At 37.1% G+C, this 72,089-nt stretch overlaps 2 protein-coding genes across 2 annotated transcripts; one reads left to right on the plus strand and one right to left on the minus strand.

Annotated features, from left to right (window-relative positions):
* Nucleotides 1–15,591: 15,591 nt before the first annotated feature.
* LOC105522646 (olfactory receptor 10C1-like) lies at nucleotides 15,592–16,539 on the minus strand. The gene has a single exon (XM_011957217.1). The coding sequence runs from the start codon at nucleotides 16,537–16,539 to the stop codon at nucleotides 15,592–15,594; it is 948 nt and encodes a 315-aa protein (XP_011812607.1).
* Nucleotides 16,540–38,175: 21,636 nt separating this feature from the next.
* On the plus strand, nucleotides 38,176–54,512 carry MNDA (myeloid cell nuclear differentiation antigen). The gene is made up of 7 exons (XM_011957167.1): nucleotides 38,176–38,430; nucleotides 47,165–47,449; nucleotides 48,307–48,443; nucleotides 48,975–49,142; nucleotides 50,617–51,033; nucleotides 52,744–52,932; nucleotides 54,199–54,512. The coding sequence occupies exons 2-7, from the start codon at nucleotides 47,185–47,187 to the stop codon at nucleotides 54,244–54,246; spliced, it is 1,224 nt and encodes a 407-aa protein (XP_011812557.1). The 5' UTR covers nucleotides 38,176–38,430; nucleotides 47,165–47,184; the 3' UTR covers nucleotides 54,247–54,512.
* Nucleotides 54,513–72,089: the final 17,577 nt, after the last annotated feature.

The following is a 72,089-nucleotide window of genomic DNA, read 5'->3' on the forward strand; positions in this document are numbered from 1 at the left end:
AGGAGCATAACCAAGGTCACATTACCATAAAGTGTTACCTGTTTTAAAGTCTGTGTTCTTAACTACTACTCTTTACCTATGTACCCTCAAGCAGTTGTGTATTTATTTGAACCAGTATTTTATTATGTATAAATATGTGTTGTGAGAATTAAGTAAGATAAAATGTAACCACTAACTACAATAGTTTTAAAGTGTGTTAGTTTACATTTTCCACTTCATGTTGCAGATGTAGAATACCTGTTTGGCAACTAAACTTCTCCAAATAATTAACTTTGCCTAAGTTACTCAGCATCTCACAGCCTTATTTTCTTTACCTTTAAACTGAACATATTTGGGTTGCTTTGAGAATTAAATGACAGGACAGGGCCTTCCAGCAAAAGAAAGGAACATATCCATAATCTAACAAAATTAGGTTTATTGACTCACTGCAATGTGGGTGATCACACACCGCTGGAGTTGTGGGGCATTTCTGTAAGAGAGTGTTAGATAGAAATTATTACAGGATGTGGGCTCACATTAGGCAATTTTAGGAGGAAGGGTTCAAGAAAGCTAAGCTTGCTCTGGATTTGGTCCTGTCAATTACTAGAAATAATTCCACGATTAGGTATCTTAATGAATCTATTTATTAAGGTAGACTAAATCTGTAATTGAGAAAGATCATATCAGTCACTCATTTTAACTAGAAAAGTAAATATATTTTCCTGATTGTACAGTCTTATATGTAATTAGACAGGATTATTAAGTGGTATTTTTTTTTTTCCTCTCACTTCATTGTGGTCACAGAGTGACTTTGTCTGATGTTGGTATTCTGTGAGAATATCATGAGCTAGCTTGTGTTTTGCTCAGATAAAATACATAAAGAGCAAAATATAAAGTCTTGTACATAGTAAGTGATCCATAAACTTTAAGTCTCTCTCCCTCCTACCTGTCATACTCTTCCTTTTTAGTGTTTCTAACATTAATTGACAATGTTCCCTATTAGAGAACTGTATTACAAAACAGTCATAATAAACATGTAACTCTGGATTGTTTGAAATTTAGTTTTCATGAACTGAAATCCATCTCCTCGTCACTTCCCCCCTTTTCACTTCCCCTCATTGGTCCTATAGCAACTTTCTGAATCCAGCATAATGCTAAGTTCTGCCAATACTAGAATACAGCTTTCAAATTTTCAAATCCTGCCTTGATGAATTTTCTTCCAGCTAAACGGCCTCCAGCTTGTCTATAATAACCCAGGTTCCCATCTGGGTTATTAACTTTTGAGTGTTACTGTTGATTGAGTAGAGACTACTGTGACACACTCCTAGATCCTTCTCTTGAAAGCCATTTTTAAATAAACATTCTTTAGGAAAAACTATCCATCTACCTATAAATTCTCCTAACAATACTCTCATCCAAGCCACATTTTTGTTTTTCTCCCCAAAGTGTATCCAGGATATGTTCCTAAGACTGGGATCATGCAGAGAGAGTGAAATAAAAATTAAGATCCCTAGTAATAACTACATAGAGCTAGGAGAGACATTGTGCAAAGTACCTAAGGATGCTGGCTCAGAATTCAGACTCATCAGTGAGGAGATGCCAAGTTGGAAACTAACACAAAAATAATATGTAACCACTATTAATTTGTCCTGAGAATATAATTTATCCTAAGATTATAATTTAATCAATATGAAATTTACCAATCTACACAAGATACTAATAAATACTTCAGGGCAGGGGCAGGCAAACTTTTTCTTAAAGGGCCATACAGTAATTATTTTAGACTTTTCAAGCCCTCCTCTTAATCTCATATTGGATGTTGTCCCCTCTAAATCTCATAATCATGACTAAGACCCCAAAAGCAAATGCAAAAAAACAAAAATAAATAAATGAGACCTAATTAAACTAAAAAGTTCTGCACAGCAATAGAAGTAATCAGCAGAGCAAACAGACACACCACAGTGGAAGAAAATATTCACAAACTATGCATCCAATGAAAGACTAATATCCTTAGTCAGAAATAGCCTTAGTGTGTTCGCTTTCTTGAATATCAGCTGTAGCAATAATGTATTGGAGCATGTGGATAGGTTCAAGACCTCCTGGCTAGCCAGGATGATGCAGTCAATGGCAATAGCAGAGATTACACAAAAGTTTTCTCCTTCCTAAACACAGTGTTATTGTGCCTCCAGATGTTGTAAAAGGCTATCCTGGTCACTTCCAGCCAGGAGGTGGTACTCCTAAAAGAACACCAGCTGCAATAATGGAAGTGGAATTTGTGCTTGCCATATGTCACCCAGGGAAGGTGGTCTGGCATCTCAAGCAATTGGTGGGTGTCCCAAAGCTCCCATGGAATTCCTAATATCTCTACACATTGTGTTACACTACCAAGGTGGGTCTAGGAGCAAAGCCAGGTGGGGGCTGAGTCAGGTAAGTCTGTACTCTGGCTCCCCCTTCGACCTCACAGAAGGTGAATCAGAACTAGTCTCAGGCTTTAATGTTGAATAAGCTGCAGGCCCATTTGCCCTTTTCTTCATAGCCGAATACATAAATATCATTATAATAAATGCCCTAACAACTACAATCTTCCACCACACCACACCAAGTGTGGGTGCAGGCAGTGGCCCCAGAGGGCCGTTCCCTGGCTGCTGGGGTAATGTTCCGAGGAAGAGTGTAGCTTCCTCTGCTGCACAAAAGACTCCAAACAGGCAGGGGGGTGTAGTAAGCGGCAATAAGCCCCACTTAGCTCTCACACACTTGGCAGGGCAGGTCTCACATACACAGTGTTCTGCTGGCAGCAGCTAGTTGAGTTCCAGGCAGCCTTCACTCAGAAGGCTTATGCCCCAAACCATTATTCACTGGGTTGAATCCAAACCAAGGGAGACAGAAACCATGGCTTTCAGGCCATACCCCTCCGGTTTGCTCATAAAGCCGGGGCACCTAGCTTCTATACCCATGTTTATAGCACACTTCTCACTGGCTTGTTGGTTCTGGCCACTAGGGTTCGCCCCTACTCAGATTACACTGCAAATCTCAGTTGGGAGCTTCTCTCAACCTATGACCACTGCCTGATGCCAGTAGACTTCTGCAAGGTCCCCTGTGAGGTAGGATCAGAAATGGCTTCCCTCCATCTCCAGTGGCATCTGGGGGTGCATGCAAAGTATGTCCCCATGCTGTTCCTTCTCATATTTTACCCACTGCTCCCTAAATCAGCCCCAGCATTGAGGAGGGCTAAGGCCTCCCCCCATGGCCTGGATTGCCCAGCTCTCCTGTGGGAAAGGATGTCATGGCAACAGTCTCCCCACTGTAGGAATGTGCGTCATGGCAGCAGTCTCCCCACTTCTTATGCTCTGGAGACTCATCGTTTTCTGTTTGGTTCACAGTGTAGGCTGCTGCACACTACTATTTTCACAGAGTTTGTGGCTTCTTAAAGTTTTTCTGTTAAGTTCCTGTGCTGCTCCTTGGAAAAAGTCCACAGCATGAATCTCTACACACCATTTTGTCTTTCTACATGGTAGAATCACGTTAACAATGCCTTCAACCTGCCATCCTGGAAAAAAAATAAAAGTGTGGTCACCACGTTCTAAGGGCCAGCCATGATCGGTGCCTGAGGTCTGCCTCCTAGTATAACCTACAGCGGGAAAACAGGTGGTGCTGTTCTACAGCATTGTCTCTGCCTTCATAAAACCCATCATCTCCAGCCGTAGGAACAAGGACGTAAAACGGGCTTCTCAGAAAGTATTTAGAGTCAGAGGGACGGCTCAACGACCCAGGATGCTTCAGAGTTTTCCATAATCATGGGCAAACTGGAGGGCTCTTATTTGGTACCTTAAAGGTACATCAATTATCTCTTTGTTAAGCTTTCTATTCTTTGTTCATGCCCAGCTCCCTCTTGAACTTCAATAATTTTTAGATTTGCTCCTTTGAGGTAATTTTCTATATCCTGTAGCCTTCCTTCATTTAGTTTCATTCTTTTTACTCCTCTGTGTATTTTCCAACACCCTGTCATTGAGCTCACTTTTTCTTTCCTCTGCCTGATCCATTCTGCTGTTGAGAGTCTCTAAATAATTTTGTGGTTTAGCAAATATACTTCTAAGTTCCAGGGTTCCTATTTGATTTGTTTTTCGTTATTTCAATCTCTTTGTTAAAATTTTCTAGTACATTTCTAAATTGCTTTTTTGTATTATTTTGAATATCTTCGAGTTTTCTTAAAACTTCTCTTTATTCTTAATCAGGGAGCTTCCCTATTGCTGTCTTATTAGGGTTGGTTACTGGTTCCTTGCTTTGTCAATTTGGGGAGCTCATGATTTTCTCTTTGTGTATGTACATTTATGACTTTGAATTGAAAAATTATTTATTTCAGTGTCCTTTATCTGATATATTTTTGTTTTTATTGGATATGTTTGCTTAGCGTTTTCTTTACAATTACCTGTTGTCTTTTTTTTTTTTTTTTTTTAAACTAGGTCACTCCCTCCTTTTCAGCACTGAGTGGAAACTAAGTCCAGGTTTACCTCTGTTTTAGCAACTGTTCAGAGTGCTGCCTGTCCAGGATAGGGGAGGTCTCAAAGGGGATAACATAGCAGAATGGGAAAGCTGTCTAGGATTTTGTGCCCAAGAGACTAACAGAACATACCTCCTACAGTGAGGTTCTACTGAACACTCTAATTTGGCATCTCCTTCAGCCAAGATACAGAGAGTTTCCCAGGCTGGGGATGCTGCTAGACCCACCTGCCCACTTTGTCTCTGTCAGTCTTCAGGAATTTTTCTCCATTCAAGTACTTGTGCAGCTTTCTGTGTGTTGAGGCAGGAACAGGTCTCCTGCCTGGAAAGCCAAGATGTTCAGGAAGCTGGTTGTCCATCTTGAACTTGCCTTTTCCAGTGTAGTAACTGTGAATCAGGGGAAATTTCCCAAATGCTTGGTTCATGGCAAATTGGGGGAAAAGCATTATAGTTATAAAAATCTGATTCTGTTACCCCCTGCACAGTGTTTTTACTTCTCTGCAACCCCAGAAACTATCTCATCCTTCTATTTGGGTTCTGAGATATTGCTGGCGATAATTTCTGCACTGCGTATTTGTTTTTGTTATTTGTTTTTTGTTTTCTATGAGATCGAGGGTAGTGGAGCCAGGTTGTTTCACTCTATCATTTTGGTGATGTAAGTCATATTTTTTCTGTACAATATTAAATAAAAGTAATATTAGTAATGAATCTTGTTTTGTTCTTAACGGAAATTATTGAATTTGGCTTAGGAATATTTGGAGGAAGAATTTTGCATATATGTTAATGAATGAGATTATCGTCCATTTTTTCACATTACTAGTTTTATTTATTTTGGAATCATTGTTAGGCTGTCTTTATAAAATGCGCTGTTGAGTTGCATTTCCAGTGTTTTAATTATCAGAAGAAAGTTTATAAAAATAGGAGCTATGTTTTTCTTTAATATTAGGTAGAACTCACTTATTAAGCAAGCTGCCACTGATGTTTTCTTTCTAGTGATTTTTTAACTCCTAATTTAATATTATTTAGATTTTGTATTAATTCTGGCATTGATATTTCTAATTTGTAATTTTTCTAGATATGAATCTAGTCAATTTAAAATTTTAATTAATTGGCATATGTCTTTAATAATATCTTATTATAACTTTAAACATTAATGCATCTGTAATTCTGCCAATTGTTCATTCTTAATCTTTCTTATTTTTGCCCCCCTCTCTCCTTTACTTTTATTAGTCTTGTCAGGCATTTATTTTTATATTTAGGAACCAACATTTTTATTAGTATATCATTTTTGTCCTATATTTATTTTTATTCTATCAATTTCTGCTCCTACATTTTTTCTTACACTTTCTTTTTTCTCCCTAACATTATCTTCCTAATTTTAAATTTGAATTAATTTTTAATTAATTTTATACTTTTTTAATAATATTAAATTTAAAGGATATAAACTTCTAAAAAGCACTTTTTCCCAAATATTTTGAAATTATACTTTTTGTTATTGTTCAGATATAGATGTTTTCTACTTTTCCTATGACTACCTCTGAGAGTAAGTTGTACAGAGGTATTTTCTTTAAATATCAAATATATGGACATGTTAAATGTATCATTTATTTATTTCTTATTTATTTATACCACTAGTAGAAGCAGAGGTCTATATTATGTTAATATTATTAATTCTATTAACTGTATTGAGACTTGTTTTATGGCCTAGCTTTTGTTTAATTCCACTGTGCTTGAAATCAATCTTTATTCCATATGCCTCCAGTAGGTGGGCCTTGTTAATTATTCTATAAATAATTTGTATATAAACTTATGATTTATTTGCCTGATGTTTTTATTACTCAGGGGAGAGATTTCAAATGTCTTACTCTGATAGTGGGTGTATTAATTTTCCTTATGGTGCTTTCACGTAATTACTGTGCAGCATGGAAAGCCACAGACTTCCTTCCACTGAATGGCAGAAAGCAGAGCAGAACTCACAAACCGGGCAGGCTGGTTCCCTGGGAGAACAGCGCAGGAAAGAACTGTGCTACATATGCCCAGTTCCTCCTTTCAATCTTACCGATTAGAGTAGACCTGTGGTTCTCCAAGTTCTTTAACTTGCATGCATAACTTCTTGAGGTTTATTAAAACACCAATTACTAGATTCCACTTTCAAAGCATCTAATTTAGTTGATCTGAGATATATATTCTCATTAAAATAAAAATATTTTTCTATTGCTAAAGTTTTTACCTGAGAAGATTCCAGGTGACTTGATCCCCATTTATCCCACACCTAATCAATGTTGGGAAAAAGCTTAAAAAGATTTTATGGTTTGTTCACCATATTAGCCAAAGAAATGACTAACATACCTATAAAAATTGACATGACTTTTAGATCTTAATAAACATAGACAAAAAATACCTTCCCAGTAATTACTCTGCAAGCTCATATAAATCAGGTTTAAAAGGATTTTCTTTCTCTATCCTACGTTTAAGTAGAAGGTCATTCAAGTGAAGGTCATATGTAGGCTGACCTGTGGGGTCATATATGTTCTAAAAACCCACAGTTGTCAGGGATGGTAAGGAGGATGAAGCCTCAGCCAGCATGATTAGATCCTCTTGACTGTTAAATGAAAGTTAAATCCTCTGGATTAAGCTTAGAATCTATCTACTAACTAATGTTGAAAAGACATTTATCTATTTACCTTTTGTGGGAGATTTAATGAGGAAATGGACAAAGGCCATCCACCTATAATCATATGTTTGTGTAATCAGGGATCCTTGTATAATCAAGGATCATGAAATTAAGCGAAATCATGAGATGGTTTGTGAAGTATGAAACCGAAACTTACTTCTGGAAAGGAAAATTGAGACTGCAGGAGTCAGAGAAGAAAGTCTGGCTGGACAAGACTTGTGAACCTCCACGGCCAGCCATGTTCTCTATAGGTATGAGTTACTCTATGGGAAGATAGTCAGGGACCTAGAAGAAGTCTATGACTCATTGAATCTGATTTCCCACCTGCATCTGCTGTGTGGTGCTTGGTGCCAGAGGCTTACTACTTCAGATAAAATGAAAAAAAAAAATGCCAAAAGGTATACTGGAAAGCGTTAGAAAACGTTGGTGCTATCCCATTCTCAGTCTTTTTCTAAATTGCCATGTAACCTTAATTAATTAAGTTATTCCCTACCTCTTGATCTCAGTTTTATGTTTTGTAAAGACAGAGGGGTTTAGATCAGATGGCTTCTTAAGCACCATCTAAATCAGAAGTTCAATGATTCTCAGTGACTTCTGGTGGAATTCACCTAGCTGCAAATGGTGTTTGCTCAAAGCAAGTCTTCAAAAGTTATATGTTGGCTTACCCCAACACTTGAACCTATCTACCCACAAAGGAAAAGTTGCTTTTACCTAGGAAAAAAAAATCATGGATTTAATTTCTACTATTTTGCTGCTGTTGTTTTTCTCCACAGCATTAATTTTTAAGGTTTGACAATATTATAATGGGTTTGCCTTTATTTAGGATCCACCAAATGTCAGAAAAGAGAATATAGTCCATATCTGAGCTGGATACTGAGGGAAAATTTACCTGAGGGTATATTGTCATAGAAAAACCTCAAATTGGACAATTTATCCACATTTAATAGTTGGGGGTCCCAGAACATTCTGTGATCTTAGTCAAATTTACTAAATTGAGAAGGAGATACTGCTTCTGTATGCTACTCCACAACATTGTTCTCCACACATACCTTTTCTCTTAAAATAAGCTAAAATAAATGCCAAGTCAACCCTGCATTTGGAAAGAAAGCATTTCAACATCATTTTTCAAAACCAGGAAACCCAAAACTCACGCTATCACTAAAAAGAAATTTTAAAAGGTTGCCCAGAGAGTTTGTATTTCAAAAATAAGTTTTCTTTTTGTATCTTCAATAAGCTGTGGCTATGTTATCCTCAGACAGGGAATCCCCTAGTAGGATCCTACAGTTCCACACCTGGTCTTAAGAGAACCTTCAGAGAAGTACCAACTGGGTGCCCAGTTAGCATTCCAAAGTCTGAGGCATGAGGAGAGGTCACAATACACTTCTACACTTCTGTGAGACTTTCTTTTGTTTTGCTCATTCACTTCTCACCAATCCATGCACTCCTTCCCACCACTTTTCATGACCTCCCATCACCACAAAAATACATAGAACAAAATGAAAAAAAAAGTCTGTTTTTTTGGTGTTAGTATGTTGCTGCACATACTGGTGTGTGTGTGTGTGTGTGCCCGTCTGTGTGTGTATGTATGTGAAGAAGAGAAAAAGGTAGGGGTGGGGAAAGAGAGAGTGTGTTGGCTCCTTAAAACAAAATTGTAAGTGCCAGAATTTTTTCCGCACACACCCTGCCAGAAAACAGGAGAGACAGAAAAATTTCCATCTAGTCCCTAAAAAAATGTCCCATCTCTCAAAGCTCAGAACTGCAGGGCTATATGAAGAATCAATGAATAGACAAAGTGCATTTTAAAGAAGGATTCCTAAGGGAGACAGGCATCAGGAATTCTCAAAGGGAATGAGGAGAGAGAGGAATTGATAAGGTAAGGCCCCTATATTGTTGGTCTAGAAGGGCTGTAGCACCACAGAAAAAGCATTCTATTTCTAAATTGATTTTGTAAACTTGTTTTGCCACTAACTCAAAATGAACATTGGGCTTAACCATTTCTCCTTTCTTTACTTCAACTTCCCCTTCTCTAAATAAATGTTGTATAAAGCCCGTCACCACCCTGTTAGTCTATGGATTCTAAAGCCATTGAAAAATGTTTCTAGGATGGATGTAGAGGTGGGTGGTCTATATCAATGTCCCGGGAGTTTTCTTTCCATATTCTATTAGGCCTTATCCGGGAAAGATCAAAGCCTTTACCTGGTTCTCTTTTTCAGATACTCTCATCTTTTCTGTACCACCCTTGCCCATTACCTGATGGTTTTGATGACATTAGAACTTGCAACATTCTCCTCTCCATCTTTTTTTTTTTTACCCCGAGACACTCCCCTACTTATATTTCGTGTTCCTGGAAATGCCGGCCTCCCAGGGGCTCCTTGCTATATGTTCTCTGGAGTTGCTAAGTGTGTAATGTTTTTTGTAAGTGCTACTCTGGGGTAGGAAGTTGGACACAGAGAAGAAAAGCAGCCCAACTCTCTTTCAAATGGCTTTTCTGCAACCCTCACTGGCTCTAGAATCCAATCCCAGGGACACTTCCTCTTCTGGGATACTAGAAGTTCTGTAAGTCCTTCATAGATTGTTTTGTTTTGTTTTGTTTTGCTGTTTTTTTGAAACAGAGTCTTGCTCTGTCGCCCAGGCTGGAGTGCAGTGGCACGATCTCGGCTCACTGCAATCTCTGCTTCTCAGGTTCAAGCGATTCTCCTGCCTCAGCCTCCCAAGTAGATGGGGCTACAGGCATGTGCCACCACACAGCTAATTTTTTGTATTTTTTAGTAGAGACGGGGTTTCACCGTGTGAGCCGGGATGATCTCCCTCTCCTGACCTCTTGATCCATCTGCCTTGGCTTCCCCATCATAGCTTTTTATGAGCAGAGACAATCCAACTTGAATACATGAAGAATAACATCTTTAGCACCCCAGAGGTGAGTTTCATCTTTTTAAAAGCTTTCTTTGCAAGGAGATTTCTCATCCATCCTTACTAACCTCACCATATCACCATATTATCACAGTCAGCACAGACACCACTATCACTTTTGTGCCGAGCATCTCTACCTTTGTTACTGTCACCACTGTCCCTCCCTTTGCCATGTCAGCTATCTTTAGCCATTGTTCCAAATCATTGATTGTTGAATATCTAATACACTTGTCTAAGTCTCATCACCAGTATTGTTACCATTACTTACATTATCACCACTGTTATTATTACCCAGGCGTCTTCATGAGATTAATCTACTTTTTCATTATTACTTTTGTTTATACCCATATCCTCAATATGTTCATTAAACATCCTAATTTTGACATCTGAGCTCTTATCTCAGCTGTGGGTTCTCTGTGGGCATGTACTTTGATGGATATGGAGTCCAGATAAATAATGGAATTACAGCATTTATCTATCGGAAGTAAGGTATTTGAATCATTCATAGGCCCAAATGTACTTTTATTTTTCAGAATCAGAGGTGGAAAGAAAGCAGTTGCTACATTAAATTTAAGATAAGGAGGTAACCATAAAAAGATTAACAAGTAGATGATATTAAATGGAAGACAAACACTAAGTATTCTGAGATCAAATTAGAAAAGCTTTCCTGTAGGAGGTGGAAAGTTTTTGAGCCAAAGGAAAGGAAGATATTTGTTTCTCAGGTACTAATGTGACTTTGGGATTGGAAGAGTCTCTCAGATATTTGGACAATATGATGGTCTCATTCAACCTTAATCAGCATTTAGCTTATGTCCCACTTACTCTGAAATACCTAACTTTTCTCAAAGATGGATAGTTGAAACTATCCTTCACTAAATTACTGCATCTCCCACAGTCTCAAGCACCAGTAGACCTTTTGTTTTTATTTTTATTTCATGGGTATATGTAGATTAGCCATCTATCCCAATCCTTCAAATGAACAATTGTGCTGTACTCAAAGTGGCCACTTTAATACTCATTTTTATTCCTCCATATATCACATCACATTGGTGTTCCTACATTCCTCTTTTCCTCTTGTGAGCCAGACTCTGAGACAGACTTTCTGCATAATTTGTATTATCTAATTGTATATTTGTATGGCTTGGTATTGACTGAGTAAATTATAATGCCCATGCATGATCCCTCAGAAGGCTATCAACATGACAAATACCTGAGCATAAGAATTGTAAATATTATCTAGAATCAGTTAGTGTAGATATGTGTACTAAATGATCCAGGCTTCCAAGTTTAGTTCTGGCCTAGTCAAGAGCATTGTTTCTCCTCTTTTATGTCACGACTTGTCAATAAAGAGTGCTTACTTGGCATTTATTCTGTATCAGAAATAGAGTGAGAGAAAATGACAAGTTCTGACATTACTGTGCAGTGGGCTCACCGTCCCATGAGCTGAGAAGTCAATACTGTGACACCAGCTTTTAAGAAAGGAAAAGCCTTATTTCAAGGTTGACCAGCAGGGAGGCAGGAGGCAATGTTCAAATCTGTCTCCCCGAACTAAGGTCTGGAGACAGGTTTTATAGGCAGAGAGCAAGTAAGAGGGAGATAGAAAGATGCAACAAAGTGTTATCTGATTGGTTCCTGAAAAGAAGTTATGCCAGGTCCTTGACTTTTACGACTGTACTGCAACACAACTGGTTATCCTTTCCTTTTTAATTTGATCACCATTCCTTGGTCTGAATACTTAGGTTCCGCATGTGGTTTACCTTTTTGTTCTGGTTGGCTCTAGGGTCACAAATCTGGCACACTTGGTTCATCTGGGCATGTTTGGGTTACTTGCAACCTGAGGGTCCATTGCAACTAAAAAACAAGTCATTATTTTGTTGTATTTTGTTACTGACAAAGTTAAACCAGATTGAATTGGTTCTGTGGTTACACTGATACCTTCATCAAGCAATTCATTATTTGAGGAGAAAGATGAGATCTAAAATTATTTGTTAAAAGCTTAAGTGAAAAAAGTAGTATTCAACGTGTTCAAATTTTCATAGTACCATTGCCACTATTTGGAAAAACAGCATATGCTTATTAGAATTTAGAAATAAATAGAGAAATAATTTTTGAAGTAATGGGATTATAAGTAATTTAAATTTTTATTTACCTAAACATTTAATGTCCTACATTTATATGTAATACGTTATTTTTTAAATGTGCTTTAAATGTTAGGAAAAAATGATATGAAATGCAACTAACATAATGTGAGAAATAGGGGAATTCACAATAATTCATTTATCTATGTATTTAATACATTTTTGAAACGGCTTTTATGCCCCAGACTTTATTCTAGGAACTGGAGAAAATGGGATGCATATAACACTGTTGCTTCCCTTAAGATAATTATTATATAGAGTGGGAGGAGACAGATCCTCAAATCACCTGATTATTTTTTAAAAATATAAAAACATAAGAAAAAATGTCAACTTCACACATAAGATGAATTTTTGAACCTTTTAGAGATATTATTTATTGAAGCAAATAAACTTTTAAAACAACTATGTAAATGAAGTGATACATCAAGGTCACATGCCCTTGTCTGCGCAGTACAACTGGGGTTTATATCTGTCTTCCCCAGGTACATTGATAGCATTTCATTTTGTTCTCTGATGTACTTGAGTTTGAATGTCCTATGAGACAGAATGTCAGCCCTGGTGCTAGTACCAAGTGAATGGTCTGATTATGCTGCCTTTTAGACCTGACTGCTTCTTACTGTCTATCTTGCTAGAGTCAATATCCAATTGTCACCATGGGAGAAGTGGCCACAAGTTGGACCTTATCTTGGACACTTACCCCAACATGTCACACTAAGGCACTACTTCTCAAACTTTTATTTTCATATCATAATGCTTATAAAAGTGATGGTATCTGTAGGGCACACTAAGGTGAACACTTACTGCATGAGGCAACCAGTCTAAGGACTTCAATTCCCTTAGGTCCTATCTGACCATTCATAGTGTGTGCGTTTGGGGCAGGGACTCAGTAACTCACCACATCTGTTACTTATATCTGTTGAGAAGCTCTGTGCTAAAGATGACCTGTACTTTATATTCTAAAGGAAATACCTAAGGAGGTGTCAAGAGAAAAAAAAGAAGAGTGTAGAATGAAAGGCAAGGGGAGTTTGCAGCTGTAAATGGATCTTAAAATAATATACCTTCTGGTGGAGTTTCAGGAGGGGAACTCAATCTCTATCACACCCATTTGACTCTTAAGAGTTTGTTTATTCATTCATTCATTTGTTCAAATATGAGTGGATACCATACATTGTAGTACAAATTAGTAGTGAGATATAAGCCACTTTGAGTTGTTAGATGACTACTTATGTCTTCACTACAGGATAGTAAGTCCCCATGTTCACTGCACAGTATGCACCCCACAGATATTAGTAATTAATAATAATTGTTATAACAGTTTTAGTAATTATTATTACTATAATGACCTATTAATTAATGTGATCTAAGCCATTTCAATTTGAGCCATCCTCTAGTGCTGCCACCACAGGGAAAAAAGAGTTTCTGCTGGGCCCATAATAGTTCCTGCAAAAAGAGCAGTCTGAGCGAAATGAGGTGCAGAAGGAGAGAAAGAAAAGGAGCCCAAAGGTAGTAGACTCAGCCTGTCAGCAGAATAGAGTTTTGCACCTTGTATTTGGGGAAACAGCATAGACTTCTTGAAAGCAGGAACTACTCCTCAGTTTGTGGAAAGATAAATTTGGACCCTTAGGTCAAAAGAAGACGCCTCATTTGGAGAGTTACCAAGTCTATTGTAATAACAATGTGAGATAGTTATAAAACTAAACATTATCAAAGAAATAAATTCCCACTGAAGACATTTATGTGGAAAACTTTGAAGTAACAACGATTAATATTTATATGCTTAACGTTCTTTTATTGTCCCCATTTTGCACATAAGGGAACTGAGGTGGAGCGAATTTAAGTGTATCGCATATGATCATACAACAAATAAATGGTAGAACTGACATTTGAACACAGGCAGAGAAGCTTCAAAGTCCATGCTGTAACCACTATACTGTCCTGATTCTGGGATGCTGAGACTAACTTGCTTATGAAATACTTACTATGTGTTATTTAACTTTAGAACACTGTGATGTAGTTTTTTTTTAAAGGAAAGCAAATCTGGCATTAGAGAGAGCTTATGGTTTTTGCCCAGAATCATAGAGGCAAAAATGGCAACACCTGAATTTATACCAACACCTTTACATCTCTGCTCTGCAAATTCAGATCTTACACATCTGGACCTAGTTCAGGTCCTGCTTTCCTTAAGAAATGCTGTAGGCACCTGTAATCCCAGCTACTCAGGAGGCTGAGGCAGAAGAATGGCTTGAACCTGGGAGGTAGAGGTTGCAGTGGGCTGAGATCGCACCATTGCACTCCAGCCTGGAGGATAAGAGCAAGACTTCATCTTAAAAAACAAAACAAAACAAAACAAGTGCAATAAGCATAGAATCAACACTTCCTAAGCTGAGAGGAATGAGAACACTCATTCATTGCCAGTCTTTCATTTTACAGACAGAGAGAATGAGGCTGAGGAGGGTCACTCAGTCAGCTGAAGTGGATTTAGGATTGAATCTGTCTCTCCTTACTACAAGTTCAATAACCTTTATAATTTTATTACATAAATATTGGGATGTTCTTCCTTCTTCAGAGGGATATTAAAAAGATTAAAATTTTAAAAACATGAAGGCAGCTGTAACTATTTCTGGCATATACAGACATACATAAAATAAAGCAGTAAGGTCTGTAAGAATGAGGAAAATGGAAAGTATTCGATATTAGGCCATACTTAGTCTCTGCCAAGATCTAGTCCTATTTTCTCACTAATTTATCTGATCATACTCTAGCAGGTACTTGGCCCCTAGTTCAGACACCATCAAGGAATGGGAGATTACTCTGCTCAGCAGAGGAAGCAATAGAGGAGTTGGAGAGAAAAGAAGTGTGATCAGAACTTCAGGTTTTTTCTCCATCAAGCTACATTTGGTCACATAATAACCCGGAATCACTGGATGCCACAAATTGATAAGCATTCTGCTCATGGCTCGCTGATCTACATCTGCAACTTTATACAAGCTAAAATTTTAGAACCCTTTTTGCTAACCTAGTTTTCCACCTTCTTAACCTTTCTCCGGGAATCTTGACTAAACCTGCCACTCCTAGCTTTAATTTGTCTTCTTTCTTTCTATATTGCACTGTCTCTCTAAGCCATAAATACAGCTTAACCACTTGTTCTGCATCTCTATTTTTTCTCCCTTTGTTGCATTTCTTTCCCATTAGAATGGGGTAATCAGAGACCACAACCCCTTTCTCTTTACATCTTCCAACTTTGACCAATTCAGGCACGGGTGTGTGCAGCATGTTTGACTACTGATCTTTTTCATTTCTTTACTGACGTTTTCTTAGACTCTGACTACGTAATTGACAAGCCAACCAGCTGATTCTCACAATCACCAACAAGCTGGGCTATGACAAATTAGATCATTGAGGTTCTCTTAAAATAATTCTGATCCTGTCAATGACTCTCCTTAAAGCCTCCTTCACCTCCTTGTTGCGAAGGCTGTAGATGATAGGATTGAGGAAAGGGGTAACAAGGGCATACACCAAGGCAATAAGCTTGTCTGTGCCCTCGGATCGACTCCCAGGTGAGCCCACATAGACTGTGAAGGCAGAAGCATAGAATAGTGCCACCATAGTCATGTGGGAGGAACAGGTAGAGAAGGCCTTGGCACGACTGGCAGCTGAGGGTAGCTTCAGCACAGCGTTCAGGATACCTCCATAGAGTCCCAAAATGAGCACAAAGTTGCAACCAGTGGCCACACCAATCACTGCGCCATGGGCCCTAGCATGCCAGCTTGTGTCCACACATGCCAACCGCATTAGCGGTGCCAAGTCACAAAAGTAATGGGCTACCTCTTTCAAGCAGAAGGGCAGAGTGGCAGTGAGGGTGGCTGGCACAAGTGCAGCTGAGAAGCCAGCCACCCAAGTGGCCCCAGCTAGTCGTAACTGTACCTGTCTGCTCATGAGTGCATGGTAGTGGAGTGGGAAGCAGATGGCAAGGTAGCGATCCAGTGCCATGACACCCAACAGGTAGCACTCAGTCATCCCTAAGGAGTGAAAGACATACAGCTGAATAAAGCATACAGCTGATGAGATGGGTGTACACCCATGGAGCAAGGTATGCAGCAGCGTGGGCACTGTGGTGCTGACATACCACACCTCCAGAAAGGAGAGGACACTGATAAAGAAGTACATGGGGGTGAACAGTCCAGAATCTAACTGTACCAGGACAATGATGAGAATGTTTCCTGCAAGAGTGAGGAGATAGATGCATAGGGTCCCCAAGAAGGCAAGAGGTTGTAGGGTCCCAGTGGTAGTGAAACCAGCGAGGATAAAACTCTGGGTCCAGTTATGATTGACATGATCCATGATTCCTAGGAACAAGTGACAAAGATAGAATATAAATTACTTCAAGCTTCTTCCTCTATTTGTAAAATCTGAGCACTTAAAAGGAACTTGAGACATTATCTAATCAATGTTCCTCACTTTGCACTAGAGGAACTGAAGCCCCAAAAGCAGAAATGGTTGGTCCCATATCATAGTCTGTTGGTAGCAGGGCTGGGACTAGAAACCAAGGCTCCTGATCCCAGTTTAATCCCTTTCTGTGTTATAATATGGTGCTCCAGTGACTCAGTGATTTTCTCCCCTACTCCACCATCCAATAACAGAAGAGCTAGAAAATTCCTACTGCTATCCCTTGGTAGTTCCCAATGAGAAAATAACCAACAATATTGGACTGTGGAGAAGGAAGAAAAGTCATCTCCCCAAAGTGACTGTTGAAGCCTCTTTCCAGAAGCCCCTCTGAAGTGTTTAGCCTATCCTGGTATGAACTAGAAGAAAAAATGGAAAATAAAAGAAATGCAGAATCTCCAAAAACTGTAATATCCTCGGCCCGTAGTGCCTGATGATAATTCACCCAGCGGATACACTGTGCTGGGTGAAAAAATCGTCCCCGAAGGATGTGTGCTAGGAATTCTCAGAAAGGAAAACCATGAAGTCAAGAAGAAGCCAAGAAGCCAAGAAGCCAGAAGTCCTATGGTATAATAGGAAAACCCTACTCTGAAGTCAGCGATTTGGTTGCCACTAGACATTAGGTTGAGCAATTTTTTTACTTAACCTCAGCTTCCTCTTCAAAAAAAAAAAAGTACTTGTTTCCCAAGACTCTTATGACACAGATAATGTATGTTTCCCTAAATTGGGAAATGGTGATGGGTTTTGAAGAGAATCAACACCTATGTCACTTGAGTTTTCCTCCCATACCCTAATAAGCCTCATTCAAAGCCTTCATCTAGCTGTCTTCTTTGGCTACTCTCATCTTTTTGGCACCACTCCTGCCCATTACCTGATGGTTTTGATGACATTAGGACTATAGCATTCTCCTCGGCATCCTTTCTACCCCAAGACACTCCCCTATTTATATTTCATGTTCCTGGAAATGCGGGCCTCCCAGGGGCTCCTTGCTACATGTTCCCTGGAGTTGCTAAGTGTGTAAAGCTTTCAATAAGGACTTCTCTGGGGCAAGAAGTTGTGCAAAAGGAAGTGCAGCAGAGCAGCTCTGTGTCTCAAATGACTTTTCTCAATTCTGCAACCTTCACTGTGGACTTTAGAGTTTAATCCCAGGTGCATTGCCTCCTCTGGGCCACTAGAAGTTTTGCAAGTCCCACATAGCCTTTTATAAAAAGAGAATAAATCCAACTCATATATCCTTGTGCATACATGGAGAACAACACCTTGATCACTCTAAAAACGAGTTTAATTTTCTTAAAAATTACTGTGCGAAAAGACTTCCCAATCAGCTTCATCTCTACTCCCTTCTAGTAAGATCAGTGAAATGACCAGAAAGGAGTAAATAATCTGTTTGTTCCTCATTTTTCTACTAATGTGTAATAGTTTCATTTTAATACATGTGTGGTACATATGCAGGTTTAACACATATGCGGTACATGTGCAGATTTGTTACATAGGTAAACCTATGTCACAGGGGTTCATGGTACAGATTATTTTATCACCCAGGTATTAAGCCTCCTACCCATTAGTTACTTTTTCTGATCCTCTCCCTCTTCCCACTCTCCACCCTTCAATAGGCCCCAGTGCATGTTGTTCTCCTCTATGTGTCCATGTGTTCTCAACATTTAGCTCCCACTTATAATTGAGAACATGAGGTACTTGGTTTTCTGTTCCTGTGTAATTTGCTGAGGATAATGGCCTTCAGCTCTGACCATGTCCCTGCAAAAGTATTTTTCCATTGTTAACCCTATCACAATATGAGAAAGATCAGCAGGGCCATCACTTCTGCTTTGACTATCTCCGTCTCCACAACAATCGCCATGACCACTACCCTCACTATCTCCCCTATCATTTATTCATTGATTTAATCATTGCCAAATGCTCTCTATGTGCCGAGCAGTGTTCTAAATCACCATCACCAGTATTGCTATCATTGTTTATGCGACCACCATATCATTATTTTATGTGGCATTTACATATGTTTGTTTATGTTTTCATCATTGCCTTCCTTTTCATCACTATCGGTATCATCTTCATAAAAGTCTTATGGTCAGTACATGGACTCTGACCTCAACTGAACACAATACATGAGCATGTACCGGATGGATGTAGAGGCCATATAACTAACAGATTGAAGCCCTGATCCACTGGAAAAGAATACATTTGCATCACTTGTAGATACAAATGTGGTTTGATATTTAGGAATCAGAGGCAAAAAAGAAAATCATACAAGATAATAGCAAAATTAAATTGGCTACCAGAATATTCACTGTAAAAGATTTTCACACAGATCACATCGATATAGAGGAAACCCTTGAGTCTCCTCATATCAACCTGAAAACTTTCCCGAGAGGGCTGGAATTACTTAAACAGCAGGAAAATATGAGATTTTGTTTGGAGAGTTTTACTTTAGAAAATACTGTAACCTCAAGATTGGAAGGCTGTCTCCTTGAGTAAAAAACTATCCAGGTGCTTGGGTAATTAGAAGTTCTCATTCAGTCTTCTCCTGCCTTAAGCCAAGATTCCACTTCATCAGAAACATGTGACCTTTCTGCAGGATGAATGGTTGCAGCTGCCACTTGACAAAATTAGTTTATCTTTCATAGTCTCAAATACTAAAACACCCCTAATTTGCAGCTTTATCTATGGGTTTTATAAGACATATTCTGATACAGACTTCCCCTATGCTTTGTAGTGTATCATCCTGTCTTGGCAGTAAATGAGTGATGGCTGCGTGTTCACCTTCAGAAAGCAATCAATGTGATACAAATGCCTGTTTATAAAAAAATTACACACAAAACAAAATCAACACAGAAATATGTGATAAAAATTTTACGTTGTATATAATGAGGAGTGAGAGGTTTGTAAATTAAAAGTAACATGAAGAGATAAAATAAAAGTGAGAGTGTTCCAAATATAGGCCTTGCTTAGCTAAGAAAATCGTTTAATTTCTTCTCACGAGATCTTCTTCCTGTAAAGTGCTCATTTAACATTTATGCTGTATTAGACATGAACTTAGAGAAAAGAATGAGGCGTTCTGCCTCTATCAAGAAATTCATGATTTAGCAAGAGAGACAATTAAGAGTGTTATAATGTTCGGTGAAGCAAGGAGAATTTCAAAAGTGTCAACATTTCATAATACAATTGCTAATATTTGAAAAAGCCTATGTTATGAGAAATGATTAAAAAGAAATAGGTAAATAATTGCTTTAATTTTATAAGTGATTTTAAATTTTTTCATCTACATATTCTATATTATGGACAGACATGTGTAATAATATTTTCCAAGAAAAAATGTGATTTGAAGGTTAGAAAAGGTGATTTAAAGTACAACTAAAAAAGTGTGAGAAGAGGAAATACCAGTGATTCTGTTATTTATTCATTAAATACATTTATTGAACACTCTATTTCCCACCCTCATACTAGGGAAAATATGAGATGCCTAACACGGGGTTCCTTTCCTTGAAATGCTTAATTTGGAACGGGGGAAACAGACCCCAAGATAGGCATTTATAAAGCAGCAGGAGCACTTATATGAAAAGACATTCAATCTAACTCATAATAAGATGAATGCAACTTTAAATTACAATTAAACAACTTTGCTGACTTTTCAGATTGACAAGGTTCCAGAGATTCAAAAACATACTTTGTTGGAGAAGCTGCAAGGAGCAGACCTTTTTATGCATTGCTTGTAGGAATACAAAATAGCATACGTTGGGTGAAAAAGTAAAACCTGTGTAAACTACACATTTATTTGTATTATGACCCAGTAATCATATTTCTAAGAATTTATTCTGCAGATATGTATACACACATATATGAAATGATATGTATACACAGGGTTGTTCACTGTAGTTCTGCTTTTTGTAATAGCAGAAGACTGGAAGTGACCCAAGAGGGTTTCAAGGGAGATTTGTTAAATCTCCCATTTGTGAAACAAGCACAGAGATGTTTACCAAAATGAGGAAGCACCTTCTTCAGTGATATGGCAAGAGCTCTGGAGGGCATATAAGAATATTTATATTTGCTTGTTTTTACATAAAGAAAAATGGAAAGACTGTAAAAAACATTACTAAAAGTTGTTTCCCATTGTGAAGATAGAAGCTGGCAAGGGGTAGAAAGGGGCAAATCAGCCTACAAGTTAAAGAAACACTCTTCTATATATACCTTTTATGGATTATCTTGATTTTCTAATAATGTATATGTATCGTCCTTTTTTTTTTTTTTTTTTTTGAGACAGGGTCTGAGTCTATCTCTCAGCCTGGAGTGCAATGGCGTGATCTCAGCTCCCTGCAACCTCCTCCTCCTAGGTTCAAACCATCCTCCTATCTCAGCCTCCCTGGGACTACAGGCATGTGCTCCATGCCCAGTTAATTTTTATTTTGTTTTGTTTTGTTTTTGATAGAGACAGAGTTTCAGTATGTTGCCCAGGCTGGTCTTGAATTCCTGGGCTCAAGCAATCCTCCCACCTCAGCTTCCCAAAGTGTTGAGATGACAGGTGTGAGTGACTCACTCACAGAAGTGAGATTACAGGTGTGAGCCCAGTCAGAGATACTGTCTATTGAAACAAATACATGAATTTTAAAAATGCATGTCAATACAGTGATATATTCTGGTTTGCTCAAGAGAGTTTTAGTTAAATGCTTCTTGACCCAGAATAACTGTTAACAATGCCCTATTTCATTCTTAAAATTATCTGGGCTTCACTTGGATGATCAACCACATGAATATCCTAGATGATAGAACTTTAACTTTGATGCTTCTGCAGAGTTTGTGAGTTAAATATGTGGGTATGTATACATATATGTATACATACACATATGTATATAATATATATACACACACACATATATGCATATACTTTCTACCCTTCTAGAGTGTTAAAACTGATGTCAACATACAAGATAAGGCCAAAGAGTTGGGCCTTAGACAGGGTCTTAGACTTCGTCTTATACAGTTTGAGCTGCTATAACAAACTACCACAGATTGGGTGACTTATAAACAACAAAAATTTATTTTCACAGTTCTAGAGGCTTGAAAATAGAAGATCAAGACATTAGCAGATTCCGTGTCTGTTGAGAGTCTGCTTCTCAGTTCAAAGATGGCTTTCTCCTCGTTACAGCAGCATGTGGTAGAAGGAGAGAGGGAACTCTCTAAGGTATCCTTTATAAATGGCACTGATCTCATTCATAGGGGCTCTGCCCTCATGACCTAATCAACTTCCAAAGGCCTCACCTCCTAGAACCCCTTCGGGTTAGGTTTCAACCTATGAATGCTATAGGAACATAAATATTTAATCTATAGCATAACCTAATGTATTACATTGATGATTATTTCCTACTTCTTTTAACATCATAGAAAAAAAAACTAAAGCAATAATATTTGTATGACACACTGAGGTAAACAGAAAGGCTGCTGGTTGACAAATGCAAACTGACCAAAGGCTATAATTTTCTCAAGATCCACTTGGTCATTCAAAGGATGAGAGGCAAAGAGATCAGGTGCTTAGCACACCTGATACCTATATTTATTGGGAAGCTCTGCCCTAAGGAAGATTAGAAGAAGAAACCCTAAAAGTTTGCAGAGAACAAATGATTGTGAAGTAAAAGAGAGGTAAGCCTGGAGCACTGGAGTAATCTAAGAAAGGAAGATGACTCCTGGTGTGGTCACAGGAAGGGTGCTTAATCTCTGTCAACCTCATTTAATCCTTAGGAGTTCATTCATTCATTCATTCATAAATGGATGAGTATGCCAGGCAACATGAGGTATATGTTGCTGTGAGTTGTCATACAACTACTTAGGTCTCCATGTAGACTGTAAGTTTCCCCCCTCATTGCACTATACAACCTCGACAGTGTCAATTAGTGTGAGCCAAGCAATTGCCAGTGATTTTGCTAACACAACCACCTCTCAATAAAAACAGGTTGAGATAACTGCAATGTAGGAAGACAGAAAGGGTAAGAAGAAAAATAGGGTCCCAAAAGCTATATATTAGGGCCCTAGAGTAAATTTCACAAGGGCCCAGAAATATACAAAGGATGCTCCAGGGTCACTTTGGCCACCTGGGTTCAGAGTAAATGCCTGACTTGGAGTACTGCCAATTCTACTGATCCACATTAAAAAATGTGAGGTATTGTAAAACTAGGCATGAATTTCCATTGTAGAAACTGATGTGAAAAAATTCAACCAATACTGTCTATCTTGTAGATAGTGTTTACTATTTTACATGCTTTACATGTTTACAATTATTTAACCCTCACAAGTATTGTCTGGAGAAACTCTTATTGATGCCCTCATTTTGCAGATGAAGAAACTGAAGAAAAAGGAAGGTTTAAGTACGTTATTCATATCATGCCATTAAGAATGTGGTAAACATAGGCCAGGCGCCGTGATTTGTGGCTGTGATCCCATCACTTTGGGAGGCTGAGGCGGGCGGACCACGAGGTCAGGAAATCGAGACCACCCTGGCTAACACAGTGAAACCCCATCTCTACTAAAAATACAAAAAAATTTAGCCGGGCGTGGTGGCGAGCTCCTGTAGTCCCAGCTACTCGGGAAGCTGAGGCAGGAGAATGTCGTGAACCCGGGAAGCGGAGGTTGCAGTGAACCGAGATGGCGTCACTGCACGCCAGCCTGGGCGACAGAGCAAGACTCCGTCTCAAAAAAAAAGAATAATAATAAAGAATATGCTAAACATAACGATTGAACCCCAAAGAGCCAGGCATTAAAATCTTTTTTCTCTACAGCCTGTCTCTGAAATAATAAGACTTTCTATTATTCATGAGCACCTCTTAAGTGTCAGGAGCAGTGTTAATCATTTTGTATGTTTTGTTTCCTTTAAGCCTTAGAGAACTGTGGAGATCATAATCTTTTTAAATATAAGGAAAGAGATGGTCAAAGTGAGATAATTTTTTTTGCCCAGGCTGGGAGCAGTGACTCACACCTGTAATCCCAGTACTTTGGGAGGCTGAGGCAGGCAGATGCTTAAGTCTACGAGCTCTAGACAGCCTGGGCAACAAAGCAAGACCCTGTCCTTATGAAGAATTTAAAAATTAGCCAAGTGTGATGGCACGTGCCTGTAGTTCCAGCTATTTGGGAGGCTGAGACAGAAGAATTGCTTGAGCCCAGAAGGTCAAGGCTGCAGTGAGCCGAGATGTGCCCTTGCACTCCAGCCTGGGCAACAGAGCCAGCTGCTGTCTCAAAAAACAAAAACAAACAAACAAACAAACAAACAAAAAATTGTCCAGAATTACATAACCAAAAAGTGGCAACACTTGAATTTGGACCAACACCTTCCCATCTCTGCTCTGGGTATTTGGATCTTACCCATATGGGCCTAGTTCAGATCCCGCTTTCTTTAAGAAGTGTTGTAATCATAGGATCAAAGCTCCCTGAGATGGAAGGAATGTAAGCAGCCATCAACTGCCAGCCTCTCATTCTGCAGACAAAGAAAATGAGGTTGAGAACGTCTTACCACAGTCGCTCAGTCTGCTGGAGTGAATCTAGGGTTGAATTTATATTTTCTTAGAGCAAGTTCACTAACATTTTTATATTCATTATGTAAAAATTGGGATAATCCTCTCTTAGAATGAAGAAAGAAATGTAAAGATTATAAAGGTATGAAAAGGGTCTAAAGAGTATGAAGGTATTCAGAAAACAGCTTATAGTTGCTGACATAAACCAGAAATATAAGGAGCAAAAATTGGTGATTGATCAAATATATAATAATTTTTAAGAAGCAATTTTATAAAAGGTATTCAAGACTCAACTCCGTGACCTGCCTCTGAAAAGTTCTAGTTTGCCTTAGCCACTAATGAGCTGTGCATCTTTTGGCGGGTCATGTTACCTCCTTGGCCCTCAATTCACTCATCAGAAGAGTGAAAAGGTTGAACTAAATCATCTCAGAAGAGAAACTGCTGGGAAAGCCAGGGGAGAAAAGAGGGCACAGGAAATAGTCAGAGCTTCAATTCCCCATTTATACTATTTTAGTTTGTTTTCTGTGTGGTATTTACCTGCTTTATATATTAATTTTCTAGTGCTGCTTTTTGGTTTGTTCAAAAATATGGGATCAGATTATTTCCAGGGTGTTGTCTTTGATCTCACTGCAAAACTGAGTCTGCTCCTTGCTAGTGCTGTGCAGCAATTGTCGAAGTAATGAGAAGGAAGAGAGAACATCCATGGTTCCCGGAGACCTCCCTATCTGTGGGAGGCATAGGCATGGGTGTAATCTGAAAAGGAAAATACAGTCTAGTGCCCCCAAGGAAAGAGGCAGCAACACTAGGACCTCAGGCACACGGGCTGAGACCCAGGAAGCAAAGGCTGGATAATGGCATAACTTAAAAACTCCTTCTAATGCTGAGGGGCAGAGAATGGGGGAAACTGGGGCAGGTTCTGAGACCCTTATTATATTAAAGAGTCTTTTGTTTCTGCTGTAACTCAGACCTTAGATATTCCAGGAGACTAAGGATGGGTGCTTTAATAGATCCAGGTGTCTCAGATCAGGGAAAGTAAAACCAGAGTGATGATGAAGTTTTAACATTTTCTGAATCTATTATCTTTAATTGGGTCTTCCATTTATTTATATACTCCCTCTATACTTTCCTCTTTATCCACTCTGGACTATTACTAAATACTGAACCACCTCCCTACTTTCTCTATATTTCTTTGTCCAGAATGTCCTCCTTCTACACCACTCACCTATGCATGAACACCAGACTCGTGATTTTTTTTTTCGGTGATCCTGGACTAGATATGTAATCTTTCGGAGTCTCAGTCTCCTTTATACATTTATATAGCCACTTTAGTGGTCACTCAATAGTTTTACTGGTATTCTACTAATGTTGGCAGTGGTCAACATATAGGTATTAAATTAACTTGTTGAGGGTTGGTCTGAACCAGTTAAAAAAAATGGGCAATTTTCAATGTCACTTCACCTGATCTTAGTGAGAAGGGTTAGAAATCCCCCTATTGATGTAGTCAGTCTCTGTTCTGAGTAAGACAGGAACAGAGTAAGCTCATGCTGAAGAAGTAGGAGCTTGCCTAAGTGGGGAGGCACTACTGAAATATGAAAGTGCTTGATGGGCTCTGAAAAGCTGTAGCAATGTGAGGGTCTGCACAAATTCTGTACATGGAGAGGAGAGATCAGAAGGCATGGGTACCTCTGCTCAGAGGCCCAACAATATGCAATGTGCCTGGGAATCTTTGAGCAATGTGTACATTAAGGAAATGTCTTAAATATTTCCTTATCAGTTGGATATGAGGCAGTTGCATTGAACTTCCCTATCCTTACCAGTCTAGCTTTTTGCTTCCTCTTCCCTTTGTCCAAACAGTGGAGCCTTGGACCCATTGCTGACCTACCACTGTTATACATGGCCTGTTTGGAGGACATGGGTACCTCAGTATCTCATAGAGAGCATGAGAGCTAGACCTATCCAATGAAGCAAATCCTCCCACAAAACTTTTCTCCTAAGCAACTCAGGGGAATAGAACAAAATGCTAACAAGTTTTACTAATGAGAAGGCAAACAAGCTGCTTAATTGAACTGGGGGAGCCAGGGGAGAATCAAGGGAACAGTTCCCAGGAGGAGCTGGTGCCAGCTCAATGATTCACAGCCTCAACTTCTGTAATTATCAACCTTTTCTCTGCAGAGACCACCCCCTCCATGAGTTGTGCAGCAGGGAGCTTTGGGGAGGCTCCAGTTTTTTCCTCTTTCTCCCTCAATTAATGCTAATTGGGAACATGGGAATGTAGATCAGGATGTCAAAGAAACAGCTCTAGAATACAGCCCAGCTAGGCGTCCCTTCCCCAGGTCTGATTAGGAGGCTTTGCCTGAACCACACAGAAGGGCATCATTTCCTACATTCATAGGAGTCACTGTGGAGATGTAGATTGGGAGTCAGGAGGCCTGACTTTTAATCTAGGCTCGGCTACTAACTAGCTCTTGCACAATGTGGGTCGCACACGTTCCTTGACCTTCATACATTTTAAAGTTGTTTTGAACTATGATAAATGATGTTGTTCATTTTGATACCAGGGCAAAAGCATCAAGAGAAGCAAGTCAAGTTAGTTGCTTGACTCCCTTAAAGTAAAACAAAACAATCCTCCACACAAAAAGAGGAATGTATACCATGGGAGTTCCAAAAAAGGTGTTGCCATACTTGTTGGTTCTTTCAGAGCATTTTTTAAACCTTCATTTCCTTTTTAGGAAAAAAAAAAAGCAGTCAGCTTATCTGCCTGTCTGCACATCTCAGCTTATCTGCACACCCATCCACATATACATAGTACTGTTTCTCATGACTCACTCTCAGACGCTACTAAAAGATAAAACCACAAGCACAATTTTCAGTGTTGTTTATAATAGAACATACAGTCAAAAAACTTTGTGCTGAGACCAGCTTGGTTGGGGAGACCCTAACCTAGCAGCGCTAGAGGAATTAAAGACACACACACAGAAACAGAGAGTGTGGAATGGGAAATCAAGGGTCTCACAGTCTTCAGAGCTGAGAGCCTCTAACAGAGCTTTACCCACACATTTATTGACAGCAAGCCAGTCATAAGATTTGCTAAAAGTATTCCTTAAGGGAAATAAAGGGATGGGCTGAAATAAAGGGATGGGCTCTGGCTAGTTATCTGCAGCATGAACATGTCCCTAAAGCATAGCTCGCTCATGCTATTGTTTGTGGTTTAAGAGCACCTTAAGCAGCTTTCCTCCCTGGGTGGGACAGATGTTCTTTGCCCTCATTCTGGTAAACTGACAACCTTCCAGCATGGGCAAAGCCATCATGAGCATGTCACAATGCTGCAGAGATTTTGTTTATGTCCAGTTTCGAGGCCAGTTTGTGGCCAGATTTTGGGGCCTGTTCCCAACAACTTTGAGTTTTAATTCCGATTCCATAAATTATCATTGTAAATTGTAGGGCAATTTAGCTAACCCTTTTTTGCCTCATTTGCAAAACTGAAAATCATACTTAATCATAAGGTTGCTGGAAGAATTAAGTAAGATAATTTAAGTTGGCATATAGTAGGTGCTTAAGAAATAAAAATCCAAATTTGTTGATTCCTATTATTGTTAGCATCATAGTTACACATATCATGCCTAATAGAACACAGACATGACTCCTGAATCCATAAGTATATCATTCCATTAAGAAGGTCAATAAAGGGCTAAAATCCCAAACACTTTTTATTTGTGTGGAGTAAGAGTGCCCCTTTAGAAGTCCTGCAATTACTTATAGACCAAACTTTTTAAAAAGTGGTCAAAGCCACTTCTGAGACTTCCCTAGAGTCAATTCTCTTTGAGGATATAAACTTCATTTCCAACAAGGGTGAACAGACCATGGTGCTCTTTTGGCCATGGCCTAGAAAGAAAACCCAACTAGAGATATAAAATATTTCAACGTATGCATACCAGCCTTGAGAAGTTATTGGGAAGAATCAGGGGATATGAAAAAGAACTGTGATTAAAGTCTGGCATAGAGAAGAAGTTCAATTAATACAAGTTCCTGTCTACTTTTAGCAGTAGCCAGAAAATCCTATCACAGGGTGATCACTTTTGATCTCACTAACAAGGCTGCTTACAAGCTCTAGTCTTCCTGCATGTTTTATGGCAAATAAATCTTGTTATTTTTAAATCCCAGAACATCTTCTTTTTTGTTTAATATCCTTTTTTAAGAGCAGTTTTAGATTTACAGCAAAATTGAATGGAAATTACAGTTTCTATATGCCCCTCACCCCTCACATGCACTACCTCCCTCATCATCACCATCCCCCACCAGAGGGGTACCTTTGTTACAATCAGTGAACATGTGTCCAATACTGATACATTTTTACTACCCAAAGTCTGCAATTTATATTAGGGTCCACTCTTGGTATCCTACATTCAATACATTTAGACAAATGCAAAATGACAACTATCCGCCATTATAGTATTATACAGAGTTGTTTCATTGCCCTAAAAATGATCTGTTCTCCATTAACTCCTTTTCTTCTCACAACCCCATGGCAAGCACTGATTTTATTCTCTCTATACTTTTGTCATTTTAGGATTATACAGTAGGTATCCTTTTCAGATTAGCTTCTTTCATTTAATAAGGTTCCTCCATATCTTCTCATGGCTTAATGTCTCATTTCTTCTAGGGTTGAATAGTATCCCATTGTCTGCATATAACACAGCTTATTGATCCACTCACCTACTGAAGGACATTTAATTGCTTCTGAGTGTTGGCAGTTATGAGTAAAGATGCTACAGTCATGTCTGAAGGCTTCTTTTGTGGACATAAGTTTTCAACTCCTTCGGGTAAATACCAAAGAGAACAAGTACTGGAATGTAAGAGTATTTTCAGTTTTCTAAGAAACTGTCAAACTGTCTTCCAAAGTGGCTGTACCATTTTGCAATTCCATCAGCAATTGATAAGAGTTCTGTTGCTCCACATCATCACCAGCATTTGGTATTGTCAGCATTTTGGATTTTAGCTACTCTAATAGATGTGTAGTGGTATCTCATTATTCTTCATTTGCAATTCCTTGTGAATATATGATGTTGAGCATCTTTTCATATGCATATTTGTCATTTTCTTGTAGATGTCCTTCATCAGTTTGATGAAGATCCCCTGTATTAAGACAACTTTTTGAAGTCAGGTAAAGTGATGCTTCCAGCTTTATTCTTTTTGATTAAGTTTGCCTTGGCTGTTTGGGCTCTTTTTTGGTTCCATATGAATTCTAAAATAGTTTTTTCTAGTTCTGTGAAGAGTGTCATAGGTCATTTGATAGGAATAATATTGAATTTGTAAATTGCTTTAGGCAGTATGGCAATTTCAATGATATTGATTCTTTCTATCCATGAGCATGAAATGTTTTTCCATGTGTTTGTGTCATCTCTGATTTATTTGAGCAGTGTTTTGTGATTCATATTGTAGGGATCTTCCACTTCCCTGGTTCACTGTATTTCTAGGTATTTTATTATTTTTGTGACAATTGTGAATGAGGTTATGTTCTTGATTTGGCTCTCAGCTTGGTTGTTGTTGGTATATAGGTATGCTACTGATTTTCCTGCATTGAGTTTTTATATTGAAATTTTTCTGAAGTTGTTTATCAGATTGAGGAGTTCATAGGCAAAGACTGTGAGGTTCTCTAGGTATACAATCATGTTTTCTGCAAACAGGGATAGTTTGACTTACCCTCTTCCTATTTGGATGCCCTTTATTACTTTCTCTTGCCTGATTGTTCTGGCCAGGACTTCTAGGACTTTGTCAAATAGGAGTGGTGAGAGAGGGCATTCTTTTTGGGAATGCTTCCAGCTTTTTTGTCCATTGGTATAATGTTGGCTGTGGGTTTCTCATAGATGGCTCTTATTATGTTGAAGTATGTTCCTTCAATGCCTAGTTTGTTGAGAGCTCTTAATAGGAACGGATGTTGAATTTTATCAAAAACTATTTCTTCATCTGTTGAAATAATCATGTGGGTTTTGTTTTTAGCTCTTTTTATGTGATGAACCATATTTATTGATTTGTGCATGTTGAACCAACCTTACATCCCAGGGATAAATCACACTTGGTTATGGAAGACTAGTGTTTTGATTTGATGCTGGATTTAATTTGCTAGTATTTTAGTGAGGATTTTTACATCTATGTTCATTAAGAATATTGGCCAGAAGATTTCTTTTTGTTGCGTCTCTGCCAGGTTTTAGTATCGGGATGATTCTGGCCTCATACAAGGAGTTGGGGCAGAGTCCTTCCTCCTCGATTTTTTTGAAATAATTTCAATAGAAATGGTACCAACTCTTCTTTATACATCTGGCAGAACTGAGCTGTAAATCTGTGTGGTCCTAGGCTTTTTTTGCTCGGTAGGCTTTTTATTACTGATTCTATTTCAGAACACATTGTTGGTCTATTCAGGTATTCGATTTCTTCCTGGTTAAATTTTGGGAGGTTGTATGTGGCCAGGAATTTACCTATTTCTTCCAGGTTTTCTAGTTTGTGTGCATAAGACTGTTCATAGTAGTCTCTGAGGATTTTTTATATTTTTGTGGGCTATTGGTTTTGGCCCCTTTGGCATTTCTAATTGTGCTTTTGTGCTTATTTGGATCTTCTCTCTCTCTCTTTCTTTATTAATCTAGCTAGCAATCTATCTTACTAACTTAAGAGAAAAACAGCTCTTGGATTATTGATCTTTCATATGGTTTTCTGTGTCTCAATTTTCTTTAATTCAGCTCTGATTTTGGTTATTTCTTGTCTTCTACTAGCATTCAGTTTGGTTTGTTCTTGTTTCTCTAATTCCTTCAGTTGTGATATTAAGTTATTATTTTGAGATGTTTTGAACTTTTCGATGTGGGCATTTAGTGCTATAAACTTCCGTTTTAACAGTGCCTTAGCTGTGTCCGAGAGATTCTGTTATGTTTTATCTTTGTTCTGATTAGTTTTAAGGAATTTCTCAATTTCTACCTTAATTTCACTGTGTATCCAAAGGTCAATCAGGAGCATGTTGCTTAATTTCCATGTAATTGTATGATTTTGAGAAATTTTCTTGGTATTGATTTTTTTAATTGTGTTATGGTCTGAGAGTGTGGTTGATGTGTGCATGATATGGTTTGGCTGTGTCCCCACCCAAATCTCGTCTTGAATTCCCATGTGTTGTGGGAACCAGGAAAAGGTAATTGAATCATGGGAGCTTGTCCTTCCCATGCTGTTCTCATGATAATGAGTAAGCATCATGAGATCTGATGGTTTTATAAGGGGGAGTTTCTCTGTACAAGCTCTCTTTTTGCCTGCTACCATCCATGTAAGACGTGACTTACTCCTCCTTGCCTTCCACCATGACTGTGAGGCCACCCCAGCCATGTGGAATATTAAACCTTTTATTCTGTATAAATTACCCAGTCTTGGGTATGTCTTTATTAGCAGCGTGAGAATGGGCTAATACAATATGATTTTTGTTTCTTTGAATTTGCTGAGGATTGTTTCATGTTCAATTGTGCATTTGATTTTAGAGTATGTGCCATGTGGTGATGAAAAGAACTCTTGTTTTTGGGTGGAAACTTATGTAGGTTTTCTTCTAGGCCCATTTCAATAACCAAAACAGCATGGTACTAGCATAGCAGAGAGCCAAAAATAATCCCACACACCTACAATCATCTGATCTTAAACAAAACTGACAAAAACAAGCAATGAGGAAAGGACCCTCTATTCAAGAAATGGTACTGAGATAACTGGCTATCTGTATGCAGAAGATTGAAACTGGACCCCTTCCTTACCCCATTAAAAAAAAAATCAATTCAAGATTAATTAAAGAGTTAGATGTAAAACCTAAAACTATGAAATCCCCAGCATATAACCTAAGAAATACCATTTTGGACATAGGACCTGACAAAGATTTTATAACAAAGGTGCCAAAAGCAATTGCAACAAAACCAAAAATTGACAAATGAAACCTAGTTAAAATAGTTTCTTCACAGCAAAAGAAGCTGTCAACAGAGTAAACAGATAACCTACAGAATGGGAGAAAATATTTCAAAACTGTGCATCTAACAAAGGTCTAATATCCAAAGTCTGTAAGAAACTGAAACAAATTTATAAGCAAAAACCAGACAACTCCATTAAAAAGTGAGCAAAGGACATGAATAGACACTTTTCAAAAGAAGATATATATGGGACCAACAAGCATATGAAAAAAAAAAAATGCTCAACGTCACTAATAATTAGAGAAATGCAAATCAAAACCACAGTGAGAAACATCTCACACCAGTCAGAATGGCTATTTTTAAAAAGTCAAAAAATAACAGATGCTGGCAAGGTTACAGAGAAAAGGGAATGATTATACACTGCTGGTAGTAGTGTAAATTAGTTCAGCCATTGTGAAAAGTACTGTGAAAATTCCTCCAAGAACTTGAAACAGAATTACCATTTGACCAAGCAATCCCATTATTGGGTACATACATACCTGAAGGAATATACATCCTTCTACCATAAAGGCATGCATTCATATGTTCATTGCAGCACTATTCACAAAACAGCAAAGGCATGGAATCAACCTAAATGTTCATCAGTGGTAGACTGGGTAGAGAAAATTTTGTACATATATACCATAGAATACTACATAGCCATAAAAAGAATAATATGTATTGTGCAGCATTATGGCCTCAATAACTAGAGGCCATTATTCTAAGCAAACTGACACAGGAAAAGAAACCAAGTACCACCTGTTCTCACTTGTAAGTAGGAGCCAAACAAGGAGAAGACATGGACCCAAAGAGGGGAACAACAGATACCAGGACCTACTTGAGAGTGAAGGTTGGGAGAAAGGAGAAGATTTAAAAAAAAAACAAAAAAAAAACCTATCAAGTATCATGCTAATTACCTGGGTGATGAAATAATCTGCACATCAAACCCCCATGACACACAGTTTACCTATATAACAAACATGTACACACACCCTGAACCTAAAGTAAACATTTTTTAAAACATACTTTTTATTAACAGAAATTAGTATGAGTAAAGATGGAAACTTGGAAAGAAATGACTACATTTTATTTAGTTTTGATAATTAAGAAAAGAGAGAAATAAAAATGTAAGTTCAATTTTAATTATTCAATTTAGGTGAATTTTGTGCATGCTCGATTGTATTTAGTTCAACTAACATTTATTGATCATCTTAATTTATGTCAGGAAATTGGTGATGCAAAGAAGGTGAATAATTAATGGTGACTCTAATCACCAATCTTTCAATACAGAGGGAGCACACAAACAAGGGAAAAGAACGTTTTAACAAAATGCACTAAGTGCTAAGACATAGGAATGTGTAGAGTATTACAGAGGCACCCAAGGGTGACCTGTGATAGATATGGAAAGTTTCCAAAGGAAGAGTGAGCTTTAATATAGTCATTTGAGGAAAATTTGGACAGCGAAGCAGAAAATGTGTGAGGGGAATTGCAGGATGAGAGAAGATGACTAAATCTACTAAGTCATGAAATAGCAATATGTGTGAAATAACATTATGTGTTAGAGACATGGAGAAATTAAACAGTCAGGTGTTATAGTAGGACAAGAAGAGAAAAGACAGAGACTAGCAAGAAATGAGACTAGAGAAATAAAGATATACCAGGTTATGAAGGTCCTTGAGTACCAAACAAAGAATCACTTTATCCAATGAGCAATGCATGTAATGCTGGAGAATTTTAAAAAGTGAAATTAAGTGATTAATGATCTAGTTAGAATAATTTCAGCCTCAGGCAACATAAATTCTTAAGTTAAATGATTTAAAAAGTAAGAAATTTACAAGAAGATTTTTTACTCGGGGAGAGAGGAGGGATGCGAGTTAATTCATAGATTCCATAATAGCTTCCATGAAACATTTCTTCTGCTGTACTCAATTCAACTGCCTCAGCTCTCCAAATGAAAACACAAGGATAGTGAGAACAAATAACAAGCTATTTCTTCTAGCTCATGTCCTTTGACTAGCAAGGAAAATTTTTTTTTTGATATTTTCCTACTGCAGGCTTCTATTCAGGCACCAGTGGCTAAAATTGGGTCACATGTCTATTTTTAATCAACTGCTTAAAAAGAACTTGCTCTCCCTGATTGACTTAAGTAAATAATCATTCATTTCCTGGAGCTGAAAAACAGATCAGCCTTCCACAAATATTTAGATAACTAATACTTGAGATGGAAGGGAGCATTATGTGAGCAAAATATAAGTAGACAATCACAGAATACGCTATCATCTAATTTTTGCAATATGCTTCTTGAAATGGTGCAGGGTAGATTTTAGAACTTTGGGCTGGAAGAAAGGAGGTGAGTTAGAACACTAATGGTCCTAGCAAGAGATAGTGAGAACTTGAACCAGAAAAGTGGGAAATAAATATTTGGGAAATATTTATGAGATAAAATCATTATTTGAGTCATCAGTTTGTGCATTGCCTGGTGGAGAACCAACAGAGGGTATCACTACAAAAGTTCGTTTCTAAAAAAGAGCATGTATTAGTCCATCTTCATCCTGCTGATAAAGGCATACCTGAGACTGGGCCTTTTACAAAAAAAAAAAAAAAAAGAAGTTTATTGGACTTACAGTTCCACATGGCTGGCCCTGGGGTAGCCTCACAATCATAGCAGAAGGTAAGGAAGAGCAAGTCACGTCTTACGTGGATGGCAGCAGGCAAAAAGAGAGCTGTGCAGAGAAACTTCCATTTTTTAAAAACCATCAGATCTTCTGAGATCTATTTACTACTATGAGAACAGCATGGGAAAGACCCACCCCCATAATTCAGTCTTCTCCCAGCCAGGTCCCTCCCACAACATGCGTGAATTCTGGGAGCTACAAGATGAGATTTGGGGGAGACATAGAGCCAAACCAGATCATTCTACCCCAACCCTTCCAAATCTCATATCTTCACATTTCAAAACCAATCATGCCTTCCCAACAGTCCCCCACAGTCATTAACTCAAAAGTCCACAGTCCAAAGTCTTATCCAAGACAAGGCAAGTCCCTTCCACCTATAAGCCTGTAAAATCAAAAGCAAGTTAGTTACCTCCTATATACAATAGGGATACAGGCACTAGGAAAATATAGCCATCTCAAATGGGAGAAATTGGCCAAAACAAAGGAGCTACAGGCCCCATGAAAGTCCAAAATCCAGTAGGGCAGTCCAATCTTAAAGTTCCAAAATGATCTGCTGTGACTCTGTCTCACATCCAGGTCACATCGATGCAAGCAGTGGGTTCCCATAGTCTCGGGCAGCTCCACCTCTGTGGTTTTGCAGGGAACAGCCTCCCTCCTGGCTGCCTTCACACACTGGTGTTGAGTGTCTGTGGCTTTTCCAGGTGCATGGTGCAAGCTATCAGTGTATGTACCATTGTGGGGTCTGGAGGATGGTGGCCTTCTTCTCACAGCTCCATTAGGCGGTGCCCCAGCAAGGACTCTGTGTAGGTGCTCCAACCCCACATTTCCCTTCTGCACTGCCCTAGAAGAGGTTCTCCATTAGGACCCCGCCTCTGCAGCAAGCTTCTGCCTGGACATTCAGTAGTTTCCATACATCTTCTGAAATCTAGGCAGAGGTTCCCAAACCTCAATTCTTGACATCTCTGCACTCTCAGGCTCAACAGCATGTGGAAGCTGCCAAGACTTGAGGTTTGCACTCCTGAAGCCATGTTACAAGCTCTACAGTAGCCCTCTTCAGCCACTGCTGAAGTAGCTGGGATGTAGGACACTAAGTCACTAGGTTGCACATAGTGCAGGGACCCTGGGCCTGGCCCATGAAGCCACTTTTTCCTCTTACAGCTCCAGGCCTGTGTTGGGAGGGGCTGCCACACAGGTCCCTGACATGCCCTGGAGATACTTTCCCCATTGTCTTCATGATTAACATTTAGCTCTTCCTTACTTATGCAAATTTCTGCAGCTAGCATGAATTTCTCCTCAGAAAATGGGATTTTCTTTTCTATCACATTGTTAGGCTGCAAATTTTCCAAATTTTTATGATCTGTTTCCCTTTTAAAACTGAATGCCTTTAACAGCACTCAAGTCACATCTTGAATGCTTTCCTGCTTAGAAATTTCTTCCATCAGATACTGGAAATCATCTTTCTCAAGCTCTAAGACAGAAATCTCTAGGTCAGGGGCAAAATGCTGCCAGTCTGTTTGCTAAAACATAACAAGAGTCACTTTTGCTCCAGTTTCCAAAATAAGTCCCTCATCTCCATCTGAGACCACCTCAGCCTGGATCTCATTGTTTCTGTCACTATCAGCAGTTTTGTCAAAGACATTTAACAAGTCTCTAGGAAGTTCCAAACTTTCCCACATTTTCTTGTCTTCTTCTGAGTCTTGAAAACTGTTCCAACCTCTACCTGTTACCCAGTTTTAAAGTTCCTTCCACATTTTCTGGTATCTTTCAGTAATACCCTACTCCTGGTACCAATTTACTGTATTAGTCTGTTTTCATGCTGCCGATCAAGACATACCCAAGTGTTCCACTGGCTGGGGAGGCCTCACAATCATGGTGGAGGGCAAGGAGGAGCAAGTCACATCTTACATGGATGGCAGCAGGCAAAGAGAGAGCTTGTTCAGGGCAACTCCCATTTTTAAAAAACTATTTTAAAACTATCAGATCTCGATCGCTTCTCGGCCTTTTGGCTAAGATCAAGTGTTAAACTATCAGATCTCATAAGACCCATTCACTATCATGAGAACAGCATGGGAAAGACCTGCCCCCATAATTCATTCATCTCCCACCAGGTCCCTCCCACAACATGCGGGAATTATGGGAGCTACAAGATGGGATTTGGGTAGGAATATAGAGCCAAACCATATGAAGTTAGAAGGCCATCCTGAAACATGGTAACTCCTGTCATGAGTTCTTTTGGTTCCCAAACACTGAAGTGGGGCACCCGATGAGTTTTCCTTGTGTTCCTCTTTACCTTTTACCTTAAGACCTGCTCAAAGCATCAGCATAAGTGAGAAACTGAAACAATGAACACCTACATGTGTTAGCGGCTGTCATTCTAGATCCTCTTGGTTTTTCTGATTTACTTCTGCTTTAGTGGGGTTTACACAGTTTCCAAATCCACAATTTAACTCTCTCTATGCTGCTGGTTTGGATTAAGACAATCAACTTTATTCTTCTCTGTAGATGGCCTTGGATCATTTTCCCCTATTAGCTGTTTTGGGATCCTTTTCCCAAAGGATCATGATCCATTTTGCTTACAGATCAACTAGTTCATAACACAGCACTGTCTGCTAACTGATACCATTCATTTGACAATTCAGAGTTATGATACTTTGTAGTGTACCCACTGTTCTTCACAGAAAAAAGAATTGCAGTACAAAGGGTTTATCAGGCCCCCTATCATTCCAGAGTTTCAGTGCTCTTCCAGAATTTTCAAGGTTTCAATCATGATATAAACCAAGTATCCATGAATAATGCAAAAAGCATGAATAACCATGAATTTAATAAAGTAAGGCAGTTATTATACTCAAGAGAGCAACTAGTATGAAACTCTTTCAAATTATTTGAATAAGGATTTACATATTCATATGTAAATCCTTCATATTACATACTTTCTGCCTCTGTCAAGCTCCAGGTATATCAGTTATTAATAACTGAGTGAATAAGTAGGTATTATTTAAACAAAAACAATTTCATGGTATACCTGCCCCTATCCAAGAGATGAAGTCAAGTTCTGGTAGCAATAGACATCTCTACCAAGATTTCCTGCTCCTGCCACTCTGTGAACAGGAAAGGAGGGAGAAACCTTGGTGTTTTGCCTTTCCCAATTGATATTAAGATCCTTATTCAAGGGGCTACTGGTTTCTAACGACCTAAACATCAGTTAGCTTTATAAGAAAGTTCTGAGTTTGAAACTCCTTTCAGCAAGTATTTGTAAGTCAAAAAAGCAAAGAAGAAGCACCATTTGCTCTCATTTCTTCTTGTGACTGAGATTACTTTTTACAAGGAGGAACTGACCACTTTCTCTGACATCTGAAATAGAAAGCTACAAAGGCTGATAGGCGTGGCCTCAAAATTGTTCCATGATTATGTAACTTCTTTCTAGTTAGGAGTTAGTACAGTGTGAGAAGGCCATCTACAATCAAGATTTAGAGAGGCTCTAACAAGTGCCATTTTTCCTTGTTAGCTTTCATTTCTCAGCCCTTTACAAGATTATAATAGTCTGCAGTTTACTCTCTGCAAAGCTTTACGGACAGTGATCCCGTCCTAAACAAGACAGTGACTCCAGGATTTCTGAAGACTATTGTGGAAAAAGTATCCATTAAGGTGAGATTTCTGGGAAGTTCTTCAGAGAAAGATCTAGGTATCTAGTTGATAACCATACCATCTCAGTGGAGAATTAGTTACGGGACTGCTTGAGACCAGAAGTGTTGTATCAATCATACTCAGAAAACTGAGAACTGAATGCTTTACCTGTCTAGGTAGAAAATAGGTATCTTTTATTCTACCACAATTGGGGTATGAACCAAAAAAATGTATTTTGTCTACAGCAAATTTTAAAATTAATTCTTAGGTATCTGTTGGCATAAATTGATATTTAGAGGAGATACTTGGTTTTCTCGGCTAGAGGATGATTAGGAAACTTGGTGACTGGGTTTGGGCCTAAGTTAAAACAGAAGACAGTCCCATGAGAAAATTATTATGAAGTAATATTTAGTAAAAAATAAACAAGGACATAAATCTCTATTATATGATTTTATCTCTATATTAAAGAGCATAGACATGTGTACACATTAATTTCTCAATTTTACAAGCATTTACTCAAAAATAATCTTTACATTTTCATGAATCAGTTTCATTTCATGCTTCATTTTACAGCAAGTGTAAGAAGAAGTATTTATATTTTTCAAATGGTCTATGCTTTACTCAGTGATAGATAACATTTTTTGTGGCAAGATATAATAAAAAGACAGGGAGAATCAATTATATATTACCTACTTTTGGATACATTTTGACTTTTTTATGGCTTAGTACATAATGAATGTTTTCTAATTACTTCATGAGTATTTGAGAAGAGTTTATAAATGTTGGATTCCAAATTCTATTTAAGTAAGATAAAGTTTCTTAAGTAAGCTTGTTAATTATGTTTGAAAAATCTAAATCTAAATCTAAGCTATTTTTTTACCTTGTTCTTTCAGTAACTGAGAGAGGTGGTGAAATCGCCAACTCTAATAGTGATTTTGTTAATTTCTCACTGTAGTTCTTTTGATTTCTACCATATATTTTTACATAGAATATGTATATCCAAGTATATATGTTATGTGTGTGTTTAGAGAGAAGAAAAAATTTCTATATGCTATCTTTTAAAGTAACAACAGATTATACATATAATTTAAATTATTATATCTTTTTACAGGTTGCATACTTTACCATTATGTAGTGAAACTATGTGCTGATACTTATTGACTAAAGCCTATTTTAAGCTACACTATTTTTCCTAAAATGTCTTTCTTGAAGGTAAAGTTTGAAGAATATAACTTTTTCCAGCTGTTTCTCAAACTTAAGTGATCTTATACTTTATTTGTATTTTGTCAACAACATATGACTGGATTTATTTTTAATCCAAATGGCAAATTTTTCCTCTTAGTTAATGAGTTTAGTCCAGATATGCACATTCTATAAAGGTATATATTTTAACTTGGTTTTGCCATCTTGCTTTGTTTCAATTTATAGCACTTATTCTGTGCTTTCTTCTCCTTTTTTGTCAAGTTTCTTATTTTTTAAAAAATCTATATTCTCCTTAAAGACAAGCCCATTAGCAAACTCTCACATCTTCTGGTTCCCCAAACATAAAACTTCAACTGTAAGAGTATGTTCACATCGTTCCTGTTTTCTTTTCCTTGACTCTGGCTTTACTTATTTTTAAGATGGTAAAAACACTAATTAAAGTATTTGTTTGATCTTACTTCCCTTTTGGCCTCCAACATTTCTTAGATTTATTTCTTTACATAATGAGTAGTTCTTCACAAAGAGCTGTAGGTATGGATAGTTTCACTGCCAAACTTCTGAAAGCTTTGAATATAATAATTGTTTTCTTTTAATTGTGTTAAGAAACATGTAACATAAAATGTGTCATCTTAATCATTTTCAAGTGTACAGTTCAGTAGTATTAAATACATTAATATTGTTGTGCAACCAACTTCCAGAATGCTTTTGCATCTTGCAAAACTAAAACTCTAAATCCGTTAACCAACAATTTCACCATTTCCCTTTCCTCCAGAGCTTGCCAAACAGCATTCTACCTTCTGTCTGTATAAATTTAAAAACTCTAACTCTTCATATATATTTAATCATACAGTATACGTGTGCTTTTTGTGACTGGCTTTTTTCATTTCATGTTCTCAAAGTCCATTCATGTTGTACTGTATCATATGTCAGAATATTCTTTCTTCCTAGGGTAGAATAATATTCCATTTTATGTATTTACCATAAAATACATCAGAAACCATATTTCTTTTTATTCATTCATCCATTGAAGGACATGTGTGCTACTTTCACATTTTTCTGTTGTGATTAATGCTCCAATGAACATATATGTACATACATTTATTTGAGATCACACTCACTTATTTTGGGAATGTAGGACTTGAATAGACATTTCTTCAAAGGTGCTATACAAATGGCCAATAAGCACATATGAGTATGTTCAACAGCAATAATCTTTAGAAAAATGCAAATCAAACCCATAGAAACTACAATGAGATATAATAATTAAAAACATACATGCGCAAAACTGTATGATTAAACATATATGAAGAGTTAGAGTTTTTAAATTTTTAATTTACCTTTTTTCTTTCTTATTTGGATATTTTATATTTTCCGTTTCTTGTCTATTGTTTGGAGGGGGAGTGTTAAACTTTCAGTACTATCTCAAACAGAAGTGAACAAAAATTCATCCTTGTCTTTTTCCTGATCTTTCAGGAGCAAAGGAAATGTTTTCAGTCTCTTACCATTGGGAATAATGTTAGCTATGATGTTTTTGTATATAGACTTTACTGTGTTGAAGTAATTTTCTCCTCTGTCTGGCTTTGTATTAGAATAATGCTGAGTTATACGATGAGTTTGGAAGTGTTCCCTCCTTTTCAAATTTTGAAAGACTTTGAGGAATTTTGGTCTTAATTCTTCTTTAAATATTTGGTGGAATTTGCCAGTAAAACCACTTGGTCTGGAGTTTTCTTTACTGAGAGGTTTCTGACTTCTGATTCAGTCTCCTGACTGGTCATAATGACTGTTCAGATTTTCTGTTTATGATTCAAAATTTGCGGGTTGTATTTTTCTAATAATTTATCTGTTTATCCATTTCATTTAGGTTATCCCATCTATTGATATACAATTGTTCAAAGTATTCTCTTATAATTCTTTTTAGTTCTGTGAAATCTGTTGTAATGTTCTCTTTTTAGTTTCTGATTTTATTATTTGATTCTCCTTTTTTTCTATGTTAATTCAGTTAAAGTTCTGTCAGTATTATTCAGATTTTCAGAGAACCAACTCTTGTTTTTATTGGTTTTCTTTATTGTTTTTCGAATCTCAATTTTACCTCTAATGTTTCTTTTTTCCTTCCTTTTGATGGCTTTAGGTTTAGTTCCCCTTTTTTAAGTTCTTTATGGTATAAAGTCAGATTATTGATTTGAGAGTCTTCTTTGTAAATGTAGTTGTTTAAATCTTCAAATTACCCTTATCACCATATTCTCTGCATTTAATGGAATATGTTGTGTTTTCATGTAATTTCTCTAAATATGGATTTAAATTTGACTTGTGATTCTTTGTATATGTTTCATTGTTTGTGTTGCTTATTTTAACATGGTCATGAATTTTCTAGTTTTCTTTCTGTTGATTTCTACTTTTATTCCATTATGATAAAAAATATACTCTGTATGATTTCAGATATGTAACATTTATGAACACTTGTTTGGTGTCCTAATTTGTGGTATATTTTGGGACAATGTTCCATATGTTCGTGTGAAAAATGTGCATTCCACTGCTGTTGGCTTTACTGTTTTGGACACATCTGTTAGATACAATTGGTCTATAATGTTTTTCAATATTTATTTTTTCCTAATTTTCTTGTCAGGTTGTTCTATCTATTATTGAAAGTGGAACATTAAAGTCTTTTACTACCACTTTAGAGCTGTCTATTTCTCCCTTCAATTCTGTAAATGTTTAATATATTAGGAGCTCTGATGTTTTGTGCATGTGTGTTTCTAACTTTTATATCTTCTAGATGAATTGGCCTTTTTAACACTATGTAATAATCTTTGTCTCTTATAACACTGTTTAACTGTTATTTTTATTTTATCTGGTACTAGGATAGCAAACTCTGTTCTCTTATTTAATATTTCAATGGAATATATTTTTTATTCTGTCACTTTCTATCCTTGTCCTTAGATCTGTAAAATGAGCCTCTTGTATGCAACATATAGTTGGATTCCCTGTTTTTAAATTCATTGTGATATATCTATATAAATAATTTAATATGCTCTTTGATTAGTAAGTTTAAACCATTTACATTTGAACTAATTATTGATAAGAACTTAGAACTTACTGTTGCCATTTTTCATTTATTTTCTGTATGTCTTAATAGGTTTTTGTCTCTCACTCCTCTCTTAGTGACTTCTTTTTGTTGATTTTTCCTGTAGTGATATATTTTAATGTTCTTCTATTTCTTTGTGTACATCCTACAGATATCTTTGTGGTTATCATCAGGTTGCATATGATATTCTAAAGTTATAGCAATCTATTTTTAACTGATAACAACTTAACCTCAATCATATGCAAAATGTTTACACCTTTACAGCTCCTCAACACAAATTTTATGTTAATATTACAAATTGCATTTATATAATATGTACCAATTGACATTGATCTATAAATTGTTTTGTTTTCACATTTTAAATCCTATAAAATAATAAAAAGTGATTACAAATCAAAATAGCAAAAGCCATGTTTTATATTTATGTATATATTTACCTTTCTTGAAGAATTTATATTTTTGTATGAGTTTGAGTTACTGTCTAGCATCCTTGTGTTTCAGCTTGAAGAAATCTCCTTAGTATTTCTTTTAGGGTAGATATAGTGGTAATGAAATCATTCAGCTTATGTTTATCTAGGAATATCTTAATTTCTCTCATTTATGAATAGCAGGTTTCCCAGATATAGTGTTTTTGATGGACAGACTTTTCTTTAAACACTTGAGATATATTGTCCCACTATTTTCGGGTCTACAAAGTATTTGCTGACAAATGTGCTCATAATTCTATTGAAGATTTCTTGTATATAATGAGTGGCCTTTTTCTTGATGCTTTTTAAATGATTTTGTTTTTGTCTTTGAGAGTTGGTAATTTGATAATAATGTGTCATAGTGTAAGTTTCTTTCAGTTTATCATAGTTGCAGCTTGTTCAGCTTCTTATATCTGTACATTTTGTCTTTTCTCAGATTTGGAAAGTTTTCAGTCCTTATTTACTCAAGTAATTCCATTATTCCTTTCTCTTTTTAATCACCTTTTTAGACTTACATAATGCATATATTGTCCTACTTAAGGATGTACTATAAGTCATTTATAAGTTCTGTTCACTTTCCTTTATATCTTTTAAAAAATTTTGTTCTTCAGTCTTGATAATTACACATGACCTGTCTTCAAGGTAACTGATTCTTCTGTCTATTGGTGTAGGCTGAGGAACCCCTCTAGTGAATTTACAATGCAGTCAATGTGTTTTTCAGCTTCAGAATTTATGGAATTTTTCCTGGTAATTTCTATTTTTTTGTATATTCTCATTGTATTAACCATTTTCCTGATTTTATTTAGTTGTCTATACATATTTTCCTTTAACTCATTGATCATATTTAAGAGTGCTGCTTTAGTCTTTGACAAGAAAGTCTGAGTGCTCTGTTTCTTTAGAGAAAGATTTGGAGATTCATTTTTTTTCTTTTAAATTGACCATGTTTACCTGTTTCTTTTTGTTTCATACCTTTTGTTGAAAAGTGGACATTTGTAAAAACAGCCCCTCTCAACCATTATTAAATGGCATCATTCAGGGGAGGACTTTCACTCTTCATCTAAGTATGAAATCTAAATGTTATCTGAGGCCTATATGGACATGTGTCTTACCTGGGCTTATGTGTATGCATTTTTTTTGTAATTCTCTCATATACACACTGCTTTTAAGCCATAATTTCCCTAAGAGCCACACCTGCCTCTTTTCATAACCTTAGATGTTCTACTGTATTCCTCTATCCATAATCTCTTGCCTTCTGGCACCCAGGGAGTAGCAGATCCCATGCAGCTCTCACAAGCTGGAGCACCCACCGCTACCTTTTGCAGCCTGAAATCTGACATTTAAACTATGTCACCATTTCCATCAATGCTCCAAGTCATGTGAAACAGATACTAGTCCCTCAAGGAACCTCCAGAGAAGCCATAATTTTGCAAAGCAGTTCCACACTTTTCCTTCTATTCCAAAGAAGGAATGAGGAATTAGCAAGTTTCCTCCTGATCACATCACAGCGTTCAAGGGAGAAAGTTAAACAGGGACAAAGAAAAACACCTAGAAGTTTTCCACTATTTTGAGTGTGGCTTAATCTTGGTTTGGAATTTCTTTCATTGCAACCACTTCTTAACAGCTGAAAACATTAGTTTGGTTCATAAATTGTTCTTTATTTGGTGTTTCCATGACATAATGAAAGTCTGGAACTTCCTTGTCTGTAATCTTGCTAATGTCACTCTCAGTAAACAAGAGAATAATTTTTTAAACCATAACGTTCAAATAACATTTTGACCAGTTACAAAATTTTAGTTTGAAAAATATTTTTGCTTGAAAACTGATTCACAGCCCTTCACCTGAAACTCCTGGGACAACTCTGATTTTTAATTCATTTACTTGGGGGAGAGGATTTTAGAAAGACTACTTAATGCATACATTGTATGTAGGCATTGCAATTGTCCCAGTAGAGGTAATATCAACATCCTAATATCAAATGCATTAAGAGTTCTTCAACAAACCATGTCATTATACACATTAAAGTGAGATGAATAAGGGAGATTAAAAATAGCCACTGTATTAGTTCCTTCTCATGCTGCTATGAAGAAATATCTGAGACTGAGTAATTTATAAAGAAAAGAGATTTAATTGACTCACAGTTCCGCATGGCTGGGGAGGCATAAGGAAACTTACAATCTTGATGGAAGGCACCTCTTCACAGGGTGGCAGGAGAGAGAATGAGTGCTAGCAGGGGAAATGCCTGATGTTTATAAAACCATAGATCTCATGAGAACTTGCTCACTATCACAAGAACATCATGGGGAAAATACTCCCATGATTCAATTACCTCTATTTGGTCCCTCCCATGACACATAGGGATTCTGGGAACTGCAATTGAAGATGAGATTTGGGTTGGGACATAGCCAAGCCATATCAGCCACATATTACTTTACATCATATTTCTAATTTGCAAAGTGATTTTGCTACCACACTTCCCTGCTAACTCTCATCCCTACCCAAGCCCCAAAACCCCCCAAATCTTTTCATCCTTCAGCTTCTTCTTAGGTTGTAAAGTTGCAGATATATAATTATGGATCAATGCTATGTAAAAATTACTTTCTTAACCTGCTACAGACTATTCAATCAGAGTATTTAATCTTTGTAGGTGTTCTACTCAGTATTTCTGGAAAATTTTATCATTTTGCTTTTAATGTTCTTTGACTTTACTATATGTGCCTATGTGTGAAATTTTTCTTCATTTGATAGATTTGAACACAGGAACACTCATTATCTCCCAAAAGAGAACAATTTACAGCCCTAAGAATTAGAACACTCTAATTATAGAAAAGTTGCACAAACACATGGTCACCAACCTAAAGGAACACCCACAAATTTAAACAGAAAATTGGAATATACATTAAGAACTGAATACCCTCAGGTAGTACACAAGGGGTTAAAGAGGCACACATTAGTGAGACTGGGACCACACCAGCTCCCAGAAGATAAAGCCTCAATTAAGCATTAAAAACTCTAAGGAAGTATTCAGAGGAAGAAAAGTGGGAATGCTTTCCCAGGTAGCGGGAAGGGAATTAACAGTGAGAAGACCTGAAAAAGAATGACATATTGTATATTACTAGAGCATAAGATATAAGAAATTCAAAAGTAACAGACACACACACAAAGAAAGATATAGTTTATTCAAGGCCTTTCAAGTCATGCTGAGTGGAAATCTATACTAATAAAAATCAAAACTCGTTGAAGGATTTCAGGAAAAATAGAGTCATGCCTTTATCCATAAAGTAACCTACTTGGTTGTCTGACAGAAATCTTTTAGTAAAAATAAGACTAGTTGGAGGTAAATAATTGACCGTAAAAAACAAATGGACAAAAAATAAATGCTGCAATTCCACACTAGAGAACAGTTAGGAAGACAGTAGAATGACAATTTTATAGGTGCAGGAGACACAGAGAATAAGTCCCAGGGAGACAAAATGCTAATGAGAGCCGATTAGGGAGAGCCAAGAAGGTCTAGAGTCCATTCCAATACTCAGAAGCGGAGTGCTGTGGCAGAAGGTTATTCATATAAGGTAAGCAGCTGCAGCCCATTTATACTTAGACCACTTTGGTCATAGTGGGTATGGGAAGAGTCGGGAACTAAGAGATAGGCATTGAAGGATAGGCTGAGGCCCCAGTAAAGTATCAAAAGGGGAACCAGGGACTTTGACACCATAAAACCCATACTCTAAATACTGCAACGATTACCTGTTTCCAAACATCATTTCACCACATACACCTCTGACCCAACTCAACAACAAATATTAAAAGGGAAGAACTTCACTGAACCTCCTAATAAACAAGTCTTGACCCATTGTTCACAGTGACACAGCTGGTAACTTAGTTCCTTTTTCTTATACACATCCAATGACAACATATTGTCCTGGGACACTCACTCACAAAAGTATATCTTATTTTTTAAAATTGTCTGCATAAATATGTAATGTTGTGTGTCATTTTTACTTTATAGGCCAAGCTATAACTTCAGAAATGGTGAATGAATACAAGAAAATTATTTTGCTGAAAGGATTCGAGCTCATGGATGAGTACCATTTTACAACAATTAAGTCCTTACTGGCCTGTGATTTAGGACTAACTACAAAAATGCAAGAGGAATACAACAGAATTAAGATTTCAGATTTGATGGAAAAAAAGTTCCAAGGTGTTGCCTGTGTAGACAAACTAATAGAACTGGCCAAAGACATGCCACCACTTGAAAACCTTGTCAACAATCTTCGAAAAGAGAGGTCAAAAGGTAATAGGGAAAATCTTGCACATGGCTACTCTGCCTTGAGTCTCCCCAGCCTTGAGTGGAACCCCACCTTGGTCATAGGTGGTACATCCCTTTCCCAATTTATAACTCAGCAGTCACGGGGATGTTGGCACCTCAGAGACTGACCAGTTGGCAATTTAGAACATTCTGTTTCACATAAAAGAGATCGATAGATTTAGAAGAATGTATTTGGGGTAGGGATGAAAAACCAAAGACAGGGATTTATGAGAGGATGAGGGTTTCAGTAAATTAGAAATGTCAGGAAAAAAAAAAGCTACTTTTTAAAATGTATTTTATTTGAAACATTCATATTTAACCAATTTGCACAGCAAATAGTTCTATTAAGAGAAGTATAGAATTTTTCCACTTAATATAAATCACTGTTTTTTTAAATTCAAAAGCCAATATTAGCACTTTGCCACATTACAATTCAGATCATATTTCCTTTCAGGTCATATTTCTGTCATTTGAACAGATATTGCACAGAACATGACCAGCCTGTCAGCATCATGAAAGCCTTAGATATTTAAAAGAAATGGTAGGAGAACAAGACTGAGAAAGGGTTGACTGAGGCACATGGAGTTCACAGGACAGGAAGCATGTTTTCACTGCACAGGGGAGGAGTGAGGAAAGCACTGAGGAGAATGAGACAGTGCCTATGCCTACCATGCTACTGTTGGCCTCCTAGCAGCCAGGCTGGGTTAATGTAGTAGAGGTAACAGGCAAATCTGAACTCTCATGCAGGAGCTGACAGCCGGTAATATTGAAACTGCTTTAGCTGTCTTAGATAAGCTATTCCAGTCTAGGCCTATTGTGCCCTTTTTCTTTTCTTTTGTCAGTTGCTAAGAAAATTAAAGCACAAGGAAAAGTTCTAATTAAAAAAAAAAACCAGGAAGAAGTGGGTCTTGCGGCACCTGCACCCACTGCAAGAAACACGCTGACATCTGAAGTAGGAGAGAGGATTCCTGTAGCTCAGGTAAGCTTGAGAAAGAGGAGCAGGATTGAAGTCCCACAGAAGATACTCTGCTATGGCACATGGCTCTTCACTAATATCTCAACACAGCTTAGATTTACCAAATTAGTAATTATGGATCATCTTTGTGATGGGTAAAGAGTTAGGCATCATAAAAATGTAGTAAAAAATTTCTGTGACATAAATATATTATCATCTGCATTATAAAAATGTGGTAATAATCATACTTGATATACATCTTGCCCATCCTTACACAAATCTAGATTTTCTCATTCCAAGTCCAGTGCTCTTCTCATCACACCACAGTGGTGATAACAGTAATGCATCTGTTGAAATCATCCGTCTCTTTTTTAGTGCAACAATCCACGCCCAATATTATCTATTGTCCATATCTTCAAGTGAGAGGTTGTAATTCCCTGGGTTTTCCAAGGACATCCCATCCAATATAAATAGAACTTACTACGTTGTAATGAAAACTTGCTCTGCTTCTTTTCATACTAAACCCCATTAACAGGAAAATTAAACTGCTTTCAGAAAAGAAAAGCTCTGAACAAAGGAAAGACTGAAGCCAAAAGGAATAAGGTGCCCCAGGAGCAGAGTGAGCCCCCATGTCCCTCAGGAGCCAGCACATCTGCAGCCACGGATCATTCCCCATTACCCCAGACCTCATCATCAACTCCACCCAACACTTCACTTACTCAGGTACACTCTTTCCTGGTCCTCTTCTCCATTTTTTTAACCCAGTCACAGTGCATTCCACTGTTATTATTGTTACTCTCATGCATAACTCTTCATGTTACTGATTTGCTGTGTGAAAACTGTTTTCTATATTGTGATAACTTGTTTACATTGGTGAGAAGCCACATGCAAGTAAAGTCCAATTACCCACAGGTGATCACTGTGTGTAAAACACCAAGACAGACCACTAAGCATTTCTGGTCTGTGCAGGTAAGTAGCTTGGCTTCTAGTACTAGTACATACAAGCCCATGGCTCATCTTTGCTTCCCACACTTCCTATTACAGATCTGGCAACGTTCTCTTCAGAAAAGTATTCTGCTGCAACTCAAATAGGCCAGGCCACTGTGGGGAGAGGACAGGAGATAAACAAACTTGTCCTTTTTTCATTGTTGTTAGCGTTCTAGCCACTGTGAAATGCTGTCGAGGACATAGCTCTAACCAGAAATCCTCTACCTGAGACTGCTTATATGCTGAGCCAGGCCAAGTCTTTCCACTTGTAACAGGACTGTTTCTTGGGAAGAAACAAAGGAGTCGGGTCCTCAAAATGGTAGAGTACACTAGTGATCATTAGAATTTCTAATGAATGTTTGATCATTAGAACATCTAATGATGTTTGAGGCTTGTGGTGGGCATGGTTCTTCATTTTTAATGCTATCCAAGTTGTTTTCACTTTGTTGATTATCTTTGATAATTTAAGTAGGTAGAGGAGATATTTGGATTTGTTATTATATTCTAATCTTTCTTTAAAGTTTCTTCACAATAATGCTTTCATCATCTACTGCTCTAGATTGTTCATGCAGATAATCATGCTTTGCTTCAGGAAGATTATTCTGAGTCAATGAGGGTGATTTAATTTCCAAGCCTGTTGTCTGCTACCTTAGACTTTCACTAGCTAAACTATACCAGCTCAGGTGCCTTTCCTTTCAGTTCAGCAATCCCTGTCTAGCCTAGCCCCCAGCTCCACGTATCTGTGAAAGTTGTTGGGTCGAAAGCTCTGCAGAGTCACTCGTGCAGAGTGACTTTGTATTCCTGCTCAAAGTTTTTTGTTCTGTTTTGTTTTGTTTTCTTGTTTGTTTGTTTGTTTTGTTTTGTTTTGTTTGTTTGTTTTTGAGACGGAGTGTTGCTCTGTCACCCAGGCTGGAGTGCAGTGGCGCGATCTCGGCTCACTGCAAGCTCTGCCTCCTGGGTTCACGCCATTCTCCTGCCTCTGCCTCCCAAGTAGCTGGGACTGCAGGGGCCCGCCACCATGCCCGGCTAATATTTTTGTATTTTTAGTAGAGACAGGGTTTCACGGTGTTAACCAGGATGGTCTTGATCTCCTGACCTCGTGATCCACCCACCTCGGCCTCCTAAGGTGCTAGGATTACAGGCGTGAGCCACCACGTCCAGCCTCCTGCTCAAAGTTTTAAGTTTATTTCCTTGTGTCTGCCCAACACAGAATCAGCAAACCCCGGCCCAGTGTCAGGTGGATGCAAGAAGAAATGTTCCCCAAAAGCACCCAGTGACAGTGATGGTACTGAAAGCAACAGCGCCATTTAAATATGAGTCCCCAGAACATGGGAAAAGCACAATGTTTCATGCTACAGTGGCCAGTAAGACTCAATATTTCCATGTGAAAGTCTTCGACATCAGCTTGAAAGAGAAATTCATGAGGAAGAAGGTCATTACCATATCTGATTACTCTGAATGTAAAGGAGTAATGGAAATAAAGGAAGCATCATCTGTGTCTGACTTTGATCAAAATTTTGAGGTCCCAAACAGAATTATCGAAATAGCAAATAAAACTCCCAAGATCAGTCAACTTTACAAGCAAGCATCTGGAACAATGGTGTATGGGTTGTTTATGTTACAAAAGGTAATCGCTTAATTTTGTTTTAATTTTCTCTACCATCACCTGGAACTAAATGTCTTGTCAGACTTTGCTTACTGACTGAATATTGGAGCACAATAATTTATATTGACTAGAGATACTGATGAAGTTTTCCCACAAAATAGGAAATAGGACTAAGTGACCTATTAACTTCTTACGCCAAAGTAAATGTAGGGACTTTGAAAAAGAGTTAGTAAGAAATATTAGCAGTAACGATCTGTTGTCAGCCACAATGAACTAGAGGACAATAGAGGGTCCAAATCAACGGGAGCGGGCTAATAACATCATCTCTTTCAGCTCCATCCCAATGAGCACTGATAATTTTACTTTGAATTTTGATAAATTTATTTTAAATAATGAATTGTGCTACCAAGGTTAAACTCTGGTTGTGACATATATTTGGAGTAATAAGTGGATTGGCTGGTATGCTCATAAATGCAAATACATTCAACAGCCATCCATACAATCTAAACATTTGTACTGTTGCTCTTCTGTCTTATTTATTTATTCATTTATTTTTGAAGACAGCGTTGAACAACTGAGATATATTGAATTCCATGATACTTAAAGGATAAGGCAATCTCATCATATTATTTACAAAAAAAATAATTACAAGGCACAGAGTTTTATTGATATGTCCATGTCCAAATTCAAGATGCTAGTTAGAACAATGCATTCCATCCCTTTCCCCACTCTAAAACATTACACATTTCTATGAACTCAACTAACATTTTATATGATTGACTGCTTTATAACCCTTTATACATGTCTTCCAAGATAGCCCCTTAAATTTACCTCCACATTTTCTCACATTGTCTTTAAGAGATCTTGCTTATAAATACAATTACAGAATTGATGAGTAATAGTGTGTGAGAAACTACAGAGTATGAATGGAGGGATCTAGGTCAATGGGGACAAGATATTGGAAAAGAATAAGTAATGAGGAAGGTTGAAAAAGAATGAATGATTGTGTCATAGACATTTTTTCCTTTAAAATTCCTCATAATCCAAAGTAACTCAGGAGTGGAAAACCAAATATTGTATGTTCTCACTGATAAGGGGAAGCTAAGCTATGAATACACAAAGGCATATAGAGTGATATAATAAACTTTCAAGACTCAGAAGGGGGAGACTGGGAGGGAGGTGAGGGATACAAAACTATATATTGGGTATAATGTACACACTACTTGGGTGATGGATGCACTAAAATCTCAGAATTCACCACTATATAATTAACCCATGTAACCCAAAACCATTTGTACCCCAAAAGCTATTGAAATTTTGAAAAATTAAAATAATAAGAAAATGAAATTCCTTATAATCTACTGACCAAATAATTGCAGAAAGCATACATTTGGTTTTCCACAGGACCATAAGCCAAGAAGTCCTATAGGAACTTTTGATTCCTCTATATCTAGGTGCTTTATTTACTCTCAGCTGATCTGAAGGTGGTAGCAGGAGAAAAAGAGGGAAATATTTATTGTTGTAAAATTGCAGGAAGAAAAATACCTTAAGCAGGAAAAAGTTGTTGGATAATAAAAGATGGGCCCTGTGAGATGGCAGGCCAAGCCACATGTATGATCTGTACCTGTCATTCCTCTCGCGCATATTGCATTAACTTTGTCATGAGGCTCTTTCTCATGTATACGATACTAATAATCCTCTCAGAAACAGGATGTTAATCTTCTTTTGCAGAAAAGCATACACAAGAAGAACACAATCTATGAAATAAAAGATAATACAGGATCCATGGATGTAGTGGGGAATGGAAAATGGCACAATATCAAGTGTGAGAAAGGAGATAAACTTCGACTCTTCTGCTTTCAACTGAGAACAGTTAACCGCAAGCTGAAACTGGTGTGTGGAAGTCACAGCTTCATCAAGGTGGGAACTGGGTAGAGGAGAATGAGTTTGCTAAAGAGGCAAATAATTTGGCTTAGGCTTTGGGAACACCAGATTCCTCATGTATTACTCAGAGAGTCCAGCGAGTGAAAGGAGAACCTAAACAATGCCCTTGCATTTGTAACTGGAGGATTTTCAAAAGGATATTAAGGTAAAGGCATTCATACAGCTGTAGAAAGGATATAATACTAGTGTTAATTGATTTAAAGATGTGTCTAGGGACAGGGAACAAAGGGCTTAAGAGCAAGGGCTTTGAATAAGACAGATCTGATTTGAATCCTGCCTTTAACAAGCACTAGTTGGCTGATATTGGAGACATAGTTTCATTGGTCCTCTAAAATAATGGAAGTCTCCACTTCATTGGAATGGTTTAAACATTCAGACACTGCATACATATTAATTATCTCACAGCCTGGTACATCATAATAGACTGAACTGTGGGAAATATTATTTTTTTTAGGAAGGTAAAGACACTGGAGGGACTTTTAGGCAAAGGAAATGATACATGAAAATTCCAAAAGCGTGAGTTCTGTGCAACTGAAATTCAGTAGATGCAGAAGACTCTGGGACCCAAAGATTAAAAAAAAAAAAAAAAGGGACTGCTGAGACTCAAAGATAAAAAAGAAACAGAAGTGTGGCTTTTACAAAAGTAAATTAATGGGAACTTTGTTGTTGAAAATACATGAAAAATTGAAACAAAGTTATGCAGAAGAATGCCTGATCACTTTGACATTTTAGCAAAAAATAGTCCGATGTCCGATGGAGTTGCATTACAGAGCAATTAGGCTTGGGGCAGAGATATCTATTAGAAGTACTGTGCTGGAGTTCACTCATATCCTTACTAAAGACAGCTTATTGTTAGAAATTCAGGAATTATATGCACTGCTTGTTAAACATGTGGTAGTTTGAAAACAGCCATGTGAAAAATATGTATACCGCCAGACTCTGCAAATGTTACAAATTGAAACTTTTAAAAAATTGGGCACCTGGTTAACCAGGATACCACAGAAGTTTATTTCAAAAATCTATTCAGGAAGGAAAAAGACAAACAGGGATTAGTTAATGGGAGGAAAATGAGTTTTTTGAAGGTAGATCTTCATAACTTTGTGACTAATGAGCTTTCATAGGGTAGAAGGAGAATAATGTAGCCAATGGGAAGAAAAGACATGCAGGTGAAAGGAGAACCATAAGCAGAGCTTCATTTCAGTATGTAGGGTCTCATTATGTCTTTCTTATCTCTCTTTAAAGGTTGTCAAGGCCAAGAAAAACAAGGAAGGATCAACGAATGTTAACTGAAATATGCAAGCTGAAATGCAACAAATAACTTCTGCTTAAAAAATTAAGTTAATAACTGTGGTTTTGTAAATTTCAGTAATTCATTTAAATAATGGATTCAGTAGATATCCTGTAGCATATTAAGAGCTTTTATATCTGAGTTATAGATTAGGTTGCTTTCTGGAATAAAATTTTCTTCTTATACTCTTCCATATTTTTTTAGATATTACATTTTGCATTTATGACTTTCATAAGGTAAAAAATAAAATATCTTTTTTTGAAGGACATTATTTTCTCAAAGTCTTGTATATGTTCTCTTAAGGTCAGTAGTGAGCTGCTTGAGGCTGAGTACTTTGTACACTGGGAAGCACATTCTAGAGATGGGGAGAGACTCATGGGGCCTTATCCACACTGGAGTCTATATTGTGATCTCCAGAGGATAAGGCCTCAATAAGGGCTGTGAATAAATTTATGTAGCCCATGCTTAAATGAACAAACACTGTGGCCTAGGGAAGTAATAGATCTAGAGGAAAGGATTCCTTTATGCAATTATGTCCTCCAGAAGTGGGCCGTTGGGGTAATTAGTTTCTCTGAAGGGGAAAACAATGGTGATTTGCATAAAGGTACTAATATATGCAAGACACTTGCCCTCCTTAGTTGGTGTGGATTATCATATCCATCATTTTCCATTTATCTGATTTGTAGATACATCTACATATGTATTCAAAATCAGAGCAACTAAAAACATAAAACAAACATTGACAGATCTGAGGGAAGAAATGTACAGCAATGTAATAGTAAGAGACTTCAGTACTCACAATAATGAAGAGATTATCCAGGCAGTTATTCAATAAGAAAATAGCAGACATCAACAACTCAATACACCAAAGGACCTAACAGATATAAACAGAACATTCTACACAACAACATCAAAATACACATTTGCCTCAAGTACGCATGGAGCATTGTCCACAACATGTCACATTCATTCTAGGTCACAAAAGAAGTCTTAATGAATTCCAGAAGAATAAAATTACAATAAGCATCTTTTCTGGTTATTATAGAATTAACCTATATTAACCTAATTAAATAGCAAATAAACAACTGGAAAACTAACATATATGTGAAAACTTAAAAACATGCTCCTGTATAGCCAATGGATCAAAGAAGAAATTAAAAGGGTAATTTTAAAAATGATACAAATGAAAATGAAACCACAATGTACTAAAATGTATGTGATACAGCAAAAGGAGTTCTAAGAGGAAAATTTATAGTTATAAGCATTTACCTTAAAAAAGAAAGCTCTCAAGTAAACAACCAAATGCCTCAGGGAACTGAAAAAAGAAAAACAAATTAAGGCCAAACCTACAAACACTGAGTTAAGAAGAAACAGAACACCACCCCCCAAAAAAAAACAAATGACAAGGAGATTAAATCAGTCATCAAGAAACTTCCAACAACAACAAAAAGCCAAGAATCTGATCACTTCACAGATGAATTCTACCAAACATTTATAGAATTAATGACTCCAACTTTTCACAAATTATTTCAAAAAAATCAGAGGAGGGAACACTTTTACACTCTTTTAATACTAAGTCAGCAATACCCTGATAGCAAGGCTACACAAGAACACTACAAGAAAAAATATATATAGGCTAGTATATCTTATGAGCACAGGTGAAAAAAATCCTCAATACTGGGAAACCAAATTCAACAGCATATTAAGAGGATTATACACTATGATAAAGTGGGATCTATCCTTGAGTTGTAAGGATCACTCATCATATGAAAATCAGTCGATCTGATACATAATGTATGTTAGCAGAATGAAGGACAAGAAACATATGATCATCTCAATCAGTGCAAAAAAAGCATTTGACAAAATTCAACATCCTTTCATGATAAAACTTATCAACATATTAGATAAGGAAGGAATGTACCTCAACACAATAAAGGCCATTATCACAAGTCCATAGCTAACATCACACTCGATGATAAAAAGTTGAAAGTGTGTCCTCTAAAATTAGGAACAAGATAAGGATGCCCAGCTTTACCACTTCTATTCAACCTAGTAATAGAAGTCCTAGCCAGAGCAATCAGGCAAGAGAGAGATGTAAAAGGTATCTAAATAAGAAAAGAAGAATTCAAATTATCTCTCTTTGCTGATGATATGATTCTATACTTAGAAAATTCTAGAGACTATGGTAAAATGCTATGAAAACTGATAAAATATTTTAGTAAGGTTTCGGGATACAAAATTAACATACAAAAATTAGTAGCATTTCTCTACACCAATAATACCCAGGTTAAGAGTCAAATCAAGAACGTAGTCCCATTTACAATAGCCACAAAGACAAGGAAATATCTGGGAATACAGCTAACCAGGGAGGTGAAAGATCTCTACAAGAACTACACAGAACTGCTGAAAGAAATCAGAGATGACAGAAATAAATGAAAAAATGTTCCATGTTCATGCATTGGGAGAATCAATATTGTTGAAATGACTATACTGCCCAAAGCAATTTACAGGGTTAATGCTATTCCTATTAAACTACCAATGTCAATCTTCACAGAATTAGAAAATGCCTATTTTAAGATTTATATGGAACCAAAAAAGAGCCCAAATAGCCAAAGCAATCCTAAGCAAAAAGAACAAAATTGGAGGCATTACATTACCCAACTTCAAACTACACTGTAAGACTACAGAAACCAAAACTGCATGGTACTGGTGCAAAAACAGACACAGACTAATGGAGGAAAATAGAAAATTCTGAAATAAAGCTGAACACCTATCACCATCTGATGAAGTGGACAAAAACAAGCAAGAGGGAAAGAACTCTCTATTCAATAAGTGAACTCTCTATTCAGTAAATTCAGTAACTGACTAATCATATGCAGAACAATGAATCTAGACACTTACCTTTCACCATATATAAATTAACTCAAGATGGATTAAAGATTTCAATGTAAGGCTTCAAACTACAAAAATCCTAGAAGAAAACCCAAGAAATACCCCTCTCAACATCAACCTTGAAAAAATTTTTAGATTAAGTTCCTAAAAGCAATTGCAACAAAAACATAAAATGACAAGTGGGACCTAATTAAACTAAAGAGGTTCTAGGCAGCAAAAGAAACTATCAACAGAGTAAACAGAGAATCTACAGAATGGGAGAAAATATTCACAAACTATGCATCTGACAAAGATCTAATATCCAGAATCTATAAGGAACTTAAAATAACAAGCAAAAACAAATAAGTCCAATAAAAAATGGGCAAAGGACATGAATAGTCACTTATCAAAAGAAGACATATGAGTAGCCAACAAACATATGAAATAATGCTCATCATCACTACTTCTCGGAGAAATGCAAATTAAAACCACAAGGAGATAGTCTCACACCAATCAGAATGATGATTATTAAAAAGCCAAAAAGTAACAGACACTTGCAAAGCTGAGAAGAAAAGAGAATGCTTATAGAGTGGTGGCGGGGATGTAAATTAGTTCAACCACTGTGGAAAGCAGTTTGGAGATTTCTCAAATAACTTAAAACAGAACTACCACTCAACACAACAATTTCATTACTGGGTATATATTCAAAGGAAAATAAGTTCATTATACCAAAAAGACATGTGCACTTGTATGTTCATTGCCACGCATAGCAAGGACATGGAATCAACTTAGATTCCCATCAGTTGTGGACTGGATAAAGAAAATATAGTACATATATACTATGCAGTATTATGAAGCCATAAAAAAGAATGAGACCATGTCCTTTTGAAGCAACATGGATGGAGTTGGAGGCCATTATCCTAAGCAAATTAAGGCAGGAACGGAAAATCAAATACTGCATGTTCTCACTTACAAGTGGGAGCTGAGCACAGAGTACACATGGACATAAAAGTGGGAATAAAAGGCACTGTGGAGTACTGGTGGGGGGATGTGGATTGAAAAACTACCTGTTGGGTACTATGCTCACTACCTCACAACAGTAGCAACAAATAAGCTATAGCTAATTAATATTGATGAAAGACTACATTCTTGCCCTTTAGGATCAGAGACAACAACAAAGAAAGGTGGATGATCACTTCACTTCTATTCTACCATGTATCTGAGGTTCTTTAGTATAACAATAAATAAAATAAATAAAGATTAGAAAGGAATTATTTGTCTATAAACTCTATTCATATATGGTAATTATCTGCATAAAAATTATAACAAATAAAATAAGAAAACTACTTGAGTAAATAAGATTAATCAAGATAGAATGTGAGGTCAATATATAAATCCAACTTACATGCATTTGCAACAGCCAGAAATGATCTTTAAAAAAATAGAATATGCAACTGAAACTAATAAATCAAAATATTTAGAAATAAATATAATAAGAGATATGCAAGTCCTTTACATTGAAAACAACAAAACACTACTGACATTAAACATATAAATAAGTAGATCATGTTTGTGGGCTAAAAGATCCAAAAGGTTTTAGATGTGCATTTTCCTCAAATTGATCTATAAATTCAAGGAAATCCCAGTCAACATCACAAAGGACTTTTTGGTACAACTTGACAGGCTGAACATGAAATGTATATGAAAATGCAAGGGATCTAGAATAGCCAAAGCAATTTCAAAACATAGACACAAAACTGGAGAATTTGTACTCACTTATTTCATGACTTATGATAAACCTATAAAGATAAAGGCACTGTGATAGTAGCAGAAATAAAAACATATTGGTCATTAAAATAGAGCAGAGAGTCCAGAAATGGATGATTCGTAAATGATCAATTCATGTTTTACAAAATAGCCGTTGGAATTTAATAGCAGTAAGATAGTATTTTCAAAAAATGGTGCTGAAAACATAATGAGCATTGACTTGAACTTCATCCCACACAGAAAAATACTAATTGAAGTGAGATCATAGACTAAACATAAAACCCAGAACAATAGTTCAGTATTAACACAGAGGAGAAAATCTACACGAACCTGGGATAGACTACACATTTTTAGCACATAAATAACAGTAAATGGAAAAGAAAAGTTAACGATCTGGATGTCATCAAAATTTAAAATGTCACCTCTTCAAAAGATATATTTAAGAAATGAAAACAACAAACTCCAAACTAGAAAAAAACTATTCTTAACACGTATTTGACAAAAAATTTGTATCTAGCATATGCAAAGGATTCTTAGAATTCTTCAATTCTATCAATGCTTTAATGAAAAGGCGGCAAACAACTCAATGTAAAATGACACAATATATGAACATCCTACAGAAGATGTGCAGATTATAAATAAGCACATGAAAATTGTTTAGAATCTTTGGTTACCAGGGAAATACAGATGAAAATCATAATGAGATACAACTTCTTACAAGAATGGCTGAAATTATAAAGGTATAGTGACTACAACACATGTTAGCAAAAACATGGAGTAATGGAAATGCTCATATTTTTCTCTGGGTAATTGTCAAATACTACAACTACTTTATAAAATAGTTTTCTTAAAATTTTAAACAAACACTCATAATGTCATCAAGCATTCCACTCTTAGATAACCCAGAGAGGGGAAAAAGAGGTACACACTGACCAGTTTGGTGTGGTGGTATGTGTCTCTAATCCCAACTCCTTGGAAATCAGGTGGGAGAACTTGAGCCCAGTAGTTGGAATCCAGCCTGGGCAACACAGCCAGACTTTGTCTCTTAAAAATAAAATTAAAATTTGGATTTAAATAAAACACACCCATTTACCATGATCTTCAACAGCAACATTCATAGCAACTTTATTCACAATAGCCAAAAGTGAAAAAGTAAAACCAAAGGGAATAAACTGTAGTATATTCATACTATGGAATGCTACTCAACAATATAAGAATACATCTGTCATATATATTATGACACAGATAAATCTCAGATTTTGTTGAGAGAAAAGGCCAGGAACATGAAACAATGTGTTAATTTTTAAAACAAAATTAAAAGAGTTTCTTGTTTCATTGATTTCTCTTCTTTTGGCTTTTCCCAGATTTTTGTGTTCTTCATTATCTCCAGCTTTTCATTTACTATGAGTTCAGTTTCCTAGAGTTCTTTTCATTTATCTGTTTTTTGTTTTGTTTTTTAGAGTTCCAAGGAAGAATCTTAAATTATTTATTTTAAATCTCATATTTTAATAGAAGTATTTGAAGCTATAATTCTCTCTGAACATTGAACTAGCTAATCTCACAGTGTTTGAAATAGATTGTTTTTATTATTATTTAGTAAAAATATTTCCTAATTTCCCCTCATGGTTTATTTTTATGAAGTATTTAGAAGTGTTTTAATTTCCAAATATTTATAGATATCTTAGATATATTTTTGTTATTGTTGTTTAATTTTATACTGATCAGAGAACATACTTTGTATAACTATTTTGTTTCTGAATTTATTGCTTTTTTTATTAACCAGAATATCATCTATCTTGGTGAATGATTTGTGTGCAATTGAAAAGTATGTTTCTGTAGTAGTTGGTTGAAGTGGTATTAAACACCAATTAAGTGAAGTTGGCTGGTATCATTATTTAATTCTATTATGATTACATATTTAACTACTCGTTTTATCAATTACTGATAAATTTATTGAAATTTCTAACTATAATTGTAGTTTTATGTATTTTTTAAATTTCTGTAGGTTTTCCTTCTTGTGTCTTAAGCTTGTGTTTTTAACTCATTTGTTATAACTCTTTGATGACTTCAACCTTTGTAATTATAAATTGTACCCTATAAATTCTTAATAATATAGTCCTTTCTTGGAAGTCTACTTTTTCTGATATTCATCCAATCATTTCAGCTTTATCATTATTTGAACTGGTGTGATAAATATTTTACATCTTCTTATTTTTTAACCTGTGTCTTTACATTTTATTTGGGTACCCAATAAACTGCAAGTACGTGGGTCTTGCTGTTTTATCTGTTCTGAAAGCATTTGCATGTTCATTGGAATGCTTAAGCTATTTATATTTAATAAAATTATTAATGTGTTTGGGTTTAATGCTACCATCTTGCTACTATTTATTTTCTATTTATCTGTCCTGTACTTTTTCCTACTACTACTATTATTATCTTTTAGTACAGATGATCCCCAAATTATGTTATTTTACTTATGATTTTCAACTGTACATTGGTGCAAAAGGGATATGCATTCAGTAGAAGCTGAATTATGAAACTTAATATTTTTCTGGACTAGTGATATATACTATGATACTATCTCACGATGCTGGGAAGTGACTCAAAGCACAGTTCTCAGTCAGCCATAAGATCACAAAAGTATACCACTGATACTATATAGTGTACTAAGTAAAATTTTGATTTATGATAGTTTCAACTCACAATGGGTTTATCAAGATGTAACCCCATTGTAAGCTGAGGAACATCTGTATTTTATCTAAGCTATTGGCTTAATAGCTATATGAGTTATATTTTTAATCCTTTGCTCTAGGATCTATAATGTACATCTTTAACTTATTTCAATATATTTTCAAATGTTACCACTACACATAAAATGTATGAAGTTTATAACATTGTTCTTCTATTTCCTTATTTGTGTTGTTAGTGTTCTTTTTGTAATGTATTTTACTTCAGTTTATTTTATAAACATAATAATACAGAGTTATTTTGTGCTTTAAACATTTTATTACTCTTAGAGTATATATATAATATATACATATATACACACACACACACATAAATGGAGAACATGTCTTCCCTATGTATTCATATATTAATTATTTCTATAATTTTTTATTACTTTGTGTATATTCAAATTTCTATCTGGTATCATGTTCTTTCTGCCTAGAGACCTTCCATTAACATTTTAATGTATCTATTTACAAGTGAAAAATATTCTTAAATCTCATTGATCTAAAAATGTCTTTATTTTACTTACATTTTTGAAACATATTTTTAATGTTTACAGAAATCTAATTATGTATTTTTCTTTCAGTACTTTAAGTATGTTATTTCCTTATCTTATGGTTTTGTGTAGTTTTGTCAGAGACATTTGAACAAGAGCAACTCCATCTTGGATAGGGGCTGGGTAAACCAAGGCTGAGACCTACTGGACAGCATTTCTGGGAGGTTAAGGCATTCTTAGTCACAGGATGAGATAGGAGGTTGGCACAAGATACAGGTCATGAAGTCCTCGCTGATAAAGCAGGTTGCAGTAAAGAAGCCAGCTAAAACCCACCAAAACCAGGATGGTGATGAGAGTAACCTCTGGTCATCCTCCCTGTTACACTGCCACCTGCGCCTTCACAGTTTACAAATGACATGGCAACATCAGGAGGTTACTTTATATGATCTAAAAAGGGGAAGCATGAAGAATCCACCCCTTGCTTAGCATATACTCAGAAATAACCAGAAAAATGGGCACCCAGAAGCCCACAGGGCTGCTCTGCCTATAGGGTACCCATTCTTTATTCTTTTACTTTCTTAATAAACTTGCTTTCATTTGATTGTATGGTCTTGCCCTGAATTATTTTGTGAGTTCCAGGAACCTTCTCTTAGGGTCTGGGTCTGAACACCTTTCCAGTATGAGTTTCTGATAAGAAATGTGTGTTCATTCTTATTTTTGTTCCTCTGCACAGACTGCCTCTTTTCTTCTAGTTCTTTTAAGACTTTCTACTTAACACTATTTCAGCAATTTAGTAATAATCTGTCTCAATGTGGTTTTCTTTGTGTCTAACCTGTTTGTGGTTTTTTTAGATTCCTTGTATGAGCTCTGGATTTATACTTTTTATTAAAATTGTATTTCAGTTCTGGTTTCTAGCCTAACACAGAAGGAATTTAGAAATTATCATCTACAGAAAATAGCTTTAAAAAATTGAAAAATTCACAATTATTTTTAGATTCATGAAACAATTGAGATCACAGGAAAAATACACTGCCCCAAAAATTCTGAGTCACATGCTAGCAGATATGGAGAATCAGAACTAAGAGCACAAACCTACATGAAGAAATCTCAATGGCAACCAGTATTGGGATAAGAAAACCTTAACTGTAATTGATTAATTGCTGGATGTTCAATGTGGAGAATTTTGAGGATTTGCATCACAACAGTGCCCTTCTTAGGAAAACCCCACACTTCTGTGAGTTTTACCTCGAAGAGCCTAAAAAGTTCTCACAATGATAACCAGAAACAAAGTCCCTGAGTGATTCTGTCAGGGAGAGGGGGAAAGTAGCCAGTTTGAAATATTTTCAGAGCACTCTGTTCTCTGTAACAAGACCTGTCCTCAAAAGACTATTTCTCCAGCCCCCTAACCAACTGAGATTTTGCCAGAGCCTGATGTGGGGGAAGGGAAATACCTAACTCCTTTCCTCTCTAGCTGTCCTGTAACACCTAAGTTTGGGGGAAGGGAACTGAGAAGCACTTGTGAAGGTCAGAGCCCAGGGACACAAGCTCCCCAGAAGACTGAAACTTAATCATACATCTATAAAACACTTCTCCTCCTCCCACCCCTTACGCCACATCAATAGGGCTCCTATATAATAACAGGGCAATACAAATGAAAGATATACATATATCAGAAATTATTTAAGCAGTCTCTGCACAGCCCCACAGATAGGTGGGGAAATAAACATAAGGGTTCCAGAAGAATTTTTAACTTCTAACACTGATAGCAGCAGGAGTCAGACAAATGCCTACGCAGATAGGGGTGGGTCCTTGGTGAAACCCCACCTTCAAGCTGAAGATAGTTGAAAGCCAATCTACAAGTCCCAGGTAAATCCATGAACCAGATTAAGAACCCCTCTTCCCATTTGGCACACGTTCCTCCGATTGATCCTCACTGGTCACCTATGTTACATATACTTACCCTTCCCTAATTGCTTTGTACACTGTTGTGTTCACTATTAAGTGGTGTCTTTGTTTTAGCCTTTTTTGCCTACTCACAAACCAGTTAGCACACACTCACCTACTCTGAACGCATAAAAGTCCCAGACTCAGCCACCCTGTGGGAGAAACCACTCAATTCTGGACAGTTGACCATTCCCAAATCCCTTCTCCACTGAGAGTTGATTTGTTGCTCAATAAAATCATTATCTGCCCTCCTCACCCTTCAATTGTTAGTGTATCTTCATTCTTTTTGGATATGAGACAAGAACTTGGGAACTACTGAACATGGGTACAAGCTATTACTCAGGTGGGCTGGGGGTACACCTGGCCCAGCCACCTGAGCCAGTGCACAGCCCAGGTGCAGCCCAGGCAGGTCAAGTGTGCAGGCTGTCTCCTGTAGCAGGTAGCATGGTCAAGCAAGGTCCAGGCAGGGGGACATCACTAGCCAGAGGTCCCCATCTTACAAAGTAACTGAGAAAAATCCTGTGTCAACACCTACAGCTCCAACAAAGAGTAAACAAAGCCTAACACTTAGCCAGAAAAACATGAAACCTCAGTTATTTTTAACCAGTACTTGCTGTCCTGCTTTCCAAAAATCGTAAGGCATACAGAAATACAAAAGACACAGTCCAAAGTGATAGAGAGGGCAAGCATCCAAACCAGACTCAGAAATAGCAGTGATGTTGAAATTATCCATCTAGGGATTTAAAATCACACTGATTAATATGCTAGGGAATTTAATCTTGAAAGTGTACAACATGCAAGAAGAGCTGTGTAATGTATGAAGAGAAATGAAAACTTTAAGATAAAATCAAGAAGAAAGGCTGGAAATAAAAAATGCTATAGAAGAAATGAAGAATTTATCTGTTGAACCCATTAACAGTTAGGCATGGCTGAGAAAAGAATGAGTGAACTGTCAGTAGAAGCTTCCAAAATTGAAATAGGAAGAGAAAAAGAATTAAGAAGGAAATATCCTGAACTGTAGAATATTTAAAGGCATAATGTATGTATAATGGGCATACAAGAAGAACAAAAAATGAGAAAGAAAAATAATAAATATTTGAAGTAATATTGACTGAAGTTTTTCCTTAAATTAATGATAGACACCCAACCACAAACCCAGGAATCTCAGAGAACCAAGCAGAATAAAAAGAAAAAATGACACCCAGACATATTTAGACTGGAGAAAATCAAAGACAAAGAGAGAGCCTTGGAAGAAGTCAGAAGAATAGAATACTCTCATTATAGAAGAGCAAGGATAATAATAATATCAGACTGCATTTCAGAAACCATGCAAGATTGTTACAATTCAGCAACCAGAAAACAGTTCAAATTATAAAAGATTTGAACAGACATTTCCTCAAGTAAGAGATACAGATGTAAAATAAGCACATTAAAAGCTCTTCAACATCATATGTCATTAGATAATTACAAATTAAAACAAAATGATTCCACCACACCTATTAGAATGGCATTAATCCAAAATGCTGACAATATCAAATGCTGGTATAGCTTTGGAGCAATAGGAAACCTCAGTCATTACTGATAATGAAATTTGAGACAGCTACTTCAAAAGACATTTTGGTAGTTTCTTACAAAACTAAACAAATTCTTACCACACAATCCAGCAATCATGTTCTTTGATATTAACCCAGAGTTTAAAACTTAATGTCTACACAAAAATTTGTATACAAGTTTCTTGTTGTCAAAGCTTGGAAGCACCAAAATGTCCTGTAATAGATAAATGAATAAACAAATCGGTACATCCATACAATGGAATATTATTTAATAATAAAAAGTAATGAGCTATCAAACCATGAAGAGACATGAAAGAATCTTAAATATATATTGATAAGTGAAAGAAAATAATATAAAAAGGCTGCATACTGTTTGATTCCAATTGCTATATGTTATTTTGGAAAAGGCAAAGCTGAGAAGACAGTAAAAAGACCAGTGGTTGCCAGGAGTTCAGGAAGAGTAAAGAGGAATGAAAAACTGGTGGCAAGAGGATTTTAGGATAAAATTATTCTAATTGATACTGTAATGGTGGATACATGTCCTTATGCATTTTTCAAAAGCCATAGAGTGCAAACATCAGGAGCAAATTCTAATGTAAACCAAGCTCTTTAGTCAGTAAAACTATAACTAGCCAGGTGTGGTGTCTCATGCCTATAATTCCAACACTTTGCGAGGCCACAGGGGAGGAATTACTTGAGTCCAAATTTGAGACCAGCCTGGGCAACATAGCAATACCCCTTCTCCACAAAAGTTTTAAAAATTTGCCAAGTGTGGTGGTGTACTCCTGTAGTCCTAGATACTTGGGAGGCTGAGGCAGGAGGATCACTTGAGGCCAGGAGTTTGAGGCTACAGTGAGTTGTGATTGCTTCATGGCACCCCAGCCTGAGTGACAGTGAGATTCCATTCCCTGGCTCAATTATAATAAGTGTACCACACTAATGCAAAATAGTAATAGGAAATATTGAAGGTAATAGGTTAATGGGAACCCTCTGTTCTTTCCTCTAATTTTTCTGTAAACCTAAAACTGCTCTTGTCAATTAGTTTGATACTTTTGAATCTCATTTTTAGGCTCATTTTAGGGTAGGTAAAAATTAGCCTTCATTCTAGAGCTAATATATCCTCGTGTTGAAGTCTTAACCAAATGAGTGACCGAGCTCTGTGCCACATGCTCTGTATTCAGTAAAGCCTATCCAGTTTGGCTAGAGAGAAATCAAACAATCCTTGGCTCTATATGAGCTCTGGGAATTTTTCAACTAACAACTGCCTAATAACGGTACTTTCTCCAGACGTTTTTCTTTGACCATCTTGAGGGGTTTCTACTAGGAATACACAGAGTGTTACTAAGTCAAAGACTGAAGAACAACAAGAGATTTCTGTTTGTTTTACTGTTGTTGTTGCTCTTGTTTGTTTGCTTTTTTTTTTCTGCCTAGCTTATTTATTTGTAGTGTTCTGCTCTGTAAATTCTGCCTCAACTTTGATCTCTTGATGCTCTGCAGCAAGACTACCAAGTTCTGTCTGGATTCCCACTCCATTCACCAAACTCTTAAAATCAACTACAAAAAGCTGAGACCATAATAAGTCTCATTTCAATTGTTTTCCTTCTCTCATGTATCCCAGCCTTATGTTATCTGTTGTGCAAATGTAGTTAGAAAAGAACAAGATAAAAATTATGCTATCATTTTTTCTTTGTAATAAATTATCTACATAAAATAAATAGTTCAGTTTCTCTAACTAAAAGTATCAAAATCTAAGAACATTGATGAGAGAAGTCTCAGAATTGGTCCATAATTTCAGTCTCCCTGCAGCATAGTACAGTATGAGGATCACCACTAGCAAAGTTTTTAAGTAAGCCAAGCCAATGCCTTTCTTTATTGTTATCTTTTAAAACAATTTTTTTATTGTTATCTTTCAAAGTAGTTTCACTTTCTTAGCCTTTCACAAGATTATAACATCCTTCAGTTCAGTCTTTGGATGGTTATAATGATTTACCATTCCATTTGCACAAAAAAAACAGCTATTCCTACATTTCTTGAAAAAAATATAAGGTCTAGATTACTGTGGAAGAAATTCTAGTGATGTGACACCTGTGAGGATTTGTGAGAAAGATTTGGGAACTCCTTTGTGAACCACAAAATTACAAAGGAATTTTCTCCTAACTTGGGTGTTTTCTTTCCTCCATTTTTCTTTAATGCATTCTTTTTTTTGAGACAGAGTCTTGCTCTGTTGCCCAGGCTGGAGTGCAGTGGCACAAACTTGGCTGCCTCTAGGCTCAAGTGATTCTCATGCCCCAGCCTCCCGAGTAGCTGGGATTACAGGTGCGTACCACCACACCTGGCTAATTTTTGTATTTTTATTGAAGATGAGGTTTCACTACATTGGTCAGGCTGGTCTCAAACTCCCAGCCTCAAGTTGATCCACCCACCTCGGCCTCCCAGAGTGCTGGGATTACAGGTGTGAGCCACCATGCCCGGCCCTTTAATGCATCCTATAGGGCTCAAACCTCAAAAGAGCATTTAATCTGTTCTATCTAAAAATAACACTACTAATTACTATTCAAATTAATATATTGAGAATTCACAACAATTAATCTTTTGCTTCCACAAGAGATACTTCATTAATGTAAGATCTGTCTTGTGTCGTTCTGTGGGAAGCAGAGAGAGAGTAGTGTCCATAACAAGAAGCAGTTCGGTTCATTGTTTGCTGCTAAAGCCTCTTTTATATTTCTTGCCCTTACTCACTAATCTACTAAAATTTCTTCAACACATCATTCTCTTGTCTTCTTAAAGGTTTTCATCTTGCTTCTTCTACCTGAAAACCTCCTACTTCGGTCAAATCCATCCATTCTCTGGGTCTCAGCGTTAATGTCTCCTTCTTAGGAAATCCTGCCTTTGATCCTTTCTCAGGTTAGTAGAAACCTTGTTGGTGTTTACTTTTGTAGAAGCTTTTTTGTTTTGTTTTGTTTCTTTTCCATCACTTAAGACACAGTAGTTAATGGATATTTGTCTTTTCAGCCAATCTGCAAGTTTCAGGAGTAGGGGTACACTGGCTGCCTTTTAAACCACTTTATCCCAGTTGCTAGTTCATCGTCTGCCTCATAGTAGATTGTGAATAAATACACTTACCAAATGGCATAATAAATACCTGAGTGCAGTATGCCCTCCATATCTATAGATTCACCCAATGACACACTGAAAATATTTGTAAAAGAAAAAGGATTTCCTTTGAACTGAACATGTATAGAATATTTTTTTTTGTCACTTTTTCATGTTCAGTCTGCATTCCACTGTTACTATTGTTACTCTCATGTAGAACAACTATTTACATAGCATTGATATTGTATTAGATATTACCATCTAGAGATAAAGTATGCAGAGATATTATCATCTAGAAATAAAGATCTTATATTATCTAGAGATCAATGCAGAAGATGAGTGGTTTCTGAATTTCCAACTGAGGTACCCGGTTCATCTCACTGGGACAGATTGGACAGTGGGTAGAGCCCATGGAGGTCGAGCTGAAGCAGGGCAGGGTGTTGTCTCGCCCGGGAAGCACAAGGGGTTGGAGAATTTCCCTTTTCTAGCCCAGAAAGCCGTGACAGACTCTACCTGGAGAAACAGTAGACTCCTGACCAAATAATGTGCTTTTTTACCCACAGTCTTAGCAATCGGCAGACCGGGAGATATCCTCCCATGCCTGGCTCAGCAGGTCCCATGCACACAGAGCCTTGCCCACTGCTAGTGCAGCAGCCAGAGATGGACCTGTGATGCTGCAGCTTGATGGGGGAGGGGCATCTGTCATTGTTGAGGCTTGAGTAGCTCACAGTGTAAACAAAGAGGTCAGGAAGCACAAACTGGGTGGAGCCCACTGCAGCTCAGCAAGGCCTACTTCCTCTATAGATTCCACCTCTGGTGGCAGGGCATAGTAGAACAAAAGTCAGCAGACAGCTTCTTCAGGCTTAAACATCCCTGTCTGACAGCTCTGAAGAGAGCAGTGGTTCTATCAGCACAGCATTCAAGCTCTGAGAATGGACAGACTACCTCCTCAAGTGGGTTCCTGACCCCCATGTAGCCTGACTGGGAAACACCTCCAAGTAGCGGCTAACAGACAGCTCAAACAGGCAGGTGCCCCTCTGGGACGAAGCTTCCAGAGGAAGAATCCGGGAGCAATATTTGCTGTTCTGCAGCCTCCGCTGGTGATACCCAGGCAAACAGGGTCTAGAGTGGATGGACCTCCAGCAAACTCCAACAGACCTGCAGCTGAGGGGTCTGACTGTAAGAAGGAAAACTAACAAACAGAAAGGAATAGCATCAACATCAACAAAAAAGACATTCACACCAAAACTCCATCTGTAGGTCACCAACATCAAAGACCAAAGGTAGATAAAACCACAAAGATTAGGAGAAACAAGAGCAGAAAAGCCGAAAATTCCAAAAAACAGAGCACCTCTTCTCTTCCAAAGGATGGCAGCTCCTTGCCAGCAAGGGAACAAAACTGGATGGAGAATGACTTTGGCAAGTTGACAGAAGAAGGCTTCAGAAGGTCAGTAATAACAAACTTCACCGAGCTAAAGGAGCATGTTCTAACCCATTGCAAGGAAGCTAAAAACCTTGAAAAAAGACGAATGGCTAACTAGAATAAACAGTGTAGCGAAGACCTTAAATGACCTGAAGGAGCTGAAAACCACAGCACGAGAACTTCGTGACGTATGCACAAGCTTCAGTAGCCAAATCTATCAAGCCAATTCAACCAAGAAAGGATATCAATGATTGAAGATCAAATTAATGAAATAAAGCAAGAAGACAAGATTAGAGAAAAAAGAGTAAAAGGAAACGAACAAAGCCTCCAGGAAATATGGGATTATGTGAGAAGGCCAAATCTACGTTGAATTAGTGTACCAGAAAGTGATGGGGAGAATGGAACAAGTTAGAAAACACTCTTCAGGATATTACCCAGAAGAACTTCCCTAACCTAGGCAGGCCAACATTCAAATTCAGGAAATCCAGAGAACACCACAAAGATACTTCTCGAGAAGAACAACCCCAAGACACATAAGTGTCAGATTCACCAAGGTTGAAATGAAGGAAAAAGTGTTAAGGGCAGCCAGAGAAAAAGGACAGGTTACCCACAAATGGAAGCCCATCAGACTAATGGCGGATATCTCAGCAGAAACCCTACAATCCAGAAGAGAGTGGAGGTCAGTATTCAAAATTCTTAATGAAAAGAATTTTCAAACCAGAATCTCATATCCAGCCAAACTAAACTTCCTAAGTGAAGGAGAAATAAAATTCTTTACAGACAAGCAAATGCTGAGAGATTTTGTCACCACCAGGCCTGCCTTACAAGAGCACCTGAAGGAAGCACTAGATGTGGAAAGGACCAACCAGTACCAGCCACTGCAAAAACATGCCAAATGGTAAAGGCAATCAGTGCTATGAAGAAACTGCATCAATTAGTGGGCAAAATAACCAGCTGACATCATAATGACAGGATCAAACTCAATCTTAACAATATTAACCTTAAATGTAAATGGGCTATATGCCCCAATTAAAAGACACGGACTGGCAAATTGGATAAAGAGTCAAGACCCATCAGTGTGCTGTGTTCAGGAGACCCATCTCATGTGCAAAGATGCACATAGACTTAAAATAAAGGGATGGAGAAAGAATCAACCAAGCAAATGGAAAACAAAAACAAAAACAAAGGCAAGGGTTGCAACCCTAGTCTCTGATAAAACGACTTTAAACCAACAAAGATCAAAAGAGACAAAGAAGGCCACTGTGTAATGGTAACAGGATCAATAACAAGAAGAGCCAACTATCTTAAAGATATATGCACCCAATACAGGAGCACACATGTTCATAAAACAAGTCCTTAGAGATCTACAAAGAGACTTACACTCCCACATAATGAGAGTGGGAGACTTTAACTCCTCACTACCAATATTAGACAGATCAATGAGATAGAAGTTTAACAACAATATACAGGGCTTGAACTCAACTCTGCACCAAGTGGAACTAATAGACATCTACAGAACTCTACACCCCAAATCAGCAGAATATACATTCTCAGCACCACATTGCACTTATTCTAAAATTGACCGCATAGTTGGTAGTAAAACACTCCTCAGCAAATGTAAAAGAACAGAAATCACAACAAACTGTCTCTCAGGCCACAGTGTGTTCAAATTAGAACTCAAGATTAATAAACTCACTCAAAGCCACACAACTACATGGAAACTGAACAACCTGCTCCTGAATGACTACTGGGTAAATAACGAAATGAAGGCAGAAATAAAGATGTCCTTTGAAACCAATGAGAACAAATATGCAATGTACCATAATCTCTGGGACACATTTAAAGCAGTGTGTAGAGGGAAATAGCACTAAATGCCTACAGGAAAAAGCAGGAAAGATCTAAAATCAGCACCATAACATCACGATTAAAAGAATTAAAGAAACAAGAGCAAACAAATGTAAAAGCTAG

Source organism: Colobus angolensis, unplaced genomic scaffold, assembly GCF_000951035.1.
Source record: "Colobus angolensis palliatus isolate OR3802 unplaced genomic scaffold, Cang.pa_1.0 Scaffold439, whole genome shotgun sequence".
NCBI classification, from domain to species: Eukaryota; Metazoa; Chordata; class Mammalia; order Primates; family Cercopithecidae; genus Colobus; species Colobus angolensis.

Bases quoted from the DNA above. Each gene is read 5' to 3' on its own strand.
- LOC105522646 (XM_011957217.1), bottom strand. From the start codon at position 16,539: ATGGATCATGTCAATCATAACTGGACCCAGAGTTTTATCCTCGCTGGT.
- MNDA (XM_011957167.1), top strand. From the start codon at position 47,185: ATGGTGAATGAATACAAGAAAATTATTTTGCTGAAAGGATTCGAGCTC. The intron at 48,444-48,974 runs GTAAGCTTGAGA...AACTGCTTTCAG, and splicing joins AGAGGATTCCTGTAGCTCAG to AAAAGAAAAGCTCTGAACAA. The intron at 49,143-50,616 runs GTACACTCTTTC...TGCCCAACACAG, and splicing joins CCAACACTTCACTTACTCAG to AATCAGCAAACCCCGGCCCA.